General features: G+C 43.5%; 2 protein-coding genes across 11 annotated transcripts; one reads left to right on the forward strand and one right to left on the reverse strand.

Moving 5' to 3' along the window:
• The first annotated feature begins 2200 nt into the window (after positions 1-2200).
• LOC311148055 (cytokine receptor-like factor 3) lies at positions 2201-18831 on the forward strand. Of its 10 annotated transcripts, none has more exons than XR_014614862.1 (11): positions 2201-2311; positions 8626-8762; positions 12917-13124; positions 13542-13629; positions 13748-13925; positions 14425-14482; positions 15126-15290; positions 15863-16001; positions 16110-16222; positions 16376-17429; positions 18523-18831. XR_014614862.1 is itself a non-coding variant. In XM_084184947.1 (10 exons), the coding sequence occupies exons 2-10, from the start codon at positions 8646-8648 to the stop codon at positions 16642-16644; spliced, it is 1335 nt and encodes a 444-aa protein (XP_084041073.1). In that variant the 5' UTR covers positions 2209-2311; positions 8626-8645; the 3' UTR covers positions 16645-18831. The 10 variants fall into 10 exon arrangements, 3 of the variants coding, with proteins under 3 accessions (XP_084041073.1, XP_084041075.1, XP_084041074.1); XR_014614863.1 differs by having other exon boundaries at positions 2209-2311; positions 16376-18492; positions 18586-18831; XR_014614864.1 differs by having other exon boundaries at positions 2218-2311; positions 16376-17450.
• Positions 18832-21880: 3049 nt separating this feature from the next.
• Positions 21881-55963, reverse strand: LOC311141488 (polycomb protein suz12-A-like). The gene is made up of 16 exons (XM_084176830.1): positions 55288-55963; positions 53611-53657; positions 53231-53295; positions 50118-50186; positions 49750-49799; positions 49183-49268; positions 48761-49004; positions 48229-48328; positions 47656-47761; positions 41522-41705; positions 39229-39320; positions 38629-38772; positions 38111-38268; positions 33011-33209; positions 32235-32314; positions 21881-23924 (listed from the first exon to the last, which is right to left on the reverse strand). Exons 1-16 carry the CDS (start codon positions 55487-55489, stop codon positions 23495-23497), a joined length of 2256 nt encoding a protein of 751 aa, XP_084032956.1. The 5' UTR covers positions 55490-55963; the 3' UTR covers positions 21881-23494.
• Between the last annotated feature and the right edge of the window lie 16126 nt (positions 55964-72089).

Here is a 72089-nt window from a genome sequence, read left to right on the forward strand (position 1 = left end):
GGTCAGTGGCAGTACAGCGCCCCTGGAGCAGGTTATAGGTTAAGTGCCTTACCCAAGGGCACAATGGCGGGATAGGTGTTTTACAGTTCCTCCAATTCACACACTTGGCATGCCAGCTAAATTTAGTCTACGCTTGTATACCTGCGATTGTTAGCTGATGTTAGTGAGTTAGCAGAACCGGACAATACATTCATGTTAGCCAAAAGGTTTAGATTTTACTTCCAACCATTGAAGTACTGTTACGCATTCTTAGATCTTGTTTGAGTGAGAAAGTAATGCGGCTCCATAACAAACGTCCCACGAGACAGTGTTGTAACGCACCAAATCTGCCACAATTCCTTTGGGTCGCTTCATTTTGAAATCCAAACAGGAATGGTCCGTATTTAGCTCTCCTGTCATAGCTCATCTAGCCTACTTAACCATTATGCATTCACACATTCTATCTTTATAACAACGGACGAATTTGATAATGGAAAAGTTGAGAAATCCATCGATATGTTACATTTAAAGCATTTCATTCGTCCATTCTAGATCAACCGGTCCCTGTATACCGACCAGTACCGTACAGTATCAGGTTGCTACCTACCAAATCCATCCTGTGCGTCAACCGCTAATCTGGAGGACTGTCCCGCGAGGCGCTCAGATTTAAAGCGCGCTTCAACTACTCCACAAATATCAATGACCCCTGTTAGTTTTTAGAATAGTGGGCATGCTCATTATAAACCCATCTGATGTGTTGTAAATCTGTGAAGCTGCGTGCACTGGACGCCGCGCTTCACTTTTACGCGCATGTATGGTGGCCGGCGGCTACGTTCACGCACAGCTTGTTCTCTCTCTCTCTCTCTCTCTCGCTCTCTCTCAATTCAATTAAATTAAAATGGCTTATTGGCATGGGAAACATATGTTTACATTGCCAAAGCTAGTGAAATAGATAATAAATAAAAGTGAAATAAACAATACAAAATGAAAAATGAACAGTAATCTTTACACTCACAAAAGTTCCAAAGGAACAGAGACATTTCAAATCTCTCGTTCTCGCTCTCTCTCTCTCTATATATATATATATATCGCGCGCACACACAGAAAAACTCACACAGAGCAATCAAAATCAAATCCACCTTTTATTATTTTGATTGGATAAGCATACCAATTTGTTGTTTTGTAAGAGGTTTTCTGTCTGAAATGCTTTAGCCAATGATGACAAGTTCTGACAGCAATTTCATTTATAAAACCTTAGAGCTCAAATAAATACAGTATCCAGATAATGATAGAATGAATGTTCTGTACCTTTGCCTTCCTATCACCGCTAGGAGGTGTTATTGAACCTATATACAGACAGAGACATGGCTGTCTATCACCACTAGGAGGTGTTCTTGAACCGCTATACAGACAGAGACATGGCTCTTCATGTGGCTATATAGGATAAATATAATAATACGCCATTTAGCAGACGCTTTTATCCAAAGCGACTTAGAGTCATGTGCGCATACATTTTTACGTATGGGTGGTCCCGGGGATCGAACCCACTACCCTGGCGTTACAAGCACCATGCTCTACCAATTGAGCTACAGAGGACCACGGATCATTGTTTTAGATTTAGACTCCAATGGCGACAGCTAGTCTTCCTGGGGTCCGACACATAACGAAAAATACATTACAGACAAAAATACTTTACGATTGACATACATTTTAAAACATTAACATGGACATTACAACTTGGTCAGATAGGGGAGAGGCGTTGTGTTGTGAGGTGTTGTTTTATTCGTTTTTTAAAGCTAATTTTGCGGTGTGCTTGAGTACTAATAAATCAAATGCAGACTGAACTGTATGGTAATATGACCCCATAATAATAGCACTGTGTTTTAAGCCACTGATTGATAAAGCCTCATGGTGATAGCTAAATCATGACTCAGTCACTTAGGACTACTGCAGTACATTTATTCTCAATCACATGCATATTATGGTGAAGATAAAAATGTCCAAACAATAAAATCACACAGTTAGAAAGTACATTTAATTGGTTGAGACTTGCATTGGGATGTTCATAAGAAAGATGCCAGTACATCGTCAGAGTTTCATCAGAGGCTTTAACTATAACAGTTAGGCTACTGTATCACATTTGCAACTCAGAGGGCGGGCACAGAGAGAGGAAGACTGGGTGATATCCTTCTTCTATTGGCTAGTTGAGCTGCCGATCAGCAGAAAGCCCAGTCAATTGTCATTTTTGGACTGGTGCAAAAAACGTCTGCGCATCGGTCGATAGCGAAACGGTATCGAACTTTAGAATGACCAGAAACTAAGTCCAAATCAGGTAGGCTACGATATCGCATTATTTAATAGGCTATATGAAGCGTTTACCAATGTCTTGAATATTACTTTTGGTTTACTATGAACTGGCTTTGGTGTTTTCTTTGACATTTTCTGGAAATGTATTGTTTCACGAGTGTTGGTGAAAGCCAACCCCTCGATGGTTTACGTTCATTCATCATCAACAATAACCTGAATGGTGTGGAGTGCATATGTATCGATAAATGCATGTTGGGTAGTGACTTGTAGTGAAACTGGGTTGTTTAGAATTACGGAAGTTGATTTTGAGCGAGTATGGGCATGTTCTTATGTTGCGCAAAGTTGTGTTCTCAATGTCATCCGCTCGCTTTGTGATAACAATAGTTGCGGTCGAAGCTCCTCTCGTCTGTGTGCATCTATCATAACGTTCAGGTTAGTCACACAATGACAAACAGTTGTGTAGAATGACACGTTTGATGTAGGATACTAGGCTAATGATTGTAGTAGCCTAGTGCAGGATATGGTGAAATTAAATTAAAGGTCTAGAAATAACTATCAGAATGTCAGTTGTCCAAAGTGATTATATTTTGTAGGTTACTAATGATAGTACTGGATAGTGATTATGGAATAACATTGATACTTTTCTTTCTTGACCTAACTATAAGTAACACTCATGGAATTTAAGTTTAGACATGCTACTAGGACTATTTCCTAGCAATAGATCAATACTTATCTATAGGTCAGGTTCAGAAAGCAAAACCCACTGTATGGATTTCTGTGCATACACAAAGTCGGTATCCCAAATGGCATCATATTCCCGACATAGTGCGCTACTTTTGATCAGGACCATAGCAGACTTTGTTTCAGGTGGAGTGAGGGTATATCGTTTAACAGAGAGAAGAGGGTTTATTCATGTTTCACTGACAGCATCTTCTCAACAATAGTCTGAGGCTTTCTGCGATCATCGTGTGTGTGATTATCCATGTGACCTGAATGTTCCTCCCACGCTGGGGTGAATCTGTTATATTGCTCCAAGATTACTGCCTTTAAATCCCCAGTGTGTGTGTGGAGGGAGAGGGGGTCTAGTCTTAGAAGTGGGGCATACACATTCACGCCCACAACATTGGCCTAACACAGAGAGAACAGTGACCAACACACTGAGACACTAACTTATGCATTGTTGGTGTACTCTTTCTCTGTCACACATGTAAACGAGAGAGAGAGAGAGACTCTCTCTTCTGGCTGGAGGCCCGCTGCCCTCTGAATCTAGGTCACCAGCAGCAGCATCACAGAGAGACAACACTGTAGCATACACTGCTAACACATACACAAAGTTCTCCATCTTTCTAGTCCTAACTTGCTGCTAACTCACACCTACAAAATGTTCCCTCTAAACTGCGTGCAGTAGCCCCCAGACGGCTGTCAGAGCTCAGAAGAACTATCATCCCAGGGAGAGGAGCACAAGGTTGAACTTCACTCAACTTTCTAGAGTTTTCCCTGTTAGTTAACACTATCAATGTTTCCCTTTACTGTGGCAACTGTGATGGAATCAACGCAATATTAGCCCCTTTCAATGCAACATACCGAAACAAAACGAACTATGCAAGAGATTTTGTTGTAGGCAGAACACATGGGAGGAGGATTGTATTGCACAAGACTCAGCCTATACACTACACCTTGGCTGCCCAACCCTCTTCCTGGAGATCTACTGTCCTGTAGGTTTTCAGTCCAACCCTAATTTAGCGTATCTGATTCAGCTAGTTAAGGTCTTGTTGAGCAGCTAATAAGTAGAATCAGGTATGTTAAATTAGGGTTGGACTGAAAACCCACAGGATGGTAGATCTCCAGGAAGAGGGTTGGGCAGCCCTGCTCTACACAGACCGGTCTCCGGTGCTGCCTAACCAATCAGAGCTGTAGTAGGCCTATATGCAAATAGATCATTGCCATGTATGGATCTGTACCATTTACTTTGAACTGGAATGTGTTTACAGCATGAGCGGTCGTGAGGAGATGCTCTTTTTTTTTAGATCAGAGCAAGAGCTGCATGTAGCCACGTGTGCACATTTTGTTCGTATCCTTTGCTAGTTAGTGAGTTATTAGCCCAGTTATAGATCATTTGTAGTCAGCAATAGGGGAGTGATTGCTTCCTACAACAGCACAAAACGTGTACATTTCTAGACATCTTTGAAAAGCCAGTCAGGTAAATAGCTTTTCTTTTGTCTTAAAGGGGCAGTGTTGTATTTTGAGACGGGCATGAATAAGCTAAGTAGCCAATAGGCAGAGGGTAGCATAATTTGTCTGATGTAATAATGGTATGGGAATAATAATGCATTTTCAGTCACCTCCTTGTCTGAAGGACAAGTGGATAAACAGGTTAATGCCAAGCCCTACATGTTTTTTTCCAAAAGTCTCATGGAATGTAGGCCTACATTGAACACCACACATTGGCTGCTACTGTAGGCTGAATGATAGAACAGCTATTTCCATGTTATAATGTTATGGGATGCATTTTCTCCATTGTTTATTGATTATAGAAACTGAGAGAACAGCTACCAACTTCAAACCACACCCTTTTCATAGGCTTTCTGAGAAACATACACTAGGTATTTTCTAACAGATCAGTGACTATTTATAGTCAAAGAAGCACATCTGAATATGTTCTAGTGTAACTGTGTCTGTGTGGTTCTGTTAGATTGACTGTGTCTGTGTGGTTCTGTTAGATTGACTGTGTCTGTGTGGTTCTGTTAGATTGAATGTGTCTGTGGTTCTGTTAGATTGACTGTGTCTGTAGGCTGATCTGTTGGATCTCTATATTGAAACAAAGATGTCCCCAGGGCGAGATGGAACCACTGTGTGCATCCTAAATGGCACCATGTTCCCTAAATAGTGCACCACGTTTTACGAGGGGGAGTTCTTTAAGGGACGGACCATGTGTTGTTTTGTTTTATCCGCCTGGAGGGAAACAGGAGGGTTCAGCCCAGTGGGTCATCTGGTTCCACTGCTGTTGTCCTGCAACACTAACTCTGATCCTCATAGTGTGTGTGTGTGTGTGTGTGTGTTTGACAGCAGTACTGTGACCCTTTGAACATTATTGATAGATCACACAATCAATGAACCTCTCAGATGACCTTACTAAGGTGTGTGTTTGGGGGCAGGATAGGATACATCGTGTACACTGGGATGGCTTATTGGCTTCTAGTGAAAACCTGCACATCTCCTCTTTATGCCTCTGGTGAAATGTTCTTTATATGAGTCTATGGGTGAAAACACCTCACTTGAGATGGTGGCTTTAGTGAAGACTGAAGTAAGCTTACTCTATCCTGAACCTTAACATGTTCTGGTCTAGAACAGGCTTACTCTATCCTGTACCTTCATCCAAACTACCTTAGCATGTTCTGGTCTAGAAAAGGCTGTACTGTAACCATAACCCACAGCATCAGCAGCAGTCTTTGTGTCATACCCATGGATTTCTGTTTGTATCTGCTATGTGGGCAACAGTCATCTTCAACGTGAATAGGGACTGTCTGCTTGTAGCTGGTTACTGCTAGTGTCTGGTCTCTGGTTGGCTGGTTGCTGCTAGTGTCTGGTCTCTGGTTGGCTGGTTGCTGCTAGTGTCTGGTCAATGGCTGGCTGGTTGCTGCTAGTGTCTGGTCTCTGGTTGGCTGGTTGCTGCTAGTGTCTGGTCTCTGATTGGCTGGTTGCTGCTAGTGTCTGGTCTCTGGTTGGTTGGTTGGTTGGTTGCTGCTAGTGTCTGGTCTCTGATTGGCTGGTTGCTGATAGTGTCTGGTCTCTGGTTGTGGTTTGATCTGTTTTGCACATCATCGTCAAACATCCTCTACTCTCCTCTTGTCTCCCCTACCCTCTTCCCACTGCTGTCTACCTGATGTACAATGTACTGTCTTAGTGTCTCTGTCTGCCTGGTGTACAAGGTACTGTCTTAGTGTCTCTGTCTGCCTGGTGTACAAGGTACTGTCGCTTCTCACTGTCGTCTACCTGGTGTACAAGGTACTGTCTTAGTGTCTGTCTGTCTGCCTGGTGTACAAGGTACTGTCTCTTCTCACTGTCGTCTACCTGGTGTACAAGGTACTGTCTCTTCTCACTGTCGTCTACCTGGTGTACAAGGTACTGTCTTAGTGTCTGTCTGTCTACCTGGTGTACAAGGTACTGTCTTAGTGTCTGTCTGTCTGCCTGGTGTACATGGTACTGTCTCTTCTCACTGTCGTCTACCTGGTGTACAAGGTACTGTCTCTTCTCACTGTCGTCTACCTGGTGTACAAGGTACTGTCTTAGTGTCTGTCTGTCTACCTGGTGTACAAGGTACTGTCTTAGTGTCTGTCTGTCTGCCTGGTGTACAAGGTACTGTCTCTTCTCACTGTAGTCTACCTGGTGTACAAGGTACTGTCTCTTCTCACTGTCGTCTACCTGGTGTACAAGGTACTGTCTTAGTGTCTGTCTGTCTACCTGGTGTACAAGGTACTGTCTTAGTGTCTGTCTGTCTGCCTGGTGTACAAGGTACTGTCTTGGTGTCTGTCTGTCTGCCTGGTGTACAAGGTACTGTCTCTTCTCACTGTCGTCTACCTGGTGTACAAGGTACTGTCTCTTCTCACTGTCGTCTACCTGGTGTACAAGGTACTGTCTTAGTGTCTGTCTGTCTACCTGGTGTACAAGGTACTGTCTTAGTGTCTGTCTGTCTGCCTGGTGTACATGGTACTGTCTCTTCTCACTGTCGTCTACCTGGTGTACAAGGTACTGTCTCTTCTCACTGTCGTCTACCTGGTGTACAAGGTACTGTCTTAGTGTCTGTCTGTCTACCTGGTGTACAAGGTACTGTCTTAGTGTCTGTCTGTCTGCCTGGTGTACAAGGTACTGTCTCTTCTCACTGTAGTCTACCTGGTGTACAAGGTACTGTCTCTTCTCACTGTCGTCTACCTGGTGTACAAGGTACTGTCTTAGTGTCTGTCTGTCTGCCTGGTGTACATGGTACTGTCTCTTCTCACTGTCGTCTACCTGGTGTACAAGGTACTGTCTCTTCTCACTGTCGTCTACCTGGTGTACAAGGTACTGTCTTAGTGTCTGTCTGTCTACCTGGTGTACAAGGTACTGTCTTAGTGTCTGTCTGTCTGCCTGGTGTACAAGGTACTGTCTCTTCTCACTGTAGTCTACCTGGTGTACAAGGTACTGTCTCTTCTCACTGTCGTCTACCTGGTGTACAAGGTACTGTCTTAGTGTCTGTCTGTCTACCTGGTGTACAAGGTACTGTCTTAGTGTCTGTCTGTCTGCCTGGTGTACAAGGTACTGTCTTGGTGTCTGTCTGTCTACCTGGTGTACAAGGTACTGTCTTAGTGTCTGTCTGTCTGCCTGGTGTACAAGGTACTGTCTCTTCTCACTGTCGTCTACCTGGTGTACAAGGTACTGTCTCTTCTCACTGTCGTCTACCTGGTGTACAAGGTACTGTCTTAGTGTCTGTCTGTCTACCTGGTGTACAAGGTACTGTCTTAGTGTCTGTCTGTCTGCCTGGTGTACATGGTACTGTCTCTTCTCACTGTCGTCTACCTGGTGTACAAGGTACTGTCTCTTCTCACTGTCGTCTACCTGGTGTACAAGGTACTGTCTTAGTGTCTGTCTGTCTACCTGGTGTACAAGGTACTGTCTTAGTGTCTGTTTGTCTGCCTGGTGTACATGGTACTGTCTCTTCTCACTGTCGTCTACCTGGTGTTCAAGGTACTGTCTCTTCTCACTGTCGTCTACCTGGTGTACAAGGTACTGTCTTGGTGTCTGTCTGCCTGGTGTACAAGGTACTGTCTTAGTGTCTGTCTGTCTGCCTGGTGTACAAGGTACTGTCTTAGTGTCTGTCTGTCTGCCTGGTGTACAAGGTACTGTCTTAGTGTATGTCTGTCTGCCTGGTGTACATGGTACTGTCTCTTCTCACTGTCGTCTACCTGGTGTACAAGGTACTGTCTTGGTGTCTGTCTGCCTGGTGTACAAGGTACTGTCTTAGTGTCTGTCTGTCTGCCTGGTGTACAAGGTACTGTCTTAGTGTCTGTCTGTCTACCTTATGTACAAGGTACTGTCTTAGTGTCTGTCTGCCTGGTGTACAAGGTACTGTCTTAGTGTCTGTCTGTCTGCCTGGTGTACAAGGTACTGTCTTAGTCTGTCTGTCTGCCCCTCCTTGTTCTACTACTGTGGTAGTGGAGGTGCACAGCATCATAATGACTTCAGGGGAATACACACACATTCCAGTCTGAACACTTTCAGAGTGAAAGCATATCAGACAACAGGGACATGAAGTTACAAACCTCTGCTGATAATGTGTGTGTGTGTGTGTGTGTGTGTGTGTAGGAGCCAGGCGGTACAGTAGGATGTCTATAGAGGCTGAGGCATTGCTGCAGGAGGCTAAGGAGAGTATAGAAGCAGCTCAGAATTACAGGAGCGAACTACAACAACGCCTACATGGACTCAGCCAGGCACGCAAACAGGTAATAACACACACCTACAACAGTGGTCCAACTCACACACACACACCCCTCCTCCCTCTCTCTCTCCCCCTACTCCCCCCTCCTCCCCCCCTCCTCCCTCTCTCTCCCCCCCTCCTCCCTCTCTCTCCCCCCTCCTCCCTCTCTCTTCCCCCCTCTTCCCTCTCTCTCCCCCCTCCACCCCCCTCCTCCCTCGCTCTCTCCCCCTCTCCCCCCTCCTCCCTCTCTCTCTCTCCCCCCCTCCTACCTCTCTCTCTCTCCCCCTCCTCCCTCTCTCTCTCTCCCCCTCCTCCCTCTCTCGCCCCCCCTTCTCCCTCCCTCTCTCTCCACCCTCCTCCCTCTCTCTCAGGCTAATTGTAAACAATGCTGTTATTTCCTGCTCCTCTAAAAGTAAAGCAGAGAAAGAGAGGTAGGTGAAGAGAGAGAGAAACACAACTTATTGGCCAAACCGGAGGTGATGTGAATGCAATGTAGTCCAACTCCTGAACTAAAAAGCACATTCTATTGAAAACATGCTATGTAGTTCAGGAAAGGACTTCATCTGTGTCTGTAACTAGGTTTCCATCCAATTGGCGATAGATTTTAATGCGAATGTTCTAAAATCTGCAAAAAAACAATATGCACATTTTCCCACCAGAGATTTTTCCATCAAACTGACGTGTTGCAGATAAAAGGCTGTGTGATGACGTAGTGCACATTAAAAATAACAACGTTAAATTTCCATGTACTGAATAGGGGTGTAACGGTACACGTATTGGTGCCGAACCGGTCAGTACGGGACCTCGGTTGGATCTGCACTGTGAACCCGAATACATACAACAACAAAAAATAGACAAAAAGCACTAGGCCTATAGACTATGCCTACGCTGGGTTGTAGGCCTCTGCCTCTTGAGGAAATCTGAGCTGAAAAACATTTCAGGCTATTCCGTTAAAACAACTAGAGCCTACGCTCTAGTTAAAAAATGTAATGTAAATCTTAATTGGTTCATTTCAAACTGTCCTTTTGTGAGGCGCCGCCGGGAACTAGTTCTGTACGATGACGAGTGGTGGGGTTGATAAACCAGGAGGATTCTCCATCGTTTAAATCTCAATTTTGGCTTCCCAGTAGATTACAATGGCGATGGACAGAGAGTTGTGGATTGAAACCTTAACCGTATGTCACCACTGCACAACGAGAATAGCCTATGCAGCTGCCAACACCTCAAACATGTTGACGCTTTTATGCCAACATCACCCCAATATTCCTACCGCAGGAACAAGACGGAAACGCAAAAAAACAACACAGCTTTGTCTCCCCCCTACATTCAAGCAGCCCTTCACAGCTGATTCTGACTGGGCCTAAGAAATTACAAGGGCGATGGGTATGTTTTATAGCTGCGGATATATCGGTGGTTGTGAAGAAAAGGTGGTTTCAGCACCTTGTAAAAGTGCTCGAGCCACGCTATGAACTTCACCCTCTCGCACCCGTTTCAGTAAACAGGTAGTACCCGCTCTATATAAGCAAGCTAACGCCGAAGTTATCAATGAATTGAAACGGACACTTTATCTACAGTATGGTTCTGTTCTGCTCTCTGGCGCCCACTGTTCCCACCCATTATCTGGCACACCTCTATCACCTTGCTCTCCTTTCCTCTCCCAGCTGTAGAGTCCAGTTTTGGGCCATTTTTCCCATAACCTCCCCAGGGATGAGTCATCATTACTGTAATATGAGACGAGGCAGGCAGGAAAAGCTGCTCTGTCACACACACACACACACACATTCCTAGGATGGTGTGACGTCCATGAGCGGTGTGTGTGTGTGCCTTAGACACTTCTGGAAGAGAGGGAGTCAAAACATCCTGTAGTTTATCTCTGGTCTCTCTCTCTTTCTCTTTCTCTTTCTCTCTCTTTCTCTTTCTCTGGTCTCTCTCTGTTCAATTTCAATTCAAGGGGCTTTATTGGCATGGGAAATGTATGTTAACATTGTCAAAGCAAGTGAAGTAGATAGTAAACAAAACTGAAATAAACAATAAATATTAACAGTAAACATTACACTCAGAAGTTTCAAAAGAATAAAGACATTTCAAATGTCATATTATGTATATATACAGTGTTATAATGATGTGCAAATAGTTAAAGTACAAAAAGGAATAAATAAATATAGGTTGTATTTACAATGGTGTTTGTTCTTCACTGGTTGCCCTTTTCTTGTGGCAACAGGTCACACATCTTGCTGCTGTGATTGCACAGTGTGGTATTTCACCCAATAGATATGGGAGTTTATCAAAATTTGATTTGTTTTCGAGTTCTTTGTTGGTCTGTGTAATCAGAGGAATATATGTCTCTAATATGGTCATACATTTGGCAGGAAGTTTTTTCTCAGTTTTTTTGTAAATTCTTTCCAATGTGTCAAGTAATTATCTTTTTTTTTCTTCTCATGATTTGGTTGGGTCTAATTGTGTTGCTGTCCTGGGGCTCTGTGGGGTCTGTTTGTGTTTGTGAACAGAGCCCCAGGACCAGCTTGCTTAGGGGACTCTTCTCCAAGTTCATCTCTCTGTATGCGATGGCTTTGTTATGGAAGTTTTGGGAATCGCTTCATTTTAGGTGGTTATAGAATTTAAAGTCTATTTTCTGGATTTTGATAATTAGCGGGTATCTGCCTAATTCTGCTCTGCATGCATTATTTTGTGTTTTTACGATGTACACAGGGGATATTTTTGGCAGAATTCTGCATGCTGTCTCGATTTGGTGTTTGTCCCATTTAGTGAATTCTTGGTTGGTGAGCGGACCCCAGACCTCACAACCATAAAGGGCAATGGATTCTATAACGGATTCAAGTATTTTTAGCCAGATCCTAATTGGTATGTCAAATTTTATGTTCCTTTTGATGGCATGTTCCTTTTGATGGCTCTCTCTCTGCTCTCTGCTCTCTCTCTCTCTCTCTCTCTCTCTCTATGGTCTCTCTCTCTCTCTCTATGGTCTCTCTCTCTCTCTCTCTCTCTCTATGGTCTCTCTCTCTCTCTCTGGTCTCTCTCTCTCTCTCTCTGGTCTCTCTCTCTCTCTCTCTGGTCACTCTCTCTCTCTCTGGTCTCACTCTCTCTCTCTCTGGTCTCTCTGGTCTCTCTCTCTCTGGTTTCTCTCTCTCTGGTCTCTCTCTCTGGTTTCTCTCTCTCTCTCTCTCTGTCACACCTCTTATCTCTCTCTCCCCAGGCTGTATGTCCTCCACTCCCAGTGGACATGTCATTGTATTCCAGATGACAATATTAGCTTTCCCATCCTTCTCCGTCCCAAAATATGTATTATCTTTGGCAACATCCCAAATGGTACCCTATTCCCTCCATAGTGCACTACCATTGGGCCCTGGTCAAAATGAGTTCACTATATAGAGAATAGGGTGTCATTTAGGACACTGCCCTTATCTCCACAAAACTGATAGACACCAGGAAGTGATGCAATGGCTCCAGTGAGGCATTTCCTGTGTCCTGCTGTCCATACACACTGATCTCTGATAGTATTCTATGTAGGTTTTTCCCATCCTCATCCAACTATTATTTTCTCTTGTTTTATCAGTGCAGCGCCTCTGCTCTCTTCGGTTTCCTTCTCTCTGTCTCGCTCTCTCGCTCTCATAGTCTAAGTGAGAGTGAGAGGAGGACTGTCAGTCAGTGAGTGTGTCCCAAAAAGCTCCCTATATAGTGCACTACTTTTGACCAGAGCTCTATGGGCCCTGGTCAAAAGTAGTGCACTATAAAGCTACTAGCCATTTGGGACAGAGAGTATGAAACTACCAGACTGACAGGAGTTCAACTCAGCATGCTTGTCTGTTAAGAGGAACTGAAACGGAGACTGAGTTTCACTGCAAACGACTAACCACCAGCTTCCTGTTCCGTCGGGGGACTGGCACTGTTTCCAAATGTCAAAATTTCTTGCACAAAGTTAGCATATAAATGTAACCAATCAATCAATCCCCTCCCTGTCCCTCCAGGCGCGAGGCAGCTCGTCTCAGGCCAGGGAAGTGTTGAAGCGTCATTTCTATCAACTAGAGATAAAAAAAAAAATACTGGTCCATTCTTCCCTCTCTCTCTCTCTCTTCCTCCCCTCCTCTCCCTCCCTCTCTCTTCCTTCTCTCTCTTCACTCTCTCTCTCTCTCTCCCTCTCTCTTCCTCCTCTCCCTCCTCCAGGTGCGAGGCAGCTCGTCTCAGGCCAGGGAAGCGTTGAAGCGTCATTTCTCTGAGCTCCAGGCGGCTGTGACCCGCCTCCTGGCGGAGCGCCTGAGCGTGCTCCTTAGCGAGGTGGATGTCATCGAGCAGGACAGCGTACGACCGCTGGACGACTGCCAGAAACTCATAGAACATGGAGTCAGCACTGCCGACGAGCTGCTCCGCGAGGGTAAGATATAGGTAGACACATGGACAGACGCATGGACCGAAAGGTTGCTGGTTCGAATACCACTAAAATGCTGTGCCCTTGAGCAAGGCACTTAACCCTGACTGCTCCAGAGGGCGCTGTACAATGGCAAACTTGGCCGTGATCCCACTCTCTGAGAGTGTCTCAGGGGGAGTTGGGGATATGCAATAAAACACATTACCATTACACACTTGTGTAACAGGACAAATAAAATCACCCCCAAAATTATGACTATTTTTATTACACACCATCAGAATCCTGTTTCCCCTATTGCTCCGGTCCTCTTCCTCAGTACCATGAAACCTCAGGGGTCTCCTATTTCATGATTCATCTACTGTAATTCAACTGATTTAAAGGTTTTAATCTCTCTCTTTCCCTCTCCCCCTCTCCTCTCTTCAGGTGAGGTAGCTATCCGTTGTGGTGTGGGGGAGAAGGAGGACAAGCTGGGGAGTTTCACCAAGAAGGCCCTTCAGATCCAGCTGGACAGGTGGAGAGAGAGAGGGGGAGGGAGGGAATTATCATACTCTCTTTGTGTATGTAATGTATGTTGTAACTTTTAAGTATACAATGTAAAGGTTAACTCTGCGTGTGTGTGTGTGTCCCAGCCTCCCGGAGGTTCCAGTGTTGGTAGACGTGCCGTGTGTGTCTGCCCAGCTGGATGACTCTCTGCTGTACGCGGTGAGAGAGAGAGTGTCACGCCACGGATCAGTCTCTTCACACCCTCCAGTCCAGATAGAGGAACTCCAGGAGAGACCAGGCAGTGTGTTAGTACGCTGGTGTAAGGTGAGGGGACACACCCTACAGATTTTATTACACTGATATTAACTAACAAACCCTACAGATTTTATTACACTGATATTAACTAACACACCCTACAGATTTTATTACACTGATATTAACTAACACACCCTACAGATTTTATTACACTGATATTAACTAACACACCCTACAGATTTTATTACACTGATATTAACTAACACACCCTACAGATTTTATTACACTGATATTAACTAACACACCCTACAGATTTTATTACACTGATATTAACTAACACACCCTACAGATTTTATTACACTGATATTAACTAACACACCCTACAGATGTTATAACACTGATATTAACTAACACACCCTACAGATGTTATGACACTGATGTTAACTAACACACCCTACAGATGTTATGACACTGATGTTAATTAACACACCCTACAGATGTTATGACACTGATGTTAATTAACACACTGTACTGTGGGGGTGTGTTTCCTAACTCTCTCTCTCTCTAGGTGGATGATGAGTTTGCGGTGCAGGACTACCGTCTGCAGTATCGTCGCTCAGTGTCTGGTCAGTACCTAGGTCGAAAATATGAAGGTTGAGTCAAATGATTTCATATCCCATAACGTATTAATTTCTACGTGATTCTGTATCATTCATATTTATTCAATATGATAATAATAATATGAATGCGGGTGCATTTCTAAACAAAGGGACCAGCGACGCTGTCTTAGTGTAACAAAGGGACCAGCGACGCTGTCTTAGTGTAACAAAGGGACCAGCGACGCTGTCTTAGTGTAACAAAGGGACCAGCGACGCTGTCTTAGTGTAACAAAGGGACCAGCGACGCTGTCTTAGTGTAACAAAGGGACCAGCGACGCTGTCTTAGTGTAACAAAGGGACCAGCGACGCTGTCTTAGTGTAACAAAGGGACCAGCGACGCTGTCTTAGTGTAATGGTGCTGATCCCATGAATTTGTTTAATTTCTCAAGTTTGCACCCGTGAATATGTTGTCCTAACCATATAATTAAATATTAGTACTTTATTAATAGTGCTTAATAATATTAATATTATATCATATTATGTGAAATATATTATAAATTGTAATTATATTAATGGTACTTCATAATAGGAATAGTACTTTCTAATTGAATAGTACTTTATTAATAGTAATTGATCTCTGTGGTCCTGACCTGGGTATCTTCCACTTCAGGTCAGTACGAGGATGCCTACATCGGGCCGGAGCAGGAGTTCCTGGTCCTACACCTGGACCCCCACACTGATCATCTGTTCAGGGTGTGTGCCCGAGGGGAGGGACGTACCGAGTGGAGCCCCTGGAGCGTCCCACAGACAGGATACACCACACTGGCACCCCATGGTAAACACGCACCACATGGAGCAGATGCAGTGAGAACATTCAGCTGCAGGATATGCATGCTGATGCAGCGTGGTCTACGAACCTCAAAGTGCATGCGTCTCAGATGCTATTTTAGCATCTCAGATGGTATGTGCGTGCGCAACCTGTAGACGTTTGTTGGTCTCGTGTATTGTGAGTCACTAGCTCTGGTCCAGGGCGTCAGTGTCCTACCACATAAACAGTCAGGGCACTAGCTCTGGTCCAGGGCGTAATGTTAGCCACTGTTGCTTGTGCAGCTAGCTAGTACACACTAGCTAGGCTAGCTAGCTAGTACGCATACACTAGCTAGTTAGTACACACTAGCAAGTACCTAGCTTGTAATTCTAAATGTAATTTCACCACCCATGCTGTTGGTGGCGGTAATGCACCGTCGTCTCTGGCATCATTCAACATCCTGTCTCATCTCCTATGTCTCAGTGGCGTGAGAAGGTGTCTGCTGGAGCCAGATCTGTTGAATGCAGTCGGCCTCGACTGAAGATGTACTGTTGTCATGGTTTCTGTCTTCTTCTGGGTGTTGTGTGTGTGTGTGACAGAGTGGTGTCCAGGCAGTGAGGGCTACATCCTCAGCAGTAGAAGAAACATTGCCATGCGGAGTGACTCCTCCCCCTCTAAAGCTGGGGTTCTCTACTCCAACGCTCCAACGTACTTCTGTGGACAGACGCTCACCTTCAAGTCAGTACTCACACACTCTCTCTCTCTCGCTCTCTTTCTCCCTCTCTCTCTCAATCACAATCTCTTGTGTAATGTTATGCTATGATTAATGTGTGTGTGCTTGTGTAGGATCTCTGCGACGGGCCAGGTGGACAAGCGGGACAGTATCGGGTTGTGTGTGGGGTGTGAGGGAGAGGCGGAGTCTCTCCAGAGAGACCAGGCTGTCTGCATCTCCACCAATGGTACACTCAAAATCACTTTTTCAGATTTTACAATTTTTTTTGTAAAGCATACAATTGCAGAGTAGCAGCAGCGTTAAAAGTTAGAAAACTTGACTGAGATTTCTCTCTCTCCTTCTATCCCTCCCCTCTTCCTACTCCTCTCCTCTCCTCCAGGAGCGGTGTTTGTCAACGGTAAAGAGATGACCAACCAGCTGCCTTCCGTCACCCTCGGTTCTGCTGTGACCTTTGATATGGAAGTGGTCAACCTACTTCCTGTTAGCAACAATAACAACCTTAGCGACGGAGGCAACTTCAAGCTGAGGGTTACGATTGGCTCAGGGAACCGGGAAGTGGTGTTTGATTGGCTGCTGGACCAGGGGGTGGACTGCCTGTTCTTTGGCTGCTCCTTAGCCCACCCTGGTTGGAAGGTGCTGGTGTTCTGAGGTTGCTGATTGGATAGCAGCCCTGTCTGCTGGAGTTGGACTGCCAACCTCGTGCTGTTGTCCTGTCCCAAATCAACCCATAGACCGACCCCTTAAACCAGTGGTATTCAAACCTTTTCAGCGGGGACCCTATTTTTATGCAATCATTTCTCCTGAACCCACCCCAAAAATAATAACCTTAAAATCGGTACATTTCGATTTTTACATCAACAAATAACCCTTCATTCATTACATTTTCATCTCTTATCAAAATGAAAAGAAACCTAAATGTACTCAAATTGTATTTTTCTAATTATTTCTCAAACGTTTGTATATCGTTTCATACAATAATCTGTACTTACTTTTTGTTTAGTGGGGTCGCGACCCCCGACTTTGAATACCACTGCCTTAAACACTTACCCTAGCCTCTACCCCCTATAGCAACTTTTCAGTGTTGGGGTCAGTTCCATTTCTAAATGTGAATTCAACTGGCGTTGTTTACAGTAATGTACCCCTCCTTTACCCACTGTGTGACCCATCCGTTCCTTACACCCTGGGAAAGGTTTCAGTTGGCCTTCTGCAGCTACCTACGCTTCCTCCAGGTATGACTTGTAATGGCTGAGAGCCGTCTTTCTCTGGTATCAGAACATCTAAACTCCAGTAGCACACCTTTCTCCTCTTGGCACCTGGATCGACATAATGTATGCAAAGCCCTTTTTTGAAATGGCTGATAAGATATCCTGCCGTACGATACAGACTTGTGTACCAGAACTGAACAATCATTCCTCCTTTTCAAGAGACAAATGGCACCCTATTTCCTACATAGAGCCCTATGGGCCCTGGTCTAAAGTAGTGCACTATATAGGGAATAGGGTGCCATTTTCTGTGCCAATTTCAGATGCACATTCTCTCCAAAAGTCACAAAATGGTGATGTTGTCTTTTAAAATGTGAGAAGAACAAGAAGGGGGTGGTCTCGTTCAGAGATCTTAGAAGTGATCAGAGAGAGACGTTTTCCTTTCATCAAACGTATGAGCTGCAAAGCATGCTTGTCTGGTTTACCACAAGACAAACACCACCACGGTGAAACAACTTACTCCAGAGATCTAAACCTCTTTTCTTTGTCACCCTCTTCTACCATCTCTCTCGGTGTGAGCAGAACTCACGGTGTGTACAAAGTTCTAGATCTGTAAGTGTTCTGAATCAGATTCCATTTCATGCTCTTAAATGTGCTTTTTAAAAACGTTTTAATTTGTTTTTGCTAAGACAATCGTCATAACAGTATTCACAACCATGTAATAATGTAACTTCACTTGTAGACATTGCGATGTACTTTCATGTGAATTGTTTTGGGGGGAACTTGTTCTACTTGTGAGATGTGAATTATAGAGGGCCCGTCCTAAGACACCCTATTTCCTGTTTCCTCTAGTGCACTATAGTGAATAGGGTGACATTTGGGACGCATCCTGTGTGTCTGCAGATATGGAATGGTTGAGGTGGTCTACAGAGAGCTCTCTTCAGCAGACTGACTGTTAAAAGTTAAATGTTTTAAAGATGTGACAGTTTCTCATTAACATGTTAACAGGGACATGTCTGCTCATACATGCTGTAAGACACTGCTTGTAGATAAAAGGTATATCTGAACATAGTATGTAGCTGTATAGTTACTGTGGCAGTATTGCAGAAAGTGTTGCTTCAAGTCCAAAATCAGTGAAAGACTGCCATGGTGCAAGGGTAAGGTGGTGGGATTGGAAATGGAACCAGGCCACCAGTTAAGGTACACAACTGTCCGTCTCATCCACCACCCTCTTCATGCAAACACCACCCTCTTCATGCAAACATCTGTCTCTGATTCCTGTAACTGTGTGTTCGTTCCAAATGGCACCCTATTCCCTATATAGTGCACTACTTTAGACCAGAGTCCATAGGGGCTGGTCAAAAGTAGTGCACCATGTAGGGAATAGGGTTCCATTTGGAACATAGACTGACTTGTAATCAGGGTTGGGCTCAGTTCCAATTAAATTCAGGAGGTTAACTGAAATTTCCAATTGAGGAAAAGTGGAATGTGAGTTGACTTCATAAATGGAATTGACCCCAGTCCTGCTTGTTATAAGGCTTATTATTTTGAGATCTGTGTATACCTCATTGTACCTTCCTTCAGTACAGAATGAATGCCCCAGAAAAATTCAATAAATTGCTTAGTCAGTCTATTTTGGGTTATTTTGTCTGAAATATGAAACCATCCAATTGGAGCTACGTGAAGAGATGGATAGAACTTTAAGAATTTTGGGCCAGCCAGGCTAGCAGACCATTTCTACTAGCCAGGGTAACAATCGGGTCTAAAATTTGCCGGCCCGTGTAATGTTTGAAAATACAACATTTGGCTGGCCTGAAGGGGTTGTTTGGCACATTTCTACTGGCCCAGTCTGAAAAGTACTATCCTCGGACTAGCTAAAAGGTGTATCCCCTATCGTAATATGACATATAGTTACAGTAACATGACGACAACCGTATCCATGAGATAGTTACAGGAACATGACCAGTAGTGTTAGAACCGTATCCATGAGATAGTTACAGGAACATGACCAGTAGTGTTAGAACCGTATCCATTCAATTAAAACCACGAGACGTTAATAGTACAAAGCATCTTTATTATTTTTAAATAGAAAAAACATTCGACTCCTTTATTACTAAATTCCCAACGTCGAACTGGTTTTAGGATGTTGGTGTACAAAGTCCTGTTTTTCTTTTGCATTTGAAAAAAATCACATTTTATTTTCTGGTATTTTTTCTGAAGTGATGAGTGTGTACACACAAACCTGGGTCATGTTCATTAAGGCGCACTGTAGCAAAACATTTTGCAACAGAAGACAAGTGTTTCTTATTGGAATAGTACAGAGCGTTACTCCTACTTTTGGGATAGCTTGATGATGAATGAGGTCATACAGTGTAACTGAACCTTGGACCTAATGACCTCACTTGACAACCTCAAAAAGGTTACAGATGACCTGTGATCAGTGCTTGCTGAGGGCCTGAATAATCTATCTAGTAGCATCACTGGACCTGGACTGACAGTGGTAACCAGACCTGCTTTCAAATACTATTTGAAATACTTTTATCTGTGCTTAACTGAGCTTGCCTGGCATAATGGACCAATAGAATAGTCCCAAAACTGTAACCCCCTCCCATCTAGCACTCCAGGCAGGCTAGAGCAAACGTTCAACGCCCTCCAAGTAATATTTGAACAGAGGTCTGATAGCAGTACACATTTAGTTTAGGATTGTGGGTAAAGTGATCTTTCTACCCTGAGCCATAGACACCTTATAGTCCAAGAACACTGTTTCCAAGAGCTGGACTTCAGATCAGACCAGCGTGCCATCGTCAAGTTCAGCCTCAAAATGGCCACCATAACAATAAACATCAACAATAAAACATTCCAGTTCAGAATGCATCATCATCATACAACCAACCATTCCCCTTATAAAAAACAACAATACATTAAGGTTGTATTCATTAGGGCACACTGTAGCAAAACGTTTTGCAACGAAAACAAGCGTTTATATTGGACATGTTCAGGTAGTCCCATCCCAGTTTCGTTCCTAGTGAATACAACCCAAGGCTTTTCGGTTTGTCTCTATACTGAAACTATATATATATATATGTCCGTCCCAAAGCGAGTTGGTCTCAAATGGCACCCTATTCCCTATATAGTGCACAGACACTCAAGTCCGTCTCAAACAGGCACCTGAGACAAGACATTTACATTTTAGTCATTTAGCAGACGCTCTTATCCAGAGCGACTTACAGGAGCAATTAGGGTTAAGTGCCTTGCTCAAGGGCACATCGACAGATTTTTCACCTAGTTGGCTCGGGAACTAGCGACCTTTCTTAGAACTAGCGACCTTTCGGTTGCTGGCACAACGCTCTTAACCACTAAGCTACCTGCCGCCCCATACGGGTGCTAAAGTAGGTTGGACACAGTACAGAGTGATTGTACGTCCCAAATGCCACCCTATTCCATATATCAGTGGTTCCCAAACTGGGGGGCACGGGGTTCCCCACACAAAAAAAAAAGTATATATATATATATATATACACATACAGTGGGGAGAACAAGTATTTGATACACTGCCGATTTTTGCAGGTTTTCCTACTTACAAAGCATGTAGAGGTCTGTAATTTTTATCATAGGTACACTTCAACTGTGAGAGACGGAATCTAAAACAAAAATCCAGAAAATCACATTGTATGATTTTTATGTAATTAATTTACATTTTATTGCATGACATAAGTATTTGATCACCTACCAACCAGTAAGAATTCCGGCTCTCACAGACCTGTTAGTTTTTCTTTAAGAAGCCCTCCTGTTCTCCACTCATTAACTGTATTAACTGCACCTGTTTGAACTTGTTACCTGTATAAAAGACACCTGTCCACACACTCAAACAGACTCCAACCTCTCACCAATGGCCAAGACCAGAGAGCTGTGTAAGGACATCAGGGATAGAATTGTAGACCTGCACAAGGCTGGGATGGGCTACAGGACAATAGGCAAGCAGCTTGGTGAGAAGGCAACAACTGTTGCCGCAATTATTAGAAAATGGAAGAAGTTCAAGATCAATCGGTCAATCACCCTCGGTCTGGGGCTCCATGCAAGACCTCACCTCGTGGGGCATCAATGATCATGAGATAGGTGAGGGATCAGCCCAGAACTACACGGCAGGACCTGGTCAATGACCTGAAGAGAGCTGGGACCACAGTCTCAAAGAAAACCATTAGTAACACACTACGCCGTCATGGATTAAAATCCTGCAGCGCATGCAAGGTCCCCCTGCTCAAGCCAGCGCATGTCCAGGCCCGTCTGAGGTTTGCCAATGACCATCTGGATGATCCAGAGGAGGAATGGGAGAAGGTCATGTGGTCTGATGAGACAAAAATAGAGCTTTTTGGTCTAAACTCCACTCGCCGTGTTTGGAGGAAGAAGAAGGATGAGTACAACCCCAAGAACACCATCCCAACCGTGAAGCATGGAGGTGGAAACATCATTCTTTGGGGATGCTTTTCTGCAAAGGGGACAGGACGACTGCACCGTATTGAGGGGAGGATGGATGGGGCCATGTATTGCAAGATCTTGGCCAACAACCTCCTTCCCTCAGTAAGAGCATTGAAGATGGGTCATGGCTGGGTCTTCCAGCATGACAACGACCCGAAACACACAGCCAGGGCAACTAAGGAGTGGCTCCGTAAGAAGCATCTCAAGGTCCTGGAGTGGCCTAGCCAGTCTCCAGACCTGAACCCAATAGAAAATCTTTGGAGGGAGCTGAAAGTCCGTATTGCCCAGCGACAGCCCGAAACCTGAAGGATCTGGAGAAGGTCTGTATGGAGGAGTGGGCCAAAATCCCTGCTGCAGTGTGTGCAAACCTGGTCAAGACCTACAAGAAACATATAATCTCTGTAATTGCAAACAAAGGTTTCTGTACCAAATATTAAGTTCTGATTTTCTGATGTATCAAATACTTATGTCATGCAATAAAATGCAAATCAATTACTTAAAAATCATACAATGTGATTTTCTGGATTTTTGTTTTAGATTCCGTCTCTCACAGTTGAAGTGTACCTATGATAAAAATTACAGACCTCTACATGCTTTGTAAGTAAGAAAACCTGCAAAATCGGCAGTGTATCAAATACTTGTTCTCCCCACTGTATATATATGTATGTATAAGGAACTCAGTCCGGATTTCAACTTACTCCTGAAAGTTGAAATAGTAGAATGCACAAGGTGCAATATAAATTGGGTAGTGCATCATCAGTTTTCCTCTTGTCATGTCAATCATTGCATTTCTTAGAGAGCTTTTTATAACTTGTAAGGAATGTCCAGATCAACTAGCCCATGTCGGCTAATGTTTTTGCTAGGTTTTTTTTTAGCCCTTAGATACTCCTTTTTTTTGTCACTCAAATATCACATGAATACACGTTAGACATAGCTAAATGTATAGAATTGCAGGAAATAAGCTTTAAACCTGCAAAATGTTCTCTCTGCCAATAAGAGGGGTATGAACAGTGCTTGTGCCCATAGAAATGGATGTTCCCCAATGCTGGAAGGGGGGCCTGAGTGAAACTGTTTGGGAACCCCTGATCTATTTAGGGCCCTGGCCAAAAATAGTAAGTAAGCCTTGTAACAACAAGTACACCTCCTGGACAGAATGCTAGTCTATAGCAGGCAGCTTGATGTACAAGTACACCCCCTGGACAGAATGCTAGTCTATAGCAGGCAGCTTGATGTACAAGTACACCCCCTGGACAGAATGCTAGTCTATAGCAGGCAGCTTGATGTACAAGTTCACCTCCTGGACAGAATGCTAGTCTATAGCAGGCAGCTTGATGTACAAGTACACCTCCTGGACAGAATGCTAGTCTATAGCAGGCAGCTTGATGTACAAGTACACCTCCTGGACAGAATGCTAGCCTGGTGAAAGGTTGTGCACTACTATAAAGGGAATAAGGTGTTATTTGGGACCCAGGCTAAGTTACTCAGAACTCATGGTCATTGTAACGTTACTCTAATTACATCATGGGAGACTGAAGAACCAGACATGAGAAAACACTAAATGTACGTATCCTTGCTATAACCAGTGGGACAATGAGTGTGTGTGTGTATTTATGTGTGTCCAAATGGGCTTAAATGATTCTGGCACACCACTTCTATACAGTAAACCCAACACCTGTTTGGAATGATGTCATCAGGAGTCTCTTATTCCCTCCAATCACTACCAACACCACACCCTCTTTCACCCTCCACCCAGCCAATCACCATCGCCGGGCGCCATTTTATATTCTTATCACTCTTCCAGGAGAGGGGCGGAGGGTACCTCAGAACTTATGCCTCTTGCTCGGCCTGGACGTTTCCACAGCAACAGAACTACCAGCTTCTTCATCATCATCGCCAATGCCGTTTCCATTGATGCGGCCATTACCATGGTTACTCTTACCATACGTGTTGTGGTCATTACATGTGGCAGAGTCAGGTTCCAGCTCAGGCTGAGACTCCAGCGCTGTCGCCCTCTCCTCTCCTCCATCCCCCTCTCCTGCTCCTCCATCCCCCTCTCCTCCCTCCTGCCGCTGGATGTGTCGGAGGCGTGTCATGGCCTGGTTGATGGTTGTCGTGGTAACCAGTTTAAAGTCGTGCATGCTGACCAGGTGTAACAGGAAGTTCCTACAGAGGTTCTTCCTGGCGATGTACGCACCGCAACCTTCCACAAACGCCAGACACGCTCCGTTCATCTGGTTATCTGCTATGTAGCTGAGGGGCAGAGAGAGAGAGAGGAGGAGGGTTAGAGTGGGGGGTTGGAGGAGGGTTAGAGTGGGGGGTTAGAGGAGGAGGGTTAGAGTAGAGAGTAGGAGGGTTAGAGTAGGGGGTTCGAGTGGGGGGTTAGAGTAGAGAGGAGGAGGGTTAGAGTGGGGGGTTAGAGGAGGAGGGTTAAAGTAGGGGTTAGAGGAGGAGGGTTAGAGTAGAGAGGAGGAGGGTTAGAGTAGAGAGGAGGAGATTTAGAGTAGGGGGTTAGAGTAGAGAGGAGGAGGGTTAGAGTAGGGGGTTTGAGTAGAGAGGAGGGGGGTTAGAGTAGGGGGTTAGAGTAGAGAGGAGGAGGGTTAGAGTGGGGGGTTAGAGTAGAGATGTCAAACGTTCAGCCTGCTCCAGACACAATGGAGGCTCTAGTCTAGAGCGCCTGGTTAATATGGAGGTTACATTGTGTTAATATGGAGGTTACATTGTGTTTAACCTCCATATTAAGGTTTTACTGCTAACCTACAAAGCATTACATGGGCTTGCTCCTACTTATCTCTCAGAGTTGGTTCTGTTGTACATACCTACACGTACGCTACGGTCACAAGACGCAGGCCTCCTTATTGTCCCTAGAATTTCTAAGCAAACAGCTGGAGGTAGGGCTTTCTCCTATAGAGCTCAATTTTTATGGAATGGTCTGCCTATCCATGTGAGAGATGCAGACTCGGTCTCGACCTTTAAGTCTTTACTGAAGACTCATCTCTTCAGTAGGTCTTATGATTGAGTGTAGTCTGGCTCAGGGGTGCGAACCGCCCTTGCTGTCTCTGCCTGGCCGGTTCCCGTCTCTCCACTGGGATTCTCTGCCTCTGACCCCATTACGGGGGCTGAGTCACTGGCTTACTAGTGCTCTTCAATGCTGTCCCTAGGAGGGGTGTGGCACTTGAGTGGGTTGAGTCACAGACGTGATCTTCCTGTCCGGTTTTGCGCCCCCTCAGGGTGTGCGGTGGAGGAGATCTTTGTAGGCTATACTCAGCCTTGTCTCAGGGTAGTAAGTTGGTGGTCTGTTGATATCCCTATAGTGGTGTGGGGGCTGTGCTTTGGCAAAGTGGGTGGGGTAATATCCTGCCTGGTTGGCCCTGTCCGGGGGTATTTAAGTATGTTCCCTCTAATTCTCTCTCTCTCCCTCTCCTCCCGGAGGACATGAGCCCTAGGACCATGCCTCAGGACTACCTGGCCTGATGACTCCTTGCTGTCCCCAGTCCACCTGGTCGTGCTGCTGCTCCAGTTTCCATTCTTCTGCCTGCGGCTATGGAACCCTGACCTGTTCACCGGACGTGCTACCTTGTCCCAGACCTGCTGTTTTCAACACTCTCTCTCTCTCCCGCACCTGCTGTCTCGACCTCTGAATGCTCGGCTATGAAAAGCCAACTGATATTTACTCCTGATGTACTGACCTGTTGCAACCTCTACAACCACTGTGATTATTATTTGACCCTGCTGGTCATCTATGAACGTTTGATCATCTTGAAGAACAAATCTGGCCTTAAAATGGCCATGTACTGTTATAATCTCCACCCGGCACAGCCAGAAGGCCACCCCTCAGAGCCTGGTTCCTCTCTAGGTTTCTGCCTTTCTAGGGAGTTTTTCCTAGCCACCGTGCTTCTACATTTACATTGCTTGCTGTTTGGGGTTTTAGGCTGGGTTTCTGTATAGAACTTTGTGACATCTGCTGATGTAAAAAGGGCTTTATAAATACATTTGATTGATTGATTGATTGTTTGAGAGCATTTTTAAACTCTCTAAAAATGGTTAAATGAGTGAGAAATAGATGTCATTAACCAGGTTTCCATCCAACCATCATATCGAAGTAAACTTGGAGTCATGCGACAATATGGTGTGGTCCTCCCACTACAACTCAGTTTATTAGGCTACAGGTGAAATAAGTTATGAACTTCACAGGGTGGTGAAAGTGCACGGTGATGAGCTTGATGCTCCTTTCCAATAAATATCTAGGGTCTTCTTCTGGTGACATGATGGTCGATGCTTGGCTGCAGTTTGACAAATAAAAATAAATCTAGCCTGTGTCCATAATAATCTCATCATGTAGGCTATTCCCACACTGTATCTGCCAGCTGTTGGCTAGAGCGCACGGGCCAAGACCAGAGGGCACATTCACTATATAACGCAACATTTTTGCTGACAAAACCACCAGTAGAGAGTTGAAAATGCGATGGAAATCCATTTCAATTGTATTTTTTATTCATTACATGGAAATTTAACCACAAAAGTTATTTTTATGTGCACTACGTCATCACACAGCCTTTTATCAACAACAAGTCAATTTGATGGAAACATCTCTGGTGGGAAAATGTGTTTATATGCGGATTTTAGAATATTTGCATTAAAATCTGTCGCCAATTGGATGGAAACCTAGCTACGGACAGTCACTCAATTAGCCCATGTCAGCTAACATTTTGATTGGATGGAAACCTAGCTAGAGTTGCAACATATACTACCATCTTAAAATGACAGAGGATGCCAGAAGGGAGGCGGAGCTTGGAAGAGGAAGCTGAACAGCAGCATATCAGAGTTCAAGAGAATGACACTGACACACAGCAACGTCTTATGAAGCTTTAGAAAATGACACTGACACAGCAACGTCTTATGAAGCTTTAGAGAATGACACTGACACACAGCAACGTCTTATGACGCTTTAGAGAATGACACTGACACACAGCAACGTCTTATGACGCTTTAGAGAATGACACTGACACACAGCAATGTCTTATGAAGCTTTAGAGAATGACACTGACACAGCAACGTCTTATGAAGCTTTAGAGAATGACACTGACACACAGCAACGTCTTATGAAGCTTTAGAGAATGACACTGACACACAGCAACGTCTTATGACGCTTTAGAGAATGACACTGACACACAGCAACGTCTTATGATGCTTTAGAGAATGACACTGACACACAGCAACGTCTTATGACGCTTTAGAGAATGACACTGACACACAGCAACATCTTATGAAGCTTTAGAGAATGACACTGACACACAGCAACGTCTTATGAAGCTTTAGAGAATGACACTGACACACAGCAACGTCTTATGACGCTTTAGAGAATGACACTGACACACAGCAACGTCTTATGACGCTTTAGAGAATGACACTGACACACAGCAACGTCTTATGAAGCTTTAGAGAATGACACTGACACACAGCAACGTCTTATGACGCTTTAGAGAATGACACTGACACACAGCAACGTCTTATGAAGCTTTAGAGAATGACACTGACACACAGCAACATCTTATGAAGCTTTAGAGAATGACACTGACACACAGCAACGTCTTATGACGCTTTAGAGAATGACACTGACACACAGCAACGTCTTTTGAAGCTTTAGAGAATGACACTGACACACAGCAACATCTTATGAAGCTTTAGAGAATGACACTGACACACAGCAACGTCTTATGAAACTTAAGACAAAGGCTTTATGATGAGGCCAGGGCTTTAATGGGAGATACGAATCCATACTTCATAACATAGAGGTAGGTGTGTGTGTGTGTGTCTGTCTGTCTGGTACGTACCCATACTTCATAACATGGAGGTAGGTGTGTGTGTGGTACGTACCCATACTTCATAACATGGAGGTAGGTGTGTGTGTGGTACGTACCCATACTTCATAACATGGAGGTAGGTGTGTGTGTGTGTGTGTGTGTGTGTGTGTGTGGTACGCAGTATAAAAAAGAAAAAAGAAATAAAAAATGTATGCACTCTAACTGTAAGTCGCTCTGGATAAGAGCGTCTGCTAAATGACTAAAATGTCAAATGTAAATGTAGGTACCCATACTTCATAACATACATTTAAGTCATTTAGCAGACACTCTTATCCAGAGCGACTTACAGTTAGTGAATACATATCTTTTTTCTTTTTTTTTTATACTGGCCCCCCGTGGGAATCGAACCCACAACCCTGGCGTTGCAAACGCCATGCTCTATCAACTGAGCTACATCCCTGCCGGCCATTCCCTCCCCTACCCTGGACGACGCTGGGCCAATTGTGCGCCGCCCATGAGTCTCCCGGTCGCGGCCGGCTGCGACAGAGCCTGGATGGAGGTAGGTGTAGGAGGTAGGTGTGTGTGTGTGGTACGTACCCATACTTCATAACATGGAGGTAGGTGTGTCTGGTATGTACCCATACTTCATAACATGGAGGCATGAAGACAAAGTTCCCATTGACTAGTTAGCCAGCTTCTTCAAGAGAGAGAGGGACCAACCAACTTTACACGGTAGATATTATCGAATATAAAATACTTCATTGTGGTGCAGCCATTGTTTATAATAAATGCGTTTACAGCAAAAGCTAGCTTATTCACCTCTTTCAATGGACAATTTAGCCATAAATATGTATTCAAATAGCTTATGTTAGCTAACGTTACTGTAGCTAGCTAATAATGTTAACTTTGTCTGCTTGCTAGACAACTAATCCGAAGCTGCTAGGCTAACGAATTAAAACGTAGAAAAAGGTATCTAGCTAGTTAACGTAAGCAAGCTACTGTTGGGTTCTATTTTTCTCATAATTGGATCTGTATGTGATGAATAGCTTGGAAGGAATACATTAATGAACTGTACTGATATAAATTGTTTCACTTAACAGGCTGTTATTCATGTAAGGAACGTTAGGGGTAGGACAGATAAGACTTGTATTTCTTACAGATACGAACACTCTCTCTTTGTTGTCTGTGAAACTGTCCTTGAACATGGGTACATGGAGTACAGTGGAATGGTGTCTTTTGGGTGCTGACTCCACAGGTTATAATGATAGCAACTTATGCCTGGCAACATGCCTGGCAACAATGTGCAACAAATGGAGTGCCGAGGAGTTGGGACCAACCCCTGCGCCAACGGATTGGCTGAACCACACTCAGTCCTTTGCTCTGGTTGGCCAACAGAAGAGGTGGAGGCTTTCTGTCAGAGTATTTGAAGAAGAACTTAGAACAATGGATCAGTTCTCTGAGTGCCCTGCGTGGTATCTCAGCGGACCCGTATATACGAACCTTCATACTTATCATACATACATTTTGCATATAATAAATTAAGCTTGGATTGAAGATCTCTTGATTCTTATTCCAATACCAGATTTGAATTACGCAATTTCTAACACTACATTTTGTTGATATGGTTATTGTGGTGTTAACTATCATTTGAAATTACTACAGTAGCTAGCTAGCTAGCTGGGTAATTTATTGTTGGGGCAAGCTGACAAAGGTATGTCAAAGTCGCGTCAATTCAAATCTGGTATTAGGAACAAAAGAGGTCAACACGACTTCTAAGATATACTAGTTATTTTAATTAATGCAAAAACCTTTAATGGTAAATATGATGTTTCGTATATACGGGCTCTTTGAAATACCTCGCAGGGCATTATCAGAGAACTAACACATTGTTTTAGATTCAATACTCAAATACTCTGACAGAGGGAATTTCCCACTCTCTGCTGGCCAATTAGAGTAGAGGACTGAGTGTGGTTTAAACTTTCTCAGCCAATCCGTTGGTTCAGGGGTTGGTCTCATCTCCTCTGCGCCATTTGTTGCACACTTCAGCCAGGCACAAGATTATCATAACCTATCATAGTGAGAAGAGCCAGCTCCCTTAGACATCATTCCTACGTCCAAGGAAGGCTCACAGATCACAAAGAACCAGTATAGTCTAGCATTTGAAGACACAATCCTTATCTTATTTTACCCCCTAAAACAGCTCTTCACATCAATCACAGCCTGCCAGGTGTCACAGCCTACATTAGCCCAGTCAAGACTGCATTCTTTCTAAGTTAGTCATCCCATCAATTTAGGAGAATAATAAATCCCCAATAGGTAGCATAACGGGACGGCTGTGAACGGCATGGCGAATTGTAAACAAAGCAAGCCGGAGTTGACTCCTTTCAGAGAAGAAACGCTTAAATAAGATATGGCTCCAGCAGATACTACCGATGGGTCGTTTGTGAACGAACGGCTCTTTTTGGTGAACGTCGGTAACCGAATTGCATTGGTGAAAGAGCCGTTTATTTGGCTCCCTGATTTGCATACTGCTACTACTGCTTTTTGAGCTCCAGACAACGATTATCGGCACAACGTCATAAAAACATTCTCTGAATATTGTAATTCCTCACTGCAGGAACAATAGATAGTGAGGATAGCCTTTTTCTGGTTCACACATTTCTGCAGTGAGTTCAATGTACTTATTTATTTATTTATTTAGCAGGAGAGTAATTTGGTCACGATCTGACATTATGGCAGGCAACTCTGTAGTCTTTACATTCGTTTCTCTAATTTTTCATGGTTTAAACGCCCACACCAGTTGAAATCAATTTCATAGGAAAAGACACGTCAGTGAGCTGATTCGATTATGCTGAGCCGCGAGGCACCGGTCAAAGGCCCGTTATGTCATCGGGCGAAAGCGGGGAGGGAGGAGCGCTTTACTCAAATCGAACAGTAATCTGTGCTGCGCTCAGTCATTTTGTCAACAAGGCAGCACGGTGCATCGTCTAGAAAAATACATATATTTTCCATAAAATACATTTTTTAACTTTCGAACTCGTTTTCATTGGGAAGGCAGATGCTAAAAAGCAATCACTTTTGCATGTGAAAACACAGAATCCTACTCATTACTCCATGTGCTCCTACATCACTTTGTTTTGAGCCTACATCACTGTGGGCTTTGAACCGGGCACCTGGCTCAAACCAGGGAGTCAGCCCAATTCCAAAACGAATGTAATCAACGTTCACCTGGTGCAAAACACGCCAACATGGGCGCCCAGCGAGATTAATCGAACCCCCTCATTGCCATGAAGCGGGCAGTTCGGTTAACACTTAAAGCCCAAATATATCATACTTTGACTTAAACGATGACATATTGACTTACATCATTGTGCAACATCCGTAAGGTCTGGCCATCTTCTTTCAGCTCGAAAAAGTGTACTTGTAAATTATTTTTAGCCTACGTTTCGTTTCAGTGCTGGGTTTTATTTGAATGGTACCACCCACCAGAATGGCATTGTTTATTAAATCAGAAACACCAGCAATGTTCGCGAGTAGCGACTGAGCTGAGCAAGGGTGCACTTTGGTTTTAGAAGTGGGTGGGACATAACCTAATCTAAAACGAATTTCCTGCATTTCTACTAGGGCTGTCCCTGCCTAATTTTGTTAAAATCTTGTTTCTCACAAGTGTAGCATAAGTTATGAGTTCTGCAAAACACGTCAAATCCGACAATGACAACGTTAAATAACTGTAATATATTGAATGGATTAACCGAAATTACCTTAACCAAACAAACATTACAGATTATAAATGATGGCAATTAATGGTAAATGTAGGCTACTACTGGTGATATATGTAATGGGGAATTGATAGACACAGCAACCAATGCACACAATGAAGTTATGAAACAATGAAAACCAACAAAATGGCGGGAGAGAACGCATTCTGGAGAGAGAAGTGCCTTGTGCATCTGAGCCACAATCCCCATATTCTTGGACTAAATCATCCCAGTGGCCTCAATGGATTAGTCCACTGACAGGCGCAAATCAGACATGTGTCTTGTGTGCCATAATAAATGAAATCTATTTATTAATTTGCAACTGCTAGACAAAAAAATATATTTCAATACAGACCCCTTTTGTCATACAGTATTCCATATAAGGCACCCAGACTTTATGGAAGTTGCACAGTATACCCTTAATCTTGTAATAAATCAAATCTAGTGATACATAACTTTCAATTTCTGCCATCCATTGTGACATTTTGGGAGGATAACCAACCTTCCAATTAATGGCAATGCATTTCTTAGCATTTATAGCGGCTAAGTTAGTGGAGAATGTTATCAGAAACGATCAACCTTTCCAAGCAAACAAAAACAGAGAGAAGGGAGAATCTGTAGACATGCTGAGATAAAATAACATACTCTGACAGAATTACAGCCAGTCTTCACAAGATCATAACATGCAAATATGTCCCCGTTTGTTTTACACCTCCAGCAGAGGAATTACATTTCTGAGTGCATGATATTCAATTTCACTGGCATATAGTATGTTCTATGGATGGTCTTAAACTGCAGTAATTTATGTCTGAGATATATATGAACATGACTGGGCATTCAAACATATCTGTATCCATTCATCATCAATAGTGTCGTTCAGGTCTTCCTCACATTTTGAAAGTATGAAAATGTATGCACTCACTAACTGTAAGTCGCTCTGGATAAGAGCGTCTGCTAAATGACTAGAATGTCAAATGTAGGTGTGTGTGTGTGGTACGTACCCATACTTCATAACATGGAGGTTCCATAGTTTCATCACCTCCTTCTCTCCATCATTCACGTCTGTAAACTCCTGTATTTGCTGTAGACAGAACAGTCAGAGTGGATCCAGAATCAAATTGGAGACTCCAAACCCAATTTCAAATGTGGCTCTGTACTCTAATCCCTACAGTCTGTAATGGGTACAGAGTAGACCTGGGTTTGTATGGGTCTAATACTTACAGTCTGTAATGGGTGCAGAGTAGACCTGGGTTTGTATGGGTCTAATACTTACAGTCTGTAATGGGTGCAGAGTAGACCTGGGTTTGTATGGGTCTAATACTTACAGTCTGTAATGGGTACAGAGTAGACCTGGGTTTGTATGGGTCTAATACTTACAGTCTGTAATGGGTGCAGAGTAGACCTGGGTTTGTATGGGTCTAATACTTACAGTCTGTAATGGGTGCAGAGTAGACCTGGGTTTGTATGGGTCTAATACTTACAGTCTGTAATGGGTGCAGAGTAGACCTGGGTTTGTATGGGTCGAATACCTACAGTCTAATTGGTGCAGAGTAGACCTGGGTTATGGGTCGAATACCTACAGTCTAATTGGTGCAGAGTAGACCTGGGTTTGGGCCTAATGTGTGAATCTTAGTGTAATGCAACACCACACACACAATCTGAATAAACAGAACTGTACAAAGGTAAATGCAGGAACAGTGTGTGTCAGTCCCGCACCATGATGGTCCTCTCACCGTGTGTGGTAGCTACCTGCTCAGTGTGTGTGTGTCTCTCTCACCATGATAGTTCTCTCTCGGAGCCAGAAGGGGTCTGTCTCATCCTCACTGTCGTGCTCTACCTCCTGGGGTGTTTTGGGGGTACAGCTGTCTGACCGGAAGTAGAGGCGGTTGTGACCAGTGATGATTCTCTGCTGGTCTCCCTCTCCTCCATCAACCTCCAGGAACTCACACAGACTGGGGGGGAGAAGACGCTTAGGTCTGGGGGAGGAGAGAGGGAGGGAGGGGTTAGTAAGTGACTGTCAATTGTACCTGCATACACGGTTGTACATACATACATGCTTTAGCCTACAGGAAGAGAGGAGAGGGGTAGAGAGAATTAGAGAGGTAAAGATCCTACAGGAAGAGAGGAGAGGAGTAGAGGGAAAGAGAGAGAGAGGTAAAGATCCTACAGGAAGAGAGGAGAGGGGTAGAGGGAAAGAGAGAGAGAGGTAAAGATCCTACAGGAAGAGAGGGGTAGAGGGAAAGAGAGAGAGAGGTAAAGATCCTAAAGGAAGAGAGGAGAGGGGTAGAGGGAAACAGAGAGAGGTAAAGATGGATGTTCAAAGCAGCTTCTATTTCTCAATGCCAGAAATGCATATAATAGTAACTTAGAGCACCCCAAGAAAACATACCCAAATTACAAACTCTTAAATCAATTGTTATAATATTATGTTGTTCTAAAAGTTGGGTTTGAGGTTCTCTCCAAATCAGCTCTAACTTTGGAAAAAAAATCCCACAAAGCCCTGTGGTCATCGTCACACGGTGAATGAAAAAAGAGTGAGATACATTTGTGAGCATTAGGTGGACGAATTGGTCCCTTAACCACACTGCTAACCTTATGCCTAACCCTAACCTTAAATTAAGACCAAAAAGCACGTATATATACACAAAAGGTATGTGGACACCCCTTCAAATTAGTGGATTCGGCTGTTTCAGCCACACCCGTTGCTGACAGGTGTATAAAATCGAGCACACAGCCATGCAATCTCTATAGACAATCATTGGCAGTAGAATGGCTTACCGTTCCAACAAGTCAGTTGGTCAAATTTCTGCCTTGCTAGAGCTGCCCCGGTCAACTGTAAGTGCAGTTATTGTGAAGTGGAAATGTCTAGGAGCAACAACAGCTCAGCCGCAAAGTGGTAGGCCACAAAAGCTCACAGAACAGGACGGCAGTGTGCTGAAGCGCGTAAAAATAGTCTGTCCTCGATTGAAACACTCACTACCGAGTTCCAAATTGCCTCTGGAAGCAACGTCAGCACAATAACTGTTTGTCGGGAGCTTAATGAAATGGGTTTCCACAGCAGAGCAGGCGCACACAAGCCTAAGCTCACCATGCGTAGTGCCAAGCGTCGGTTGGAGTGGTGGGAAGCTCACTGCCATTGGACTCTGGAGCAGCGGAAACGTGTTCTCTGGAGCGATGAATCACGCTTCACCATCTGGCAGTACGACGGACAAATCTGGGTTTGGCGGATGCCAAGAGAACACTACCTGCCCGAATGCATAGTGCCAACTGTAAAGTTTGGTGGAGGAGGAATAATGGTCTTGGGCTGTTTTTCATGGTTCAGGCTAGGCCCCTTAGTTCCAGTGAAGGGAAATCTTAACGCTACAGCATACAATGACATTCTAGACTATTCTGTGCTTCCAACTTTGTGGCAACAGTTTGGGGAAGGCCCTTTCCTGTTTCAGCATGACAATGCCCCTGTGCAAAGCGAGGTCCATACAGAAATGGTTTGTCGAGATCGGTGTGGAAGAACTTGACTGGCCTGCACAGAACCCTGACCTCAACCCAGACAAACACTTTTGGGATGAATTGGAACGCCGACTGCGAGCCAGGCCTAATCGCCCAACATCAGTGCCCGACCTCACTAATGCTCGTGGCTGAATGGAAGCAAGTCCCCGCAGCAACATAGTGGAAAGCCTTCCCAGAAGAGTGGAGGCTTCTATAGCAGCATAGGGGGGCCCAACTCCATATTAATGCCCATGAGTTTTCTACACAGCCTGCTGAGTGCGGGGTAAACTGAAATGCGACGCGTCGGCCATGGATCCGATTGCGGATCTGGTGGCATTTCGGAGAAGCCCCAGAGCCATGCATTCTTTGGAGGTGTGAATATCGATTTTGCTCAATGGGGAAAGTTTTAAATTTTTATTTTAGGATTAATGTTGTCACAGTTGCTCCTTGTTGAAGAGGCAGCTGCTAAGGTTAGCTTGCTATAGCTAGCTATCCTCTTCCTCCGTTTCTGAATGAATTTGTGGCCATTTCTTTCTAGCTAGCAAAATAACTGAGTTAGATTTTGTTTGTGTACTGCTACAGTGGGGGAAAAAAGTATTTAGTCAGCCACCAATTGTGCAAGTTCTCCCACTTAAAAAGATGAGAGGCCTGTAATTTTCATCATAGGTACACGTCAACTATGACAGACAAAATGAGAAAAATAAATCCAGAAAATCACATTGTAGGATTTTTTATGAATTTATTTGCAAATTATGGTGGAAAATAAGTATTTGGTCAATAACAAAAGTTTCTCAATACTTTGTTATATACCCTTTGTTGGCAATGACACAGGTCAAACGTTTTCTGTAAATCTTCACAAGGTTTTCACACACTGTTGCTGGTATTTTGGCCCATTCCTCCATGCAGATCTCCTCTAGAGCAGTGATGTTTTGGGGCTGTCGCTGGGCAACACAGACTTTCAACTCCCTCCAAAGATTTTCTATGGGGTTGAGATCTGGAGACTGGCTAGGCCACTCCAGGACCTTAAAATGCTTCTTACGAAGCCACTCCTTTGTTGCCCGTGCGGTGTGTTTGGGATCATTGTCATGCTGAAAGACCCAGCCACGTTTCATCTTCAATGCCCTTGCTGATGGAAGGAGGTTTTCACTCAAAAATCTCACGATACATGGCCCCATTCATTCTTTCCTTTACACGGATCAGTCGTCCTGGTCCCTTTGCAGAAAAACAGCCCCAAAGCATGATGTTTCCACCCCCATGCTTCACAGTAGGTATGGTGTTCTTTGGATGCAACTCAGCATTCTTTGTCCTCCAAACACGACGAGTTGAGTTTTTACCAAAAAGTTCTATTTTGGTTTCATCTGACCATATGACATTCTCCCAATCCTCTTCTGGATCATCCAAATGCACTCTAGCAAACTTCAGACGGGCCTGGACATGTACTGGCTTAAGCAGGGGGACACGTCTGGCACTGCAGGATTTGAGTCCCTTGCGGCGTAGTGTGTTACTGATGGTAGGCTTTGTTACTTTGGTCCCAGCTCTCTGCAGGTCATTCACTAGGTCCCCCCGTGTGGTTCTGGGATTTTTGCTCACCGTTCTTGTGATCATTTTGACCCCACGGGGTGAGATCTTGCGTGGAGCCCCAGATCGAGGGAGATTATCAGTGGTCTTGCATGTCAACCATTTCCTAATAATTGCTCCCACAGTTGATTTCTTCAAACCAAGCTGCGTACCTATTGCAGATTCAGTCTTCCCAGCCTGGTGCAGGTCTACAATTTTGTTTCTGGTGTCCTTTGACAGCTCTTTGGTCTTGGCCATAGCGGAGTTTGGAGTGTGACTGTTTGAGGTTGTGGACAGGTGTCTTTTATACTGATAACAAGTTCAAACAGGTGCCATTAATACAGGTAACGAGTGGAGGACAGAGGAGCCTCTTAAAGAAGAAGTTACAGGTCTGTGAGAGCCAGAAATCTTGCTTGTTTGTATGTGACCAAATACTTATTTTCCACCATAATTTGCAAATAAATTCATTAAAAATCCTACAATGTTATTTTCTGGATTTTTTTCCTCAATTTGTCTGTCATAGTTGACGTGTACCTATGATGAAAATTACAGGCCTCTCTCATCTTTTTAAGTGGGAGAACTTGCACAATTGGTGGCTGACTAAATACTTTTTTTCCCCACTGTATATGTCGATAACATAGCTAAGTTTGTCACTGGTATGGGCTAGTAAAGGTAGCAAGATAGATGGCAAACCAGAACCGGGGAGAGACGGAGGAGAGAATTCACTTTGTTTCATCTGCTGCTGGCTTGCTAAATGTTAATTAAATACAATTCTTCCACCTATAATTGATTAAATTAGATTAATATTCTATAAAAGATTGTAATTGTGTCAATATGTTGTAAATATTGTTGAAAAATCATCACAGCCGTTGTCCATATTAAAAAGTGAAGTGCTACTTACAGCTTACCAGTTACATTAGGCTACAGGCAATACATTCCTCCACTGTGTGACTCATCTTGCGTTCAGGCTTTCTAGCAACCATCAGTCCTGTGTTCCAATGGCACATTATGTTTGCTAATCCAAGTTTATCATTTTAAAAGGCTAATTGATCATTAGAAAACCCTTTTGCAATTATGTTAGCACAGCTGAAAACGGTTGTGCTGATTAAAGAAGCAATACAACTGGCCTTCTTGAGACTAGTTGAGTATCTGGAGCATCAGCAATTGTGGGTTAGATTACAGGCTCAAAATGGCCAGAAACAAAGAACTTTCTTCTGAAACTCGTCAGTCTATTCTTGTTCTGAGAAATGAAGGCTATTCCATGAGAGAAATTGCCAAGAAACTGAAGATCTCGTACAACGCTGTGTACTACCCCCTTCACAGAACAGCGCAAACTGTCTCTAACCAGAATAGAAAGAGGAGTGGGAGGCCCCGGTGCACAACTGAGCAAGAGGACAAATACATTAGAGTGTCTAGTTTGAGAAACAGATGCCTCACAGGTCCTCAACTGGCAGCTTCATTAAATAGTACCCGCAAAACACCAGTCTCAACGTCAACAGTGAAGAGGCGACTCCGGGATGCTGACCTTCTAGACAGAGTTGCAAAGAAAAAGTCCAGTGTCTTGTGTTCTTTTGCCCATCTTAATCTTTTATCTTTATTGGCCAGTCTGAGATATGGCTTTTTCTTTGCAACTCTGCCTAGTTAGATCCCATGTATATTAGCTAATATACAGAACCAACTACATACATATCTGATAGGGCCCTTTGTCTGATACCTGGACTTCAAGTTGAATTGGCCTCTTCAACTATAGGGGTGTGTGTTACCTGCAGACGAGGATGTGTCGGTGTGTGTCTGACACGTACGTGTGTGTGTGTGTGTGTGTGTACCCAGTTACCTGCAGACGAGGATGTGTGTGACAGGGGTTCTCTTGACGGGTCCGTTCCTGCTGAAGGCGAAGCCAGGCTGACTGTGAATATCCTGAGGATTACCAGCGTACGCCCCGTCATAATGCTCATTAATAGACACGTCTATCCTCGCTCCCTTAGGGTGGGGCTGGAGAGGGAGGGGAGGAGGGAGAAGAGGAGAGGAGAGAGAACGGGAAGTCATTAAAAAAAAATGTAAAAATCACAATGGACCTATATATTTTGTAATAACTAGCCCTTATTCGGCCCGCAATATGTAGAGCTCCTTACAGTACACACACCCTACCACCCCCAACCTAACCCCTGGCCTCTCTCAACTCCTCGGCTCTTTACACAGGCAGCCCAATTATTGGCAAAAGATCAGAATTGGGCTGCCTGTCTAAATGCAGTCATAGTTGAAGATGAATCTGCTGTGGGCCAGTTTGAGGAGACTGTAGAGTCTTCTACAGTTCAGAGTGCACCAGAAACACACACACAGTCTCTCTCTCACCATGTAGTTGAAGATGAATCTGCTGTGGGCCAGTTTGAGGTGTTTGAGGAGACTGTAGAGTCTTCTACAGTTCAGAGTGCACCAGGGACAGTGGAGGTCATCCCTTGCCTCGGTCTGCTGCTGTGTGTTGTGGTTATACAGGAACTGGGGGGGGGGTGGAGAGAGGGAGAGGGGAGAGCGAGTATGTAATCCCACAGAAAAGGGTAGGAGTCAGTAGAAACTAAGAAATTCCCCATCATAGACAGCCAAGTCTAAAATACACCGTCTCAAATGGCACCCTCTTCCCTATTGTCAGACCTGTTAAAGGGCCAGGTCTCTAATACCATCCACTCCCAGTCAGACCTGTTAAAGGGCCAGGTCTCTAATACCATCCACTCCCAGTCAGACCTGTTATAAAGGGCCAGGTCTCTAATACCATCCACTCCCAGTCAGACCTGTTATAGAGGGCCAGGTCTCTAATACCATCCACTCCCAGTCAGACAGACACATAACAAGAGAACAAAAGACAAGCACAACACAGCTGTGATTCAGATATGGACCGCACAATACAATCTTCACAAAAGTCAAGAATAGAAGTGTGTGTATGTGTCTCTCTCTCACCTGGTAGAATATGCGTAGATTGTCTCTTGGTTCCACAAGTGTGTGTTCCCGTCTCATCTGAAAGTCTGTACTGCTGAAGGAGTCTTTAACAGCTACAGAGAGAGGGAGGAAACATCTACCATGTTTAAAAGGGATACTTTAACATACAGTGAGGGAAAAAAGTATTTGATCCCCTGCTGATTTTGTACATTTGCCCACTGACAAAGAAATTATCAGTCTATAATTTTAAATGGCAGGTTTATTTGAACAGTGAGACAGAATAACAACAAAAAAATCCAGAAAAACGCATGTCAAAAATGTTAAATTGATTTGCATTTTAATGAGGGAAATAAGTATTTGACCCCTCTGCAAAACATGACTTAGTACTTGGTGGCAAAACCCTTGTTGGCAATCACAGAGGTCAGACGTTTCTTGTAGTTGGCCACCAGTTTGCACATATCTCAGGAGGGATTTTGTCCCACTCCTCTTTGCAGATCTTCTCCAAGTCATTAAGGTTTCGAGGCTGACGTTTGGCAACTCGAACCTTCAGCTCCCTCCACAGATTTTCTATGGGATTAAGGTCTGGAGACTGGCTAGGCCACTCCAGGACCTTAATGTGCTTCTTCTTGAGCCACTCCTTTGTTGCCTTGGCCGTGTGTTTTGGGTCATTGTCATGCTGGAATACCCATCCACGACCCATTTTCAATGCCCTGGCTGAGGGAAGGAGGTTCTCACCCAAGATTTGACGGTACATGGCCCCGTCCATCGTCCCTTTGATGCGGTGAAGTTGTCCTATCCCCTTAGCAGAAAAACACCCCCAAAGCATAATGTTTCCACCTCCATATTTGACGGTGGGGATGGTGTTCTAGGGGTCATAGGCAGCATTCCTCCTCCTCCAAACACGGCGAGTTGAGTTGGTGCCAAAGAGCTCGATTTTGGTCTCATCTGACCACAACACTTTCACACAGTTCTCATCTGAATCATTCAGATGTTCATTGGCAAACTTCAGACGGCCCTGTATATGTGCTTTCTTGAGCAGGGGGACCTTGCGGGCGCTGCAGGATTTCAGTCTTTCACGGCGTAGTGTGTTTTCTTGGTGACCATGGTCCCAGCTGCCTTGAGATCATTGACAAGATCCTCCCGTGTAGTTCTGGGCTGATTCCTCACCGTTCTCATGATCATTGCAACTCCACGAGGTGAGATCTTGCATGGAGCCCCAGGCCGAGGGAGATTGACAGTTATTTTGTGTTTCTTCCATTTGCGAATAATCGCACCAACTGTTGTCACCTTCTCACCAAGCTGCTTGGCAATGGTCTTGTAGCCCATTCCAGCCTTGTGTAGGTCTAAAATCTTGTCCCTGACATCCTTGGAGAGCTCTTTGGTCTTGGCCATGGTGGAGAGTTTGGAATCTGATTGATTGATTGCTTCTGTGGACAGGTGTCTTTTATACAGGTAACAAGCTGAGATTAGGAGCACTCCCTTTAAGAGTGTGCTCCTAATCTCAGCTCGTTACCTGTTTAAAAGACACCTGGGAGCCATAAATCTTTCTGATTGAGAGGGGGTCAAATACGTATTTCCCTCATAAAAAATGCAAATCAATTTATAACATTTTTGACATGCGTTTTTCTGGATTTTTTTGTTTTTATTCTGTCTCTCACTGTTCAAATAAACCTACCATTAAAATTATAGACTGATCATTTCTTTGTCAATGGGCAAATGTACAAAATCAGCAGGGGATCAAATACTTTTTTCCCCTCACTGTATACCACGTTTAAAGGGATACTTTAACATATACCACATTTAAAGGGATACTTTGACGTATACCACGTTTAAAGGGATACTTTGACGTATACCACGTTTAAAGGGATACTTTAACGTATACCACGTTTAAAGGGATACTTTAACGTATACCACGTTTAAAGGGATACTTTAACGTATACCACGTTTAAAGGGATACTTCAATATTTTGTCAATGAGGCCCTTTATCTACTTCCCCAGAATCAGATGAACTTGTGGATACTATTTTTATGTCTCGGGTGTCCAGTATGAACGAAGTTGCTAACTATCGCTAGCGCAATTGCTAACTAGCATTTTCTAGCAGATACCATAGACTTGCATTGGCTCGCGAAACTACCTCTTACTGGACGCAGAGACATAAAGATGGTATCCACGAGTTCAATTGACTCCGAAGTATTCCTTTAAAACATGGTATATGTTAAAGTGTCCCTTTAAGTTGACACCATTTAGTGAGCTTCTACAGATTACAACAGTCTGTCTGTCTGTGTGTGTGTGTGTCGTCCGGCCCGTGTCTCACCTATGGTCTGAGTGGGTCTGAGGGAGCAGGGCCTAAGGTCGGAGGTCAGGCTGCTAGCGTCAGCGTTCCGCATGGCGAGGGGTTTGGCCACGGGGGCCGTCGACCTATCACTGGGCTCGCTTGTCCAACGCAGCGTGAACTGGAGAGTAGGACCCTGGGAGAACGTCTCAAACGAAGGGAGGCGCTACAGGAAAGAGGGGAGGGAGAGAGAGAGAGACAAATACATGAGTAAAGGGAAGAGAGGAGAGAAAAGTGGTGCTCTCTTGATGTCTGTTCAGAGGGGAAGACCAGGGGCCTAGGAGGAGCCATCTCTCACACACACACACTAGTGTTGCACAGTATACAAAACTTCTGTACTTTTTCGATACTAGAACATGAACAATGGTTCGGTACTAGAATTTTTGTTATTTTCAGTACTTCTGTCAAATCTGTCTACGAGCGCAGCCGATGTGCCCCACGGAGTGCACCGTGCCTGCACTGGGAGTCTGGGCTGCATCATGCTGCACAGAAGTTAACACACTTGAATAATGCGACACAGCGTGTAGAAATGTTGAAACTGTTAATTACTATTGGCAAAACAAATGTCCATACAGTCTAGAATAACTTGCAAGAAGATACCGGTAGCTTCCAGCTTTGTAGGTTAACTTCCCTTGCTAGCTGACAGCTGAAGCTAACATCAATTAACTACCCCTAGTACTTTGTCTGTGATAACATACAAACCATAACGCAAAACATGCTGATTTTAATGCTGATTGCCACCAAACACTTCATTCGCTTAATAGTCTCCCTCACGTCTCTCCCTCAGCCAAAGATTTATTGCGTCAGCGAACTGAGGGCTCCGACGGGGGAAATCAGAGTGCAGTTATCACAAAACTACCACTAACAGGTCCCGATCCTCATCATGACGGGAAACATTTTAATTAAACAAATACCTAACGCAACAATATATGCATCTTTCAACTGATTTGCCACGGATATAAAGCACTGCACGTCATCGTCCTTAACAGTTGGGAAAATGGCAGAGAGTGTGACAGGGAAGTGACAGCAGCAAAGGCCTGTATGGCAATACTTTGACAAGTTAAATGATAAGGTGGTGAAATGCAAACTTTGCGAGGTGGAATGGAGCTACAGTGGCAGTACAGGTGCAATGCTGAAAGGGACGACCCAACCGTTGCTGGCAGCAGTGCTATAAGGGACGGTGTGAGAAAAAAAAACAAAAAAAATCACAGCACTGATTACAGTTGATATACAGCCATGGTCAAATTGTAGAGGATGTCGGCTTCAGTACCCTGATGGCATGTCTAGAACCAGACTACAAGATGCCATGTCGAAAAACCTTGACGGCCCGGATAGAGAAATTGTACAATGACTGCTCTGCAAGTACAAAGTGCGAGTTCTCAAACGCCATACGTGGCGTGAACAACACGTCTTTGGGACGTCTATGAACACGCTGTCATACGTCACTGCAACGAGCCATCACATTAATGTTTTTATTTTACCTTTATTTAACCAGGAAGGGCTCATTGAGATTTGAAATCTGTTTTTCAAGAGAGTCCTGGCCAAGATAGGCAGCACCAAGTCATTACACAATTACAGACAGACAACATGAAAAACTAAAAGTAATCTAGTAAACATCCATAGAAATCACAGGAGTATAACAAAATCATAAAACAGCGATTTAAAAACATTGACAGGTCAAGGAATCGGCCTCAAAATCCTTAATCAATGATTTAAAAACACCAATCGGGACAAGTTCTTCCAGTTTAAAAGTATGTTGTAAAGCGTTCCAAGCCGATGGCGCAGAGTACATAAAAGCCCTTTTACCAAATTCAGTTCGGACATTTGGAACAGTTAGCAGGATAGGATAAAGTACCCACCACATTTCTGAAGAATAAAAATGCCCAGATAAAATGGTAGTAAACCCAAAATGGCTTTGTAAATAAAAGTATACCAGTGACTGAGCCTACGAGTGACTAGAGAAAGACAGCCAACCCTGGTATATAAAGTGCAATGGTGCGTAAGGGTTTTGCAGTTTAAAATAAATCTCAATACTCCATGATAAAGTGTGTCAATTGATCTCAAACACTGAGCGGAAGCATTCATCTATAAAATATCTCCATAGTCTAGTATAGGCATAAATGTAGCCAATACTAGCCTCCTCCTGGCTTCAAAAGAAAAACAGGCCTTATTCCTAAAATAGAATCCCAACTTCAATTTTGTTGTAAGTTGTTGAATATGCAATTTAAAAAGAGAGGCTGTCATCAATTAAAATTCCAAAATATTTATATGCGGTTACAACCTCAATCTCATTGCCCTGACATGTAGTAATAGGTGAAAGGTTCAGAGGTCTGTTTCTTGCTTTAGAAAACACCATTAGTTTAGTTGTGTCAGCATTGAGGATAAGCTTCAACTGACACAAGGTATGTTGAACAGTATAAAAAGCAGTTTGCAAGTTCTGGAAAGCTTTAGTGAGAGACGAGGCACAACAATAAATAACAGTATCATCAGCATAAAAGTTAAGTTGCGCATTTTGCACATTTTTGTCTAAATTATTTATATAAATAGTGAATAAGAGGGGACCAAGTACAGAGCCCTGGGGCACACCATTACAGACAGACAATTTAACAGAGCTGAGCCCATCAAATTGAGTGCACTGAGTTCTATCAGACAGATAGTGAGCAAACCATGCAACTGCATGCGCCGAAAGACCTACACTCGACAATCTCTGCCTCAGTATAGCATGATCAACTGTATCAAAAGCCTTAGAGAGATCAATAAAAAGTGAGAGACAGTGCTGTTTTTTGTCAAGGGCTTCAGTGATATCATTTAAAACCTTCATGGCTGCTGTAATTGTGCTATGCTTTTTCCTGAAGCCCGATTGGTACATTGATAAAATAGAGTTCGTTTTTATATACTGTTTTAGCTGTTCTCTAACAAGGATTTCAAGTATTTTTTAACTAGGGGTGACAGCTTTGAGATTGGCCTATAATTACTTAAAAGAGTTGGATCTCCCCCTTTTAAAATTGGTAGGACAAATGCAGATTTCCAGATCCTTGGAATTTCATTACATTCCAGGGTTAGATTGAACAGATATGTAAGTGGTTCAGCTATGAAATCAGCTGCCAGTTTTAAAAAGCAGGGATCAAGAAGATCAGGACCTGCAGGCTCTCTCTGATCTAAGGATTTCAGGGCTTTACAGTGAGGGAAAAAAGTATTTGATCTCCTGCTGATTTTGTACGTTTGCCCACTGACAAAGACATGATCAGTCTATAATTTTAATGGTAGGTTTATTTGAACAGTAAGAGACAGAATAACAACAACAACAAAAAATCCAGAAAAACGCATGTCAAAAATGTTATATATTTGCATTTTAATGAGGGAAATAAGTATTTGACCCCTCTGCAAAACATGACTTAGTACTTGGTGGCAAAACCCTTGTTGGCAATCAGAGGTCAGATGTTTCTTGTAGTTGGCCACCAGGTTTGCACACATCTCAGGAGGGATTTTGTCCCACTCCTCTTTGCAGAGCTTCTCCAAGTCATTAAGGTTGAGGCTGACGTTTGGCAACTCGAACCTTCAGCTCCCTCCACAGATTTTCTATGGGATTAAGGTCTGGAGACTGGCTAGGCCACTCCAGGACCTTAATGTGCTTCTTCTTGAGCCACTCCTTTGTTGCCTTGGCCGTGTGTTTTGGGTCATTGGCATGCTGGAATACCCATCCACGACCCATTTTCAATGCCCTGGCTGAGGGAAGGACGTTGTCACCCAAGATTTGACGGTACATGGCCCCGTCCATCGTCCCGTTGATGCGGTGAAGTTGTCCTGTCCCCTTAGCAGAAAAACACCCCCAAAGCATACTGTTTCCACCTCCATGTTTGACGGTGGGGATGGTGTTCTTGGGGTCATAGGCAGCATTCCTCCTCCTTCAAACACGGCGAGTTGAGTTGATGCCAAAGAGCTCCATTTTGGTCTCATCTGACCACAACACTTTCACCCAGTTCTCCTCTGAATCATTCAGATGTTCATTGGCAAACTTCAGACGGGCATGTATATGTGCTTTCTTGAGCAGGGGGACCTTGCGGGCGCTGCAGGATTTCAGTCCTTCACGGCGTAGTGTGTTACCAATTGTTTTCTTGGTGACTATGGTCCCAGCTGCCTTGAGATCATTGACAAGATCCTCCCGTGTAGTTCTGGGCTGATTCCTCACCGTTCTCATGATCATTTCAACTCCACAAGGTGAGATCTTGCATGGAGCCCCAGGCAGAGGGAGATTGACAGTTATTTTGTGTTTCTTCCATTTGCGAATAATCGCACCAACTTGTCACCTTCTCACCAAGCTGCTTGGCGATGGTCTTGTAGCCCATTCCAGCTTTGTGTAGGTCTACAATCTTGTCCCTGACATCCTTGGAGAGCTCTTTGGTCTTGGACATGGTGGAGAGTTTGGAATCTGATTGATTGCTTCTGTGGACAGGTCTCTTTTATACAGGTAGAAACTGAGATTAGGAGCACTCCCTTTAAGAGTGTGCTCCTAATCTCAGCTCGTTGCCTGTATAAAAGACACCTGGGAGCCAGAAAATCTTTCTGATTGAGAGGGGGTCAAATACTTATTTCCCTCATTAAAATGTAAATCAATTTATAACATTTTTGACATGCGTTTTTCTGGATTTTTTTGTGGTTATTCTGTCTCTCACTGTTCAAATAAACCTACCATTCAAATTATAGATTGATAATGTATTTGTCAGTGGGCAAACGTACAAAATCAGCAATACTTTCCCCCCCCCCCCTCACTGTATGTACCTCATGCACTGAGAATGGCAAAAAGCTACAAGTTTGACCAGCTCATCCACACAAGGTTGTACAGAGACAGAAGATACTGAATCAAACAGCCTACCAGATGATACAAAGTCCTCATTGAAACAATTCAGCATTTCAGTTCTCATATACAGCAACAGAGTCCTTCAATACACATGATGGAAATTCATTAACATTACTGTTACCAGACAGACTTAATAGCCTTCCAAAACTTTCTAGGGTCATTCAGGTTATCAGCAGTAACAGACATAAAATATTCAGACTTGGCCTTCCTGAGAAGAGAAGAACACTTGTTTCGTAGCTGCCTAAAAAAAAGCCAATCAGCATCAGAACATGATTTTCTTGCTTTAGCCCAGGCTAGATTACGTTTGTGAATAATACAGGACAGCTCAGAAGAAAACCATGGATTATATCCCGCCCTTTAACTCTGAACCTGCGGAATGGGGCATGTTTGTTTACTATTTGGGAAGAACTATCATGAAAGAACTTCAAGGCAGTTTCCACATCAGGAATAAGCTCAATCTTGCTCCAGTCAAAATAAAACAAATCATGAAAGAAAGCCTGCTCATTAAAACTCAAACTTTCTCTTACGAATAAAGCGTGGGTTTGTTTTGGGTACCTTAGTATTTCTAACAGCAACAACAGCACAATGGTCACTTAAATCATTACAGAAAACACCAACCGCAGAATATTTATGTGGAACATCTGTAGTAAGAGGTGATCCGTCTGGTAGGGGCTCCACTAGATAGCACAGCCACAAAGTCAAATTTGGATATATCGTAAAAGTAAATGAAAACAAAAAAAATGTGCTTTTTGGCCTTCATTTAAGGTTAGGGTTAGGCATAAGGTTAGCAGTGTGGTTAAGGTAAGGTTTAAAATCACATTTTAAGAAGATAAATTGTAGAAATTGGCAGGGTTTATGACTGTGGCAACTAGTGACGGTCGTCTGGTAGGTAGCCAGGCGTGCGTATATTAAACTGCATTGCCATCATACTCAGGACCATTTTTTAATTGTGAATTCACATCATTTTATGATTCATCGTTTAAACGATTTTTTTAAATGTCTGTTTAAACATTGTATATTTGTCTCATCCCCATTTCAAATGTAAGGATATTGAACTTATAAGATGCCCAACTATTGATCAGAGCAGTAGCTGGGTTTCTCAGTCTGGATCAAGGGCCATTCTGGGACTTTGGCTAATATACCTTATTTTTTTGCTGTGGTATCGTTTTGGTATCGAGTATCATGACACTAAACCTGGTATCAAAGTCTCAATTCTGGTATCGTGACAACACACACACCTGTCAACCAACACATGTACCTTTCCATCCAGGTTTGTTTCCCAGGTGGCTCTCTTCTTGTTGACAGGACAGTCCTCCATCTGCTGCATAGACACCTCATACTCCCCATCTAACAACTGGAGACGCCTGAAAAGACAGAGGGACATTGGCCGTCTTCGAGAGCTTAAAATCAGTGATGCCAAGTGGGCAAATCGTGACTGACTGACAAATAATGAGTTGTTTTTTGTGAAGCAAGGTGATTTCTAGATTGTCAACTGCAATGCAGTTGATGTGGAACAAGCCCACAGTCTACCAGAGAGGTGGAACAAGCCCACAGTCTACCAGAGAGGTGGAACAAGCCCACAGTCTACCAGAGAGGTGTGCAGCGTATGAGAGAGAGAGAGAATGAGAAAGAGAGAGTGAGAGAGAAATAACAAAAGAACACAACCCTGTGTGTGTGAGAGTGTGTGTGAACATAATGTACTATACTGGTGAGTACCTGAAGTCCAAGAATAGTAAACCAACTACAATTCAGAGAAGTGAGGACATTCTGCCGGTCCTCACTTGTAAAAGGCTATTTTAGGGTTAGAGGTTAGAGGACTGTGTGTGTGTACCTGTTCTTATCAAACACAGTCATCTGAGCTACGAACGTTGTTTCTCCCACTTCTTCTTCTCTGACGGTGGAGCTTCTCTTCTTCCTGTTACACACATCCTCTGTAACAATACAAGGCTGGGGTTAACACACACACACACACACACACATCCTCTGTAACAATACAAGGCTGGGGTTAACACACACACACATCCTCTGTAACAATACAAGGCTGGGGTTAACACACACACACACACACACACACATCCTCTGTAACAATACAAGGCTGGGGTTAACACACACACACACACACACACACATCCTCTGTAACAATACAAGGCTGGGGTTAACACACACACACACACACACACACACACATCCTCTGTAACAATACAAGGCTGGGGTTAACACACACACACACACACATCCTCTGTAACAATACAAGACTGGGGTTAACACACACACACACACACATCCTCTGTAACAATACAAGGCTGGGGTTAACACACACACACACACACACACGTAGTGACTACCTCCAGCACTAAGCCTACCTATGTTCTCATTGGTCTGTCCCTTGACCAGTCCATTGTGCTGTGTCCTGCCTGGTCCTGACACTCTGAACAACAGGGAGTAGGACTTGACCGTATGGACGTTGCTGGCTTCAAACTCACTACTGGACACCACCAGAGAAGGACAGGAGCCTGGCTTGGCCTGACTGCTGGGAGCGCTGCTGTCTGGGTTCAGAGGCACCTGCTTCTTCCCTGTAGGAACCTGCTTCACTGGACAGCTCACATCCTAGAGGGGGAGAGAACGGGGAGTGGAAATGTGTACAAGAGAGAGGGATGAAAGAGGAGAGAGAAAAAGAGAGGATGAGAGAGAGAGAAAGAGAGGTAAAAGGAGAGAAGATGCACACACACACACACACACATTTACATTTGACTCATTTAGCAGATGCTCACACACACTCTCTTACCTTCCTCTTCTTGTGACAGACTTTAACCAGCAGCACCTCTAGAGAAACAGAGTTCTGCTTATTCTCTGAGTCTACTGACGACTTCTCTGTAGAGGGAATAAGAAGACATTAACAATCAGGATTTAAACTAATAACGTGCATTTGGTATCTGATGAAATGTATATTTTCCATCCTCCCTGCAAACATCAGGTTCAACACTTACCCACTATCATCCCTGCAAACATCAGGTTAAACACTTACCAACTATCATCCCTGCAAACATCAGGTTCAACACTTACCAACTATCATCCCTGCAAACATCAGGTTAAACACTTACCAACTATCATCCCTGCAAACATCAGGTTAAACACTTACCAACTATCATCCCTGCAAACATCAGGTTAAACACTTACCATCTATCATCCCTGCAAACATCAGGTTAAACACTTACCAACTATCATCCCTGCAAACATCAGGTTAAACACTTACCAACTATCATCCCTGCAAACATCAGGTTAAACACTTACCATCTATCATCCCTGCAAACATCAGGTTAAACACTTACCAACTATCCATCCCTGCACTTACCGACTTTATGAAAGAACCCAGTGAAGGTGAGTTGTAGGTGTGAAGCCAGGCTGGGGACAAAGTTATGAAAGAGTTACCAAAGAGTTCCCGAAAAAGAGCTTAGTTCTGATTCTTTCAGGTGTGAATGGCTTTTTTGGGACTATCGATATCAAGCACCTTTTGGAGTTCAAGGAATAATCCACTCAAATGATATTTTGGTATTTTACCCATTGATACAGCATCAACATTTTTTGCATGTCAAAGGTCAAGTTCAGGATATAGGCCTAGAACTTTCAAGAAGCAAAGTGTAGCATTGCCACATCATCACCGTATCAACAGTGGACTAATGGAAAAAGACCAGAAGATAGTGAACGGGTCTGTGTGTTTACCTGTGTGCCTTCTGCTCAGCCCTCTTCTTCTCCACTCTGTACAGCAGATGATCCACCCTGGAGGACTTCCTGACCCCCCAGAGAACCCTCAGGGTTAATAGCAACAGGGATTTAGACTGCACTTCTGAGGCTTGAACCTCCTCCTCTACACTTCTCCCAAAGTGTGCACTTGTCTTGCATACTCCCCGTCAAGGATTTAACCATGTTGGATACTGCCCCACCCAGTGCTCCTACAACCATCCAATGATTTTAAAACCATGACAGGGAGTGCACAAGTGGGAGAATCAGAGCACACATCACCATTAAATGCAGATAAATATCATTTAAAAAGTGAGGATGTATTCAACCCAATGGAGAAACTGGGCTGTGTAGGGCTTTAAACTCGTACCCGTATACGGGTTGAAAATGGCAGATGTGGACACTGATAAGCATCTAAATTGGAACACAGTGGCTGTACAGTAACATGCTATACATGACGTCAGAGCTCTGAACTTCAGCACCGCATGTGACAACAAGTTGCCCCCATCCCTCCCGCTAATTGGGCAATATACAGTGTCAACGTTTATGATCACTATGTTTGATGTAAAGTTCAAGATGACATGGCGTCATACCCTGGGTTGTTCTGAACAGAACGAGCCGGTTTGTCTACTGTGAAGAAAATTAGCCTCGGCACACACACCTGAATGCACTCATGACACCTTTCTATGCGTTCCAAAATTACGATCTGTTTCCCTGAATTACCTTGTGAAAGCCTAACACCGTAATATCCTATTTTATAACTTAGCTAGTCATGTTGGCAATAGAACAAGCTTTCAAATGATGCCCACCTGACCCAGATTGCGATTTATAATGGACCAATATTTGGATTGCGTAAACAACAACAGTAATTGTGTAAAGGCGGAGATGCAGGGCTGTGTTCCAAACAAAACAACTACAAGTGTCCTTGCTCTAGTTCCTCAACAGCACAGCTAGGAGAGCTAAAAAAAACACCTTATAGTTGAAGACTTTGAGTCATAAAAGTGCATTAGAATTAGTTAGGAACTGTGAACACTTTGGAGAGGTGTGTGGTCACTTGGAGACACCAGTTAGTCCTCTCACTCAAATCCTTTAAAAATGTTTGTCTTATGTTGCACCTACAACACATTTCCCAGGAATATTATCATGTTACTGAATATATCCAGACTATTTGAGATTTCATTATCAACAAATACGGCTAAAAGTACATGTAAAATGCACATAAAATCAGCAGTGTAATGTTTGGATTTAGTCTTGTGTCAGGTGAACTGTTGTGTCCTCAACTTTGGTCTAATAATTTTCCCATAACCTCCCAACTGTTCCCTTTCCATTTCTGCCATGGTTATGCATACACTTTTCATATTTATTCTGTAAGAAACATTTCAATTTAGCCTCCCTATCCATATAGGCCAATTCCCACGAGTGTAAAGAATTAAAGGATAGATTCACCTATTTTGAAAGTTATTTTGTTTTTTGAGCGATGTTCTATCGATTCCTGGTGTCATTTCATGTTTTCATGTATATCTTGCACTATTGCCATTCACGTTGGGCAGAAATACAGCCGGTAGGATACGTTTCGCATCGTAGGGGAAAAACATTTGATTCTAGATATCACTAGAATCAAGAAGAACTCAGGGCCCCAGATATCACTATAATCAACCGATATGCAAAACAGCTAAGATAACTAAACGTACCATTTCTAATTTACATAGAGCAAGATATAGTCATTAGCCAACACGTACAACGTCTCATTACAGCAGACAATGGTCCTGTGTGGCTCAATTAGGAAGAGTGCAGTGCTAGCAACAAAGTTGTTTTTCAATTGTTGTTTTCAATTCCCACAGGGATCACTGTTTTTAAGAGCATCAAATCTGTGATGATGCATTATGGTAAATTGTGACTGACAGATCTACTACTACTAATAATAATAATAATGAGTAGTTATCCCCTGTAGCTCAGTTGGTAGAGCATGGCGCTTGCAACGCCAGGGTTGTGGGTTCAATTCCCACGGGGGGCCAATATGAAAAAATATGTATGCACTCACTAACTAAGTCGCTCTGGATAAGAGCGTCTGCTAAATGACTAAAATGTAAATGTTCTGGGATTGATTTGCACCTAAGTACGTTAATCTCTAGGAGACTGAACGCATCTCCTTCCTGAGCGGTACGATGGCTGCGTGGTCCCATGGTGTTTATACTTGCGTACTATTGTTTGTACAGATGAACGTGGTACCTTCTGGTGTTTGGAAATTGCTCCCAAGGATGAACCATACTTGTGGAGGTCTACAATTTATTTTCTGAGGTCTTGGCTGATTTCTTTTGATTTTCCCATGATGTCAAGCAAAGAGGCACTGAGTTTGAAGGTATGCCTTGAAATACATCCACAGGTACACCTCCAATTGACTCAAATGATGTCAATTAGCCTATCAGAAGCTTCTAAAGCCATGACATAATTTTCTGGAATTTTCCAAGCTGTTTAAAGGCACAGTCAACTTAGTGTATGTAAACTTCCGACCCACTGGAATTGTGATACAGTGAATTATAAGTGAAATAATCTGTCTGTAAACAATTTTTGGAAAAATTACTTGTGTCATGCACAAAGTAGATGTCCTAACCGACTTGCCAAAACTATAGTTTGTTAACAAGAAATGTGTGGAGTGGTTGAAAAACGAGTTTTAAATAACTCCAACCTAAGTGTATGTAAACTTCCGACTTCAACTGTATACATTACGTCACTCAGTGAAACAGCAGGGGCTGCCCCCTCCTACACTATGCAGCCCCATGGCTGTTGGCCCTGTGTTAAGATAACAGCATACTGAACCACACACACTCTCCCCTGCTGTAATCCAACAGGGTTTAACCCTACCAACTCTTCAGTTTCTGGGGTCGTCGGGTTCACTGTAATTATGTCACTGGTACACACAAACAGATCTTAGTACTAAAACCTTTAGGTTTTTCATTCTGCTGCTCATGTAAGCTATTTGAAGACTGGGACTCATCTAACTGGGTCCATCAGTATGCTGAGAATGCCTAACATATCAATGGACTTTTTAAAAAACATTCAACAGTTATAATCAACACCTTCATGCAGGTTTTTACCTTTTGGCGTTTGTTCTTGAGTTTCTGTGGGACATGTAGGTGAGGGTTCTGTGCAAAAATATGGGCTGAAAACCAACACAGGAAAAACGATTAGAAATCTGCACATGCATCTTCTGCACCTTGACAGAAATGTCGCAACAGGTTGTCAATGCCAAAAAGAAGGCAATTCTATCTAGTGGAACTGTGCAGTGCATCAAATGTTTACCATCTTCAAACAGACATCATTAGCCAGCGATGTTACAGCTGGTTCAAGGTAGTCTATCTGCTCAACAGAAGGCTATTCTAGAGGTACATTAAATCTGTACCATCTTCAAACAGGCACACCATTAGAGGCCACAGACAGTAAAGAATGACAGGTGCTGAGAAGGCTTCCAACGTACCGCTATCAAGTTCCTGGTTCTGAGAAACCTGTAGATCTGGGTCGGTTCTGGAAACACAATAGACTGGTTCAACATTCATTAACTTCACAGTAAATTACATTGACAATAACATTATACTTAGGCAACAGACTATTTCTCCTAGAGGGGCAATTATTGTTGGCTCTGAAACAGACACTGGTTCAACATTCATTAGCTTACAGTAAATTACTTTACATTGACAACAATCTTATTCTCGTACAGTTGAGTACAGTGCAGTAAAGTAGAGTATAGTTCAGTACAGTAGAGTATAGTTCAGTAGAGTTCAGTACAGTAGAGTTCAGTACAATAGAGTACAGTTCAGTACAGTAGAGTATAGTTCAGTATAGTACAGTACAGTTCAGTACAGTCGAGTATGGTTCCGTACAGTAGAGTTCAGTACAATAGAGTACAGTTCAGTACAGTAGAGTATAGTTCAGTATAGTATAGTTCAGTAGAGTACAGTACAGTTCAGTACAGTCGAGTATAGTTTTGTACAGTATAGTTCGGTACAGTATAGTTCAGTACAAGTACAGAAGAGTATAGTTCAGTATAGTAGAGTATAGTTCAGTACAGTAAAGTTCAGTACAGTATAGTTCTGTATAGTATAGTAGAGTTTAGTTCAGTACAGTACAGTATAGTGTACTCAACGTGTGTGCTCTACTGTATACTGTACTAAACTCTACAGAACTATATTTCTCTTTACTGTACTCTATTGTGCTGTCTAAACTTGTGAATCCAACTGTGGTTTGTGACTACTTTGATTTCCCATTGTAGCCAATTCAATTGCATAAATTCCGTGACCGATTTTTCTGGAATTCTGTTACCGATTTGATAACGGAATTTCGAGTCTTAAACACTTAATAATTCATAAACAAAATGTATGTCAGTAAAAACACTAATTGATATGTGGGTTTTTGGTAACGGAATTTCAAGGCACAAGGCAATGTTTCTTAAACTTACAGAAGGCAGAAACATTTCTCCAAAACTAAATATAAGTGTTGATATTAGTTGGCAGGGGCCTTTACTTCAACATTATTGTGTTTTAATGTATTTCTAATACCTTAAGACTTTTTCTGGTAGACGTTCTCTAAGACCCCTTTTCCATCTGTTTGACCAGAAATCAAAGCCTTTGCTATTCCTAATTTTTAGGATGGGAAATGGTTGTATAAAATGTATATATACACACACACCTTAATTTTTCACAAATATAGACTCTTCACATGTTGGTGATCATCGGTCCTTTTACATGGAAATGACCCTATACATATTTGTGTGTTACATTAGTTGTCAAAAATATATTTCAAAGGCAGCACATGCTCATTTCTTAAAGTAGTTCTGGCACATGTCATCTCTTCAGATGAGGAAGTAAGCAAGCACGTGGTAGAATAAATTAACTAGTTAGCTACACATTTAAAATAGGATCCGATTTCTCAGTATAATGATCATGTTGTCAGATGCTTTTAACATGACGTCTTTCTGGTGAAATGTGGTTATAGTTTTGTTGAAATAAAGATGGCTCACAATCACAAGGGACACTTCTATATAGGCTAGATTAAATAGAGATTGTTATATAGTAGATTGGTATTTACACGCAATCTAGCTATATAAAGATAACTAATCATGCAACAACATTATAAGACGACAATGACAGCAACTCACTTTCAAATGCCTGCAAGAACAACTCATGGTCGGCTTGAACCAGTTCCATTTTCGGTTTCTTGGCAGCGGGCACCACAACTGCAGTTGTTTGGTGGCCGTACACACTGCCGTTCGCTCTGCCGCCACCGGTACCACAATAGCCCACAACGGGACCCGATACGTTGTTGCCGCCACCAGAAGAACCGTGCTTCTGGGGAGCCATGGCCCAGGAAATAAAAAACGTCACAGGTGTATTACAAATATGAAAAAAATAAGAACTCAGGTCCTTTGTCAAAACAAAGAGAGCACCAACAACGAGCAAGCTGAAGCTAGCCAGCCGGTGTTAGCCAGCTATCTTCTTCTTGTCAATTTCATTGAATTAACATTAGACTTGTTGTAGCAATGCATTGTTTGTCAGCTACAGTTGTTGCTTGGCTAGAAAACAGTTTGTCAGAGAAACAAATTCGATTAAATCGCAAGGAAATGCACGAAATGAGAGAAGTTAGCAAGCACCTAGCTGTGTTTCCTGCTGAACATCAAATAGCTAACGTTAGCTAGTTATGCTGTAGATATCACAGCAAATAAGGTGAGTTCGAAAGAATGCTATGTCGGCTTGATAAAGCTACAAAACTCTACGCAAATGAACCATTTAGTGCAATTTTCCTGAGAGCATCTACTGAACAGTCAAATTCACCGTTTTTTTTTTGCCCACATAGGCATAAACTCCCTGAACTCAACAATTCAAACAGTGACTTAAAAGCAACCGCCCCCACAGATCCTAGCCGAATCAGAGGCGTTGTTTAGAGAAGTGAGAGTTGTGATTGGTGCGAATCATCACGGGTCAGCGGATGACGTTCGGTGGAGAAGCTTTTGCCGCTCACGCGCAGTCGTCACTAGTTACCACAGCCACAAAGTCAGAAGGCCCGCCTACGGAACCAATCAGACGAGGGAGTGTGATCACGAATATTCCGTTTCGCGGGAAACGCCTAATTTTCGAAATGGCAAATCGGGAGTTCAAGTTTGAGGACCCAATGGTGCTTTCAAGGCTACTGGGAACTCGGAAAATAACGAGGTCAAATGATGTCAGTGATCTTTGGGTCGGAAAGTCGGAGCTCTAGAAAGGCCAGAGTTTCCGACTTGGAATTCCGGGTTGGATGACCGTTCAAAGCGATTTTTCCCGAGGTCCCAGTTGGCAACGTCACTAAAATTCACAACATTGAGAAAGGCCAAAGGTTTTGGGAAAATGCTAAGTTGTCTTTTCTATTTTAGATAATAGCAAACTTTTGCTACTCTCATCTAAAATGAGCTAGCTAGCAGTGATGGGAAACCGAGGCTTTCTGAAGCCTTTGGGGCTTTCACCAAATTGTGCCGGAAAAAATGTAATTACTCGAAACTTTTAACACAATGCACATTAATGACATCTGCTGGTCAGCAATGAAAAGCGTTTGATGTTCATATAGACGTTTTTTCCACAATATTAATCAAATCTCTGTGGCGCAGTGGCAAGTTGCTGGTCTTAGTAGCCTACTACCAGTTACCATACAGGTTGGCACCTTCCATCACACTTCCCTTTTTAGCTGTGAATCCCTGTTTTTGCTGTCAAAAACGGTGAATCTATGGCATTATTTAGGATGCTTAAGATATAATCTTATACTTATACTAAATAAAAATAATTGTTTGAACAACAATGTGCTGAAAGTGTGGTGTCACATAAAACACATTTCTAAATAATATGCCTTCGCTGGGATTCGACCCCATTCCCAGGTTCTGGTCCCTGAGACATACATTTACATTTAAGTCATTTAGCAGACGCTCTTATCCAGAGCGACTTACAGTTAGTGAGTGCATACATTATTATTTTAATTTTTTTCATACTGGCCCCCCGTGGGAAACGAACCCACAACTCTGGCGTTGCAAACGCTATGCTCTACCAACTACGAACTGAGCTACACCCTTGACTCCATCTGCTGAGCTACTGTTCAGGTGATGCTACATGAAAAACTCCTAACATTTACATTTTAGCAGATGCTCTTATCCAGAGCGACTTACAGTTAATGAGTGCATACATTTTCATACTGGCCCCCCGTGGGAAACAAACCCACAACCCTGGCGTTGCAAGCGCCATGCTCTACCAACTGAGCTATATATCATACCTTCAACAGATGCACATCTTTTGGCAGGAAAAAAACTCAGTTGGGAGAGTAAAAGTCTCCCATTAAATGGTGTTCCATTTCAAGAAGGCACAGTGATGCCGAAACGTTGGTGGTTTACTCAGAGCTTGTATATAGAGCGTGCAACTCTATTTATTTTTATAGCCTACAATTTCAAGTTGTGGGCACAAAGCGCCTTCAGAAACTATTCATACCCCTTGACTTATTGACTATGGATGAGTACCATTTTATGTGTAATGTGTATATCAAACTGTATTCCTATCATGTAATACTTTGTATAAAAGTACCATGTATATAAAGTGTATGAATAATGTATATGTCACAAAACATCTGTAAAAAAAAACAAAGGAAAACAAAGTTACTTTTGTCATCGAAGAGGGGGGTGGATGGGCCAATCAAATCAATTAAAGAGTATGTAAGTGGGGTTAGGGTGGTGAGTTTCCCCTTACACTATAAAGAGCCTTGGGTGTCTATAAAAGTGTCATGTAAGTCCAAACAATTATTATTTTAACTAAATGTTTTGCCATCTTCCATAGCTTGAAGACCATGCCTTTGGAAACTGGTACAAAATACCAGAAATATGGATTGCAAGGCTATGTTAAGTTAAATAAATAAATTACTATAGTAAGTGTCTAGATGCCCCCCAAAAAAGTACCAGGGTGGACATTTTCATCTTAAATCGGCCAATTTAAAAAATAGAAATTTCTGTGAACATTTCTGTGAAACGGTGAACATTTTACTCGTGGATTACTTGTGGACTTAAACATCTAAAATCAAGATATCAATTTGTTTGTCTACATGCCATTTTAAAAACAATGCAGCTATTGGAGTAAACCTATTTTGGTTTAAGACAAGTAAGGGAAAACATCATGATAAACTTGCAAGCTGAGTTTGAATAAGACATCCGATTACAACTTTGCATTTAGAACGGTTGGTTTTATTATAACTAATAAATAACCAAATCATTGATGGATCACTGGATAAAAGAAATACAGGTCTCTTTTCTGCTCCTGCAAGCCGGTCGGCATTCGCGTCATCACACTCCCTCACCTGATTGGTCGTTTCCCACGAACCGTAAGCCGGCATTCGCGTCATCACACTCCCTCGTCTGATTGGTCGAGTAGGCGGGGAACATTGTCATGTTGGGGGGGGGGGGGGGGACTACCAAAAAACTCATCTTTTATTTATTCTGTTAAAACAAAACCGCCAAATCCAATCCATACTCAGGAGCCTGGGAAGTCCCAGATACTTTTCAGCTGCAGCCACAATGTCCAACTTCTTCGATTTATTTGATACTTGTGCCATACAGTTAATAACAGATGCAATAAACGGTACAAAATCCACCTTTTTAACACACCGCGTATCCGGTTCTCTTGCTTGTCACACGCGTTGTGTTGCATCCGCGATCATATCTTCAACACTGTCACTTGCTTTCTCAACACTTTTGGTTGCCTCCACATAGGAGATCTGATGGACCGTCCTGACTTTCGCCAGCTCAACTTCCTTCACCCTTACAGGGCACTCCAAGAACTCTGGATCATGATCTCCACCACAATCACAGCACTGACCTTCTTCACTCCAATCTTCAGTATACATCTTTCGTCTGCACACATTTGTCACATGGCCAAATCCTTTACAGTTTTTACATTGTAGCATTTTGGGGAGGAATGGTCTTACCTTACCCTAGCTTTAAATGTGTAGGGAGCAGTGGAGGCTGCTGAGGGGAGGACAACTCGTAATAACGACTGGAACGGAGCGAATGGAATGGCATCAAACCATGTGTTTGATACGATTCCGCCCCAGCCATTACCACGAGCCCATCCTCCCCAATTAAGGTGCCACCAACCTCCTGTGGTAGGGAGGTGTTCTTTGTCAAAAAACAAAAGAACCAACATACTTTTTTCCCTTTCACCATTCTGGTCAGGCGACAGGCACTAACCACACCTGCTATTCTCTCCCTTAGGTATTTCACCTCAACTTCCATCGACACCCCGGAGATTACTCCCTTAACGAAGTTCAAAACACGACACTTCGGATGTCAAGATTCTTGTGATTCCCACTGCACTCTCTCTCTGTTCCTGGGTTTTTCCACGCACAACAGTGTCTAGAGTTTACTGAGAATGGTGCAACAAACAAACATCCAGTCAGCGGCAGTCCTGTGGGAGAAAACAGCTCGTTGATGAGACAGGGCGAAGGAGAGTGGCAAGAATCGTGCAAGCTAACAGGCAGGCCACAAACAGGCAAATAATGGCGCAGTACAACAGTGGTGTGCAGAACGGTCCTTGTCACGGATTGGCTATTGCAGCAGACAACCACACCGGGTTCCACTCCTATCAGCTAAAAACAAGAAGAACCGTCTCCAGTGGGCACACGATCACCAACACTGGACAATTGAGGAGTGGAAAACCTTCGCCTGGTCCGATGAATCCTGGTTCCTGTTGATGTCAGAGTCCGGATTTAGCATAAGCAGCATGAGTCCATGGCCCCATCCTGCCTGGTGTCAATGGCACAGGCTGGTGGCGAAATGGTGTGGGAAATGTTTTCCTGGCACACGTTAGGTCCCTTGATACCAATTGAGCAACGTTTGAACGCCACACCTTGTAGAATCCACGCCCCGAAGAATTCAGGCTGTTCTGAAGGCAAAGGTTGGTCCGACCCGTTACTAGATGGGTGAACCTAATAAACGGAGTGAATATACAAGCAGCTTTGGCCACTGGCATGGCAACCAACTTGCAAGGGAATTACAAATCATAGTTTGTACACGATAAACTAACAGTAGACTAAATCATATCATAGTTTGTACATAAGCTAACAGTTGAAATACAGTAAGGAGGAAAGAATAGTGCAGAGTTAATCACATTATTTATTAACCTGACATTAATACTTTTTGTTCCCATAGAAACCACAACCAGGTAGTGATTCAGCAAAATCCCCACAGTAGCGCTTGAGTCGACAACAATGGCCAACAGTCATGATAATAGTCAAGACAGGTAACAGATCCAACAATGATAAAAGCATGATTTCAAAATATATGTTATGACGTACAAATACAGAGAAAACCGTTAAGGTGTCATCGACATGGAAACATGTAAAAATGTTAACCTAGACCAACCGGAAGCTTCTAGATGGGTGAACCTAATAAACGGAGTGAATATATCAGCAATGTGGAAGTGAAGAGTACAGTACTAATAGGAATGGACTGACCCACAAACATAATGAGGACGGGCACAACTGAGCAAATAGCCTTGTATAATGACAGAGAAAGAGAGAAGGAAGTAGCAGTCTTCCTGACGTTTTCAATCCCTGAATACGAATCAAGAGGGCAAAGAGAAGAAGAATCTTTGACCTGGATGGACGATATCAATCTGTGGACATTCCAGGAGTACATGGCGCCATCCCAAATGGTACCCTATTCCTTATATAGTGCACTACTTTTGACCAGGGCCCATAGGGATCTGGTCAAAAGTAGTGCACTTTGTAGGGAATAGGGTACCATTTGGGACTAGGATCATGATGTTTATGCAGGAGTCATGTGAGACTATGACAGGGGTCTCCAACCCTGTTCCTGGAGAGCTACCCTCCTGTAGGTTTTCACTCCAACCCCAGATGTAACTAACCTGATTCAGCTTATCAACCTGCTAATTATTAGAATAAGATGTGCTAGATTAGAGTTGGAGTTAAAACCTACAGGAGAGTAGCTCTCCAGGAACAGGGCTGGAGTTAAAACCTACAGGAGGGTAGTTCTCCAGGAACAGGGTTGGAGTGAAAACCTACAGGACGGTAGTTCTCCAGGAACAGGGTTGGAGTTAAAACCTATAGGACTTACTTGTCAGTATCTCAGTGATCAAAACTGGTGGAAATTACAAGCAGCTTTGGCCACTGGCATGGCAACCAACTTTCAAGGGAATTACAAATCATAGTTTGTACACGATAAACTAACAGTAGACTAAATCATATCATAGTTTGTACATAAGCTAACAGTTGAAATACAGTAAGGAGGAAAGAATAGTGCAGAGTTAATCACATTATTTATTAACCTGACATTAATCATTTTTGTTCCCATAGAAACCACAACCAGGTAGTGATTCAGCAAAATCCCCACAGTAGCGCTTGAGTCGACAACAATGGCCAACAGTCATGATAATAGTCAAGACAGGTAACAGATCCAACAATGATAAAAGCATGATTTCAAAATATATGTTATGACGTACAAATACAGAGAAAACCGTTAAGGTGTCATCGACATGGAAACATGTAAAAATGTTAACCTAGACCAACCGGAAGCTTCTAGATGGGTGAACCTAATAAACGGAGTGAATATATCAGCAATGTGGAAGTGAAGAGTACAGTACTAATAGGAATGGACTGACCCACAAACATAATGAGGACGGGCACAACTGAGCAAATAGCCTTGTATAATGACAGAGAAAGAGAGAAGGAAGTAGCAGTCTTCCTGACGTTCTCAATCCCTGAATACGAATCAAGAGGGCAAAGAGAAGAAGAATCTTTGACCTGGATGGACGATATCAATCTGTGGACATTCCAGGAGTACATGGCGCCATCCCAATGTCACGATCGTCGTATCGAGTAGACCAAGGCGCAGCGTGTTGAGCGAACATACTTTATTTAATTAAAGTGCACACACGAAATACAAAACAACAAACGACTACCAAAAAACCTATCTTATTTCTTCTATTAAACAAAACCGCCAAATCCAATCCATACTCAGGCTCAGGAGCCTGGGAAGGTGGCACATCTTCCATTGCCAAAACCCCTTGCAGATCTTCCGCTGTGAACTCCTGAAGTCCCAGATACTTTTCAGCTGCAGCCACAATGTCCAACTTCTTCGATTTCTTTGATACTTGTGCCATACAGTTAATAACAGATGCAATAAACGGTACAAAATCCACCTTTTTAACACACCGCGTATCCGGTTCTCTTGCTTGTCACACACGTTGTGTTGCATCCGCGATCATATTTTCAACACTGTCACTTGCTTTCTCAACACTTTTGGTTGCCTCCACATAGGAGATCTGATGGACCGTCCTGACTTTCGCCAGCTCAACTTCCTTCACCCTTACAGGGCACTCCAATAACCTCTCAGACTGAAGAGCCCCTCTCCAGCTACCCTCAGCTCTCAGACTGAAGAGCCCCTCTCCAGCTACCCTCAGCTCCCAGACTGAAGAGCCCCTCTCCAGCTACCCTCAGCTCTCAGACTGAAGAGCCCCTCTCCAGCTACCCTCAGCTCCCAGACTGAAGAGCCCCTCTCCAGCTACCCTCAGCTCTCAGACTGAAGAGCCCCTCTCCAGCTACCCTCAGCTCCCAGACTGAAGAGCCCCTCTCCAGCTACCCTCAGCTCCCAGACTGAAGAGCCCCTCTCCAGCTACCCTCAGCTCCCAGACTGAAGAGCCCCTCTCCAGCTACCCTCAGCTCCCAGACTGAAGAGCCCCTCTCCAGCTACCCTCAGCTCCCAGACCGAAGAGCCCCTCTCCAGCTACCTTCAGCTCCCAGACTGAAGAGCCCCTCTCCAGCTACCCTCAGCTCTCAGACTGAAGAGCCCCTCTCCAGCTTCCCTCAGCTCCCAGACTGAAGAGCCCCTCTCCAGCTACCCTCAGCTCTCAGACTGAAGAGCCCCTCTCCAGCTACCCTCAGCTCCCAGACTGAAGAGCCCCTCTCCAGCTACCCTCAGCTCCCAGACTGAAGAGCCCCTCTCCAGCTACCCTCAGCTCCCAGACTTCCTCTCACTCCCGTTCCAAGTAACAACAGAGCGACGAACGAGACTTGGGAGGGACTGCAATGCGAGACTACTCCAACTCCAGCAAGCGCTGATAGAGACTTGGGACTGTATATCAGAGCTACTTTCCAACCGGAAGCTTCCACAAGCAACTCTTCATGGTCTCTTGAGCTCGTCTTCAATAGTAGTGCTTTGATGAAACAGAATCCTGATCCAACACTGCGCTACCACACCTCTCCAGTTGTCATACCCATCCAGACCCTTCATTTGAGGGTCAGGGCCGAGGGGAAGGACCAGGGAGGCTACCCGGACTATTTGCACTGCCCCCCCACCCCCACCCCCACCCCCACCCCATCTTTTTACGCTGCTGCTACTCTGTTAATTATTTATGCATAGTCACTTTAACTCTACCCACATGTACATATTACCTCAACTACCTCAACTAGCCGGTGCCCCCGCACATTGACTCTGCACCGGTACCCCCCTGTATATATAGCCTCCCTACTGTTATTTTATTTTACTTCTGCTCTTTTTTTCTCAACACTTTTTTGTTGTTGTTGTTTTATTTTAATGTTTTATTATAAAATAAATGTATTGTTGGTTAAGGGCTGTAAGTAAGCATTTCACGTAATGTTGTATTCGGCGCATGTGGCAAATAAAATTTGATTTGATTTGATTTAAGACTGTGGAGCTCCAGTAGTAGTAGTGATGTGACGATCCAGCATTACACTGCTTATACCCATCCAGACCCTTCAGATCTGCAAACACCGAAGGGTTAGGGCCAAGGTCATTGTCTTATGCTAGGTCGCGTCACTCCTACACAATACCCGTCCCTAAACTGACAGTCATTGCACTGACATAAGACAATGGGGGGAGGGTTAGGGAGTGATTTGGGACTGGCTGTTAGTCTGGTGAGTAGCTGATGCTAGTCGCAATGCAGTCCTTAGGTCTGGAGTATCTAGGACCGTCTCATCTCCCCTGGAGTATTGTGAAGTTGCCCCTAGATGCTGATCTTGGGTCAGTTTAGCATTTTCCCCACTACTGGTTACGGATAGGATTGGGGGAGGGGGAAATTATCTGTACCTAGGGGAAACCTCACTCCGGGGCCGTCTCACCAACTGAATACGACCATGGCTTCAGTGTTTTCTCCACAGTATGTAGGTCATGAGGAGGACGAGGCCTGCGGACAGGGCTGCTATGACACACTGGTGGATGGTGAGGACGCTCTCCAGGTTGCCGATGCGTTCCTCCATGGCACTGGTGTGGAAGTAGTCATAGACCCCCGCCCCGATGCTCCACAAGGCCCATACAGCATCCACGATCAGGGGCATGGTGGCGGGTCAGAGAGGGGCTGAGGCTGGGGAGGGGACCGAGGGGTGGGACTTCAGGGTCTCTCCAGCTTGAAGGGTTTAGCCTACACCTGGGACATGGAGGCGTGGAAGGTCAGGGACGGCTTGGGACAGGGCTGGGGTGTCACAGGGGTGAGAGTTCAGGGTCTCTCTAGCCTCTCCCGGGTTACTCCTGCAGTAGTCCTGATTTCTAGGCTTCCTCACCTGCAAAGGGAACGGTTGGGAATGTAGCTTTACCAGGTTATATAGATGCAATATTATGAATATAGAACGGAATATGAAGTTCAGTTACGGTAAGTAGCATAGGTAGTCTACTCTGTTGTAGCTACATGAAAACTAACACGGTCAAAAGTGTAACACACACACACTTATGATCTTATATAACACATTTCACTGCCATGATTCAGGGAATCCTGAATATACTGTTTGTTCCACGGAACATACATGTGGAACTTAGCCTGAGCTTTAACACAAAGCTAACAACATTGTAATGTTATTGTAGCTAGCTAACAACATTGCAACTAGCTACATTGTTACAGTGCGGTGCACATAACATCAGACCTGGATGATTATTAGGCCCATATGTATTCGACCAACATTCCACGAATTTGCTACCGTCGGAGACCACTTTTGACAATGACACAGGTACATAACTGGATGTACTGTACTGATCTCATATGGACAGCTCGCTATTTTAAGATATTTGTTTTAGTTAACTAGCTACATCTTTGCCTAGCTAGGAACATGCCTAGGACTTACCAAGATGACCCAAGCGCACAGGTTAAAATGAGACAAGCTCGCAATCTGCATCCAAGTCCTCTATCTAGCTCTAAATCACATAATCATCAACATATAACGTTTGATGCTCGAGATACCAAACACCGGCTAGCAACATGATCCTTGGTTTAATCATCCACAACATCCGGGTGCAGTGCTACATTCAGGAACACATGGACAGGGCGTGTTCTAAATAGAGTCATAAAATCGATCACTACTGATAATAAACGCAATACTTATCGTGCATCAACATCCTATTTTGCTTTCTAGTGGCTAAAGTCACATTTTGAAAACGACCAGTGTAGCTAACTTCCAGTAGCTAGCTACCAACTTTGGTTTTAGCTAAGTTTAGCTAAGTGGTCAACTGGAAGATGACATGGTGTGTCTGGTTTGGACATGTATGCTTGAGATTGCTCGTCATAAAACCTAGCTACTACCGATAAATGTATTTGTATCATCCATAACATTTTCCAATCAGGTTCAGTCAATTGGCAGGAAAAAGGTTTGAAAGCTCATCTTTTTCTCTCGCACTATTACCGGGCGCGGTGGCCAAGTGGTAAGGCGTCGGTCTCGTAAACCGAAGATCGCGGGCTCGATCCCCGTCCGTGCCTCGGAAAGAAAGTCCAAGGTGGACACATTTTTAAACCGGACAGTTCCAACGTGATACTTCATGGTGATATTTGATATATATTTCAAACTCAATATGAAGTTAATGTGTTGATAAAACGTTTAAATCTCAACAATGCACAATGCAATAGTTATATGCTAAGACTTATCATACTTAAATGGTGTTCATCAAGACAAGAAGTTTGAGACATCAAGGTAAAAACAGGTTTATCGCTAAAACAAAATCTAGGAGACATCAAGGTAAAACAGTTTTATAGCTAAAAATCTTAAACTTTATTAGACGTTTATTTGGTAGGCCCCTCTTAATGACCACCAGTCGGCGCTCCAACTACAATAGCTAGACCAGTTAAGTAGCCCACTGAGATTTTACATACAGATCATATTAGAGAACAACCCTCACCAGACAATGACACATGGATGAAAGAAACGAAAACTAAACTAAAGACTGAGTTCTTGTCTATCTTTGTAAATATATATGTTTGTAAATATAGATCTTGTTTTCAATCCAATGCCCTAATAAACAGCCTGATAATATAAGCCTAAAATAAGAAAACATGGTTAGGCCAATCAACTTTATAACTTTATATTTTACTCAGAAACTTGATAAATCCTTATGGTATACGAAAACCTCGTTGTTCTGATGATTGTTTTGGAGGAGGAAGGTACAATAGTAACTTATTCCCCACACTTTTACGCACGAGAGTGCAGAGCCAAACCTTTCCATTTGGTGGCAATGGTTACTGCAAGATCTCAACGGTCTCCATGACTAGTCAGGCTGCTACCATGGTATTGTGTTCTTCTGGAGTGGCGCATGCATGGAGCTCGACGTACCTACTACCTAGTCACCACCACCAAGAATTCTAGAATTCCATTTTAGGGAGGGCCAGAAGAGGAAGCTCGCACCATGCGGCCCACACAGCACAGCCAGAGCCACAAGGTTTGGGCTACTGTCTCCAGCTGCTGCACGGGACGACCGGTCAGTACACACAGAGAGAGAGAGAGAGAGAGAGAGAGAGAGCAGGTGGGTTTATTTCCCCCCGGGTAACGTTACCGGTCTGGGACATACGGTAGCCTACTGCTTTTTTGTCAGGAATAACTTTAGGAGGATATTCAACTGTCTTTGGAGAGATGGGCCTATGTTCCATGCCGATACAGGCCATTCTGTAATCTGTTTCGTGTCTGACTGTGGACAATTAAAACAGTTTTTTTTTGGAGGATGACACAGACATTTTTCCTAAAGGATTTTACTCAAAATATTCAAGTCATATGGTAGATTGCGAAAGGGAACCCTGGGCGTGGGCTCTAGAACTCAAGAAGTATCCCCTCGTGTTCCAACTGTGTGCTTTGGAGAGTGCGCCCAACCTGTGCAGTGGTCTACTGTAGCTATGTAGATAAATAGGCCTACATGATGGGTAAGTTTGGGAGTAAGTTTTTTTTACTGTAGTTAACTGTTTCCCTTACCCTAACCCTAAATACTTCTGAGCTACAAAGAGAACAGGCACATTTCTCTCTCACCTGAACGCTGAAGTGTGAGAGCAAGACAGTTCACTTGAGGACAACAAGGTAATTTCAGTGGATAGATTAGCATAATGCAGAATGATAATTGTCTTTGCTTCACAACAATAGTTTTTTTGCGTTCAAAGCAACTTTACAGCTTTTTAAAAAAAAACAATTTTGAATGAATAAATAAAGTGTTAGTAGTACATTAAAGTAGACAAATACATAATCTATATAAAAAATACACTCTTCATATAACTAATTAAAATGCCTTTATTTGTATATTTGTTCAATGGAAACAAAGATTAAAAACTCTGATTAAAAACGAAGATTAAACAACGTTTTTAATCTTTGTTACCATTGAACATACAATACAAATAAATACATTTTAATTAGTTATATGAAGAGTGCCTTGGACCTCCTTTCTTTATGAAGACCAATTTACCCCTTTTACCAAAGAGCACCTTCTGTCTACCAAAACCTACAATTGTCTACCTTAGCAGCATATTCTGTCTACCAAAACCTACTGTTGTGTACCTTAGCAACACCCTCTGTCTACCAAAACCGACTGTTGTGTACCTTAGCAGCATCTTCTGTCTACCAAAACCTACTATTGTGTACCTTAGCAGCACCTTCTGTCTACCAAAACCTACTATTGTGTACCTTAGCAGCACCTTCTGTCTACCAAAACCTACTATTGTGTACCTTAGCAGCATCTTCTGTCTACTAAAACCTACTATTGTGTACCTTAGCAGCACCTTCTGTCTACCAAAACCTACTATTGTGTACCTTAGCAGCATCTTCTGTCTACTAAAACCTACTATTGTGTACCTTAGCAGCACCTTCTGTCTACCAAAACCTACTATTGTGTACCTTAGCAGCATCTTCTGTCTACTAAAACCTACTATTGTGTACCTTAGCAGCACATCCCTTCCTTCTGTTTTCTACATAATCTACATAGTTTAATTCAGTAAATAGATCATTAGTGTGGGTCAATAATAGCCATGTTTTAGCCGTTGTTCCATTGTTCCTGGTGTGTCAGAGGGTGGGTCTTTGTGGGCAAGGTGAGTAGTGTACACTCCTCTCAACTGGCCTACAAAGTCCCAGTTTCTGGCCCACAAGATCACCCAGTTCATCTGAACTTGTATAGCCACAATGTGACACCCCTGGAGCAGTTTAGGGGTCAAGTGCCTTGCTCAAGGGCACAGCGGCAGGAGATGGCATACTAGGATACCTAGAATCCCACTAAATGTTTTCCTGTCTGACTTGTGAATTCCTGTGTGTATGTGTGTGTGTGTGTGTGTATGTGTGCACGTAGGAGTGTGTGTGTGTGACTGTGTGTGTGTGTGTGTGACTGTGTGTGTGTGTGTGTGTGTGTGTGTGTGTGTGTGTGTGTGTGACTGTGTGTGTATCCATGTGGTGCTACTGCTCCAGGCCCTGAATGTTTAGCTGAGAACGTCAGTGACTATATCTGTGTCTGATCCTCATCAACAGCTCAATAGTTCTCACACCTAGAAATACTTGATTCATTTGCAATAAGACCCTCCACACGCACACATCCGCGCACGCAGGGTGCTAAACCCATCAGGATGTTTTCGCACTAACATTAATCACGTTTTAAAATAGATTACCACAATCTCAGGCTGAGGGAATGTGTGATTTGTGATGGACTTATATTAACTCCAATATTAGGATGTCACTCATACAGTCGGCGTATACTGAGGATATGACTAAGTTGTTGATTTGATGACATATGGTTCATCCCAAATAGCACCCTATTCCCTATGTAGTGCACTACTTTTGACCAGGGCCCATACGTCCCAAATGGCACCCTATTCCCTATGTGCCCTGGTCTAAAGTAGTGCACTACAGAGAATAGGGTGCCATGTAGTATATACTGAGCTGAAGTTGTCACAAGGTAGTTGTTGATTTGAGGACGTGCAGTAGGTTATTTAAAGGGCCAGCGGTTCCCTGACCAGGGATCACAACAATGAACCACACAGGGTTTTGGTTTGGAATGTTAGTGCAGTAAACAGAAGGAAAAAAAACTGAATAACTTTGACCTGTTGGAAACTTTTTTTATGAAAGGCATATTCTTCGTCTTACTTCATCAAGTGGAGTAGAGATGTTCAAAAAGAAGAAGGATGTAATAATTACATTTAGATTTTACAATTAAATCCTATAATTGAATTTTCCTTTATCAGATTATGCTAATTAGATAACAAACATATTTCCCTTGAGAGTGTGGAGTTTTTTTTTCTGAATAATGTTATTTTCTTATTTTCATCATTATATGTAACCACTATGGACTCTAAAGTCATACCAAAAGACTAAGAAATGGGACCCAGTGTCTCTCTGCTTGGCACTCAGCATTAAGGAGACAGATTGGGGGTAAGGCTCTGCTATAGACTAGCGTCCTGTCCAGGCTATGTACATCAAGCTGCCTCACGCTTACTTGTCCAAAGCTTATTACTTTACTTTTACACCTGTACAATGAGTTCTGTGTAGCTGTCACCTGTCCAGTTTAGAGTCAGTAGAGGAAAGAAGACACGAAGGAAGGAAGGAAGGAAAGAAAGAAAGAAAGAAAGAAAGAAAGAAAGAAAGAAAGAAAGAAAGAAAGAAAGAAAGAAAGAAAGAAAGAAAGAAAGAAAGAAAGAAAGAAAGAAGGAAGGAAAGAAGGTTGGAACCAGGGCCTTGCTCTAATGGAGTCAATGCCGGGATTCAATCCGATCACGCTTTGTCCGCAATGCACGTTTTAAAGGCAATGTTCCTGCATGCGCGGAGACCACATTCATGGTAAACACTGCATATGTTGGCTCAATCGGAAATTACATGTAAATGGAGCGTTGTCCAAATGTAATCCCAGCCTTAGACTGGTGTAGCTAGTAGTGAGCTAGGGTCTAGGGAACATGCTGGTGTAGCTAGTAGGGAGCTAGGGTCTAGGGAACATGCTGGTGTAGCTAGTAGGGAGCTAGGGTCTAGGGAACATGCTGGTGTAGCTAGTATGGAGCTAGGGTCTAGGGAACATGCCTAATGGATGGTGATGGGATGGTGAAGGATCTGGGCTGGAGACCAACACTGTAACTGCTGATTAGACCTGTGATACTAACCAGTGTTCTGATCTGGGCTGGAGACCAACACTGTAACTGCTGATTAGAACTGTGATATTAAACAGTGTTCTGATCTGGGCTGGAGACCAACACTGTAACAGCTGATTAGACCTGTGGTATTAAACAGTGTTCTGATCTGGGCTGGAGACCAACACTGTAACAGCTGATTAGACCTGTGGTATTAAACAGTGTTTCTGGCATCGTTTGCTCTGGTCTGGTCCATTACCTCTCTAACAACATGGCTACAGATCCAGGCAGATATTGCGTCCCAAATGGCACCCTATATAGTTCTCTGCGTTACTTCTGGCCATGGCCCATAGAGACGCAGTCAGAGACTGAGTCAGTTAGCAGCTTCCCCAAGACGTTGTCTTTTCTCAGGGATGTGATTGACAACATGTAGAAGATGACCTGTCAAACTTCTCTGATGAGACAGAGATGTAAGAAATATCACTGCTCCTTTGCTGAGGTCTGAGAACCAGAGATTCCAGATGAATCAGGAAAACCACATCTCTGGTTGTCTTAGTGATCATCTGGGGTAACAGAGTCTAGGTGAATCGTCAGGTGGTTGTTAGTAGTCATGTGGGGTAACACAGAGTCTAGGAGAATGGTCAGGTCCTGAATCTCGAGGTGTCAGGAGGTTACTGCCGATGATGGATGGCTAGCCAGAAATGGCTCGACTCTAGCCCGATGGACGGTGTGTGTTCTGAACGGGCCGGAATCTGGCCCGATGTTGTTCTGAGGTTGCCAATGTTATTGACCTACAGTGAGTGTTTTAATTTAACACAGATGCTAAATGGGGTAGAAAGGGTTTCTTCTTACTGTGAGAACATGGTTGAACCCATTCACCCTCGTTTTAAACGGCCCCTGTGGAATCCCAGCATGCCAACTCTAACTAACCCAGGTCGGTTTTTATAATAGCAATTTAAAAACCTCTGGCATGCACTCTGGAGCGGGGGAGACTAAGTACTCTCTCCTCTCCTCTCTCTCCCTCTCTCTCTCTACTCTCTACTATCTCTCTTTCTCTACTCTCTCTCTCTCTTTCTATACTCTCTCTCGCTTTCTATACTCTCTCTCGCTCGCTCTCTCTTTCGCTTTCTATACTCTCTCTCTCTCTCTCTCTCTCTCTCTCTCTCTCTCTCTCTCTCTCTCGCTCTCTCGCTCTCTCTCTCTACTCTCTCTATCTCTATACTCTCTCTCGCTCGCTCTCTCTTTCGCTTTCTATACTCTCTCTTTCTATACTCTCTCTCTCTCTCTCGCTTTCTATACTCTCTCTTCTCTCTCTCTCTCTCTCTCTCTCTCTCTCTCTCTCTCTCTCTCTCTCTCTCTCTCTCTCTCTCTCTCTTTCTATACTCTCTCTCTCGCTTTCTATACTCTCTCTCGCTCTCTCTCTCTTTCTCTACTCTCTCTCTCTCTCTATCTCTTTCTATACTCTCTCTCGCTCTCTCTCTCTCTACTCTCTCTATCTCTATACTCTCTCTCGCTCGCTCTCTCTTTCGCTTTCTATACTCTCTCTTTCTATACTCTCTCTCTCTCTCTCTCGCTTTCTATACTCTCTCTT

Source organism: Coregonus lavaretus (genome assembly GCF_964263955.1).
Source record: "Coregonus lavaretus genome assembly, chromosome: 2".
NCBI lineage: Eukaryota > Metazoa > Chordata > Actinopteri > Salmoniformes > Salmonidae > Coregonus > Coregonus lavaretus.

What these genes read in the sequence shown, in the direction of transcription:
- LOC311141488 (XM_084176830.1), bottom strand. Translation starts at nt 55,489, where the DNA reads ATGGCTCCCCAGAAGCACGGTTCTTCTGGTGGCGGCAACAACGTATCG. An exon ending in GTTCTTGCAGGCATTTGAAA is followed by an intron (nt 53,658 to 55,287) that starts GTGAGTTGCTGT and finishes TTGTGTTTCCAG; the next exon opens with AACCGACCCAGATCTACAGG. An exon ending in GCTGAGCAGAAGGCACACAG is followed by an intron (nt 49,800 to 50,117) that starts GTAAACACACAG and finishes CTTTGTCCCCAG; the next exon opens with CCTGGCTTCACACCTACAAC.
- LOC311148055 (XM_084184947.1), top strand. Translation starts at nt 8,646, where the DNA reads ATGTCTATAGAGGCTGAGGCATTGCTGCAGGAGGCTAAGGAGAGTATA. An exon ending in TCAGCCAGGCACGCAAACAG is followed by an intron (nt 8,763 to 12,916) that starts GTAATAACACAC and finishes TCCCTCCTCCAG; the next exon opens with GTGCGAGGCAGCTCGTCTCA. An exon ending in GGACAGACGCTCACCTTCAA is followed by an intron (nt 16,002 to 16,109) that starts GTCAGTACTCAC and finishes GTGCTTGTGTAG; the next exon opens with GATCTCTGCGACGGGCCAGG.